We start from the raw sequence: 58380 nt of genomic DNA, 5'->3' as shown, positions 1-58380 counted from the left end.
CAAAAAAATTACGAACCAAAGTGGCTTATGTTCGATAATCACGCCGGTCGTTAATGTAATTACCGATTTTTGGCTGAAAAATTTAGTCACAAAAAAATGAAAAAAAATTAAATTTCCTATGTCTTGTCGTTTTCGTGATATGTTAAAAAAAAATTTTATAAGTGTAGATAGGGATACAAAACTACGATAAAACTACCAATAATCACCATTTACGAGTACAATGCAAAATTATTTCCATGGCACCCTCTTGCCGTAACCCCTACAAAAAAACTGAAACTACATATTAAGCTTGCGTTATATTTTAATTCAACGTTAACCAATTTTCAGAAATATTTCTTAAACGTTCTTTGATGACTGTTAGTCGCATTTTTACACCGTACAAGACTCTCTTTGAAACTTGATCATTGTACATCATTTGTTTCAAACTTCTAGCTTCTTCTACACTCATCACAAGTCCACAGTCAAGTCTTCTGTTGATGACTTCCATTCTCATTTGCAGATACTTCATCAGCATCATGATTTGGTCGAGTTGCTGATACACACCAGTTAATTTCAATTTTGCATTAAAACCATTCAACACTGAAAATAACAGTACAATATTAACAACTAGCTCATACACTGTATTAGAAAGAGAATATTATGTGGCAGTTTTTGTGCAAGTTAAGTGTGATAGTTTAACTAGTTTATGTTTTATATCTACTATCTTTGTCTTAATATCTGTCGTTACTATCGAGGAGACATTTACACGTTAAAAGAAAAATAATACTCATAATTTTATTCCAACGTCTCTTCTGACAATGAGTTCATAAAGATTATCACACTAATGTATTATTAATTTGCTTAACTGTGTAATAGGTTTTGCGAGTTTCATAGCAGATAATTATTAATTAAGTAAAACAACAAATTGATTAATTTATTCTTGTCGCTAGTATTATTGTAATGTTATTAGATAACTTACATGGAATAATTAAGTTGCAAACTCTTATGTTATCATTAGCAAGTGCCAAAACAGCAGTGATATTCCCATCATATGGTTTCATTGATACTTCTGGAATGTTAGTGCAGTTAAGAGGTTGCATTGGTGCCACTGTGGTTGTCATATGATGGGACATACTTGCCACTAATGCGAAAAAAGTTTAATTAAACAAAAGTTGCCCCAACAGTTTGTCTTAAACGAACAAACTTGGAAGTCAATTACAGTAAAAAAATAAAATGAAGAATGTGATAAATAATTACCTGAGGCTATTGAAAGAACTGCTGTGAAAATGAAATATTCAAATCTCCCCATATCTGTTTTACTTGATGTGAAGTTTAGTTGCAAGGATTGTTAAGAAGAAACTAGAAAAAGAAATATTATTGGATACCTTCATTGCCAAATTAGAATTGCTGAACGGTTAAATGAATTTCTAACTTACCTTAATGCTGTGAGCAAGTTATGTTTTCATATCACACGGATTACCCATTATATAGACATCGCTAGGTAAAAGAGGCAAACGTCATCGAGACAAAATAGGCAGTAATTTAACAGATCTAGTCTAGTCATGTAACCCCAGTAATTACTATGTGACAAAAACAGGAAGAGTTATTTGTTGTGGGTTTACCTGAGGTCGCTAAAAGAAATGACATTGCAAATATTTAGCAAAGTTGCAAACATATTGCTAATATTAACTTCTTGTTTGCTTAAATGCACTTCCTATGATTTTAAAATTAAAATTAGATTCAAACTTGACCATAGAATAAGTGATGCAGCTGCCTCTATCGCTTTTTTTACAATGACCAATTTAATTCTAAAAAAAAGGACGAAATGTATTATAAAACTAGATTGATTACTATGGCGTAAAAATGGGCCTCTTGCCTTTCAACTAAAGTAATGAACAAATATTGACGCAAAATAATACAAGTGCTTAAATTTTTCTCAGTATTATGTCCAACATTTTTTACCGAAGTAACTAACTGCAGGAAAAATACAAAATATAAATTCCCTTCCATTTTCTTACTAATATAGAAAAAAAGTCAAAAATTTGAAATCGCACTCATGACTAAGATTGTTAAAAGTCGGTTTATTAAAATCACCAATAAACGGGGTAATAATTTAAAGAAAGAGCTAAAACAGCAAATGCAATGTTTTAAGGACGCAAGGTATATCTGAATTATCTGTTTTCTTTGTATTTTATAGTTTTTGTTTTCTTGGCACGATGTCTTTGATACAAGTTGCAATGACGGCAATAATGATCTTAAATTCGGATTGTGTAAATATTGCTTATAAGCCAATTAACACCTAATGTGAACATGTGTGCCTTTCCAGGAGAATGATCAAGGTTTTTGCTCAAATTTACTGATGAGACATTAACACCCAAACTGAAAGCCTTTAGGACATGTTATTTTGCACACGCATAACCCTTGATAAGAAAGATAAAATTTGAAATAAAATTAATAACGTCATATTTTTATAATTTGTTTTATATTATTACTTGTTTATCATTTTTAAAATGCTGTATTCACCAATTTTTAGATCGGTTAAGAAGAAGAAATTGCTTGAATTACAAATCGCAGACCAAGATCTAAAAAAAAAATTTTTACAAATATAAGTCATACTTCCTGGTAACAATAAAATTCCATGACAACGAAAACGCGCTCCAAAAGTCCTCTTTCTGACCCTAATAGCAAGCAATGATCGCACTGCTGCGCTGTATTTACTAACATGTATCAAATAAATTATAAATGTAAAGTTAATTCGGGAGCAGTTATTTTTTTACCAGCATGAAACTTAATGTTTTAGTATGGAATGGTAATTAGGAAATTGTGAAGACAATTCCATCACCAATACAACTTTTAGTATCTCAATTATTATGTTCAACAGTTATGTCACATAGAAGAAAAGAAAGGTTAAATAAAAACTAAATCACAACAACTCCTCTGTTTGTTTCTAAATAAATCGCTCTATTGCATTGGAGTTAGGTTTTTGACAAACTTTTCCTTTATAATTCGCAAATTTCGAAATGATAGCTATTAAAATTGCATGATAGTCACGGAAACAACGTTATTAAGTACCAAACTGCTAAAATGACCCGGTAGGTATATGTAATATAACATTTTATGGATAAATTGAGAAGTGAATCCTATCTTACGATTCCTCTCCTTTAACACTACTTTATAGCTGCTACGCAATACTCAAGGGATATTGAAAAAATACTACGCATCATTGAAAAACCAATCCGATATAACCCAAAAAGTAACTTTAAAATTAAGTAGGGTAAAAAAATTAGAGAACAGGCAAAGAATAAGGCATTCGCATTATCCAACACAAGCATTGCGGGCAAAGTAGGTAACGGCAAAGCTGGAAGAGACAATATTAAAAAAGTGATGTTGAAAAGAATACAAGTAACGCAGAATATTGTTTACCAGCACCACCAATTATGTAACTGTGCGCCAGATGCAATTGATTTTTTAATTTCTTTCCTTTGTTATTTTAATATTTTGCTTTTCTTTGCATATCTTAAAAAATGAACAAGTGGGTAGCCTGTGTAAAAATTTCCGGATATTTACCGTCCTAAAAGCCAACGGGATTTGTCTGTTGCCACTAGCATCGTTTTCGTTTTATGATACAAATTAAAAAATATAGTAATTGGCGATATAGATAACTCAAAGAATTGAATAAATTCCAACAAAGTATAAATTCCCTATCGGAAATGTTCTCCAATGCTGATTATATCAACTTTTGACCTAGGGTACTATTTTTCGGCATTGTATATATTATAGCAATAACTTCCATTAAACGGTTGAATATTTTGCTTAGTGTAATATTCATTCCTGTCTTATATTGTAACATAAAATAACTTGGATATTTCCGTTGATTTGTTATAAATGCTGACTTTTCGTGGTAGAAGGCTAACCCTGAACTAACACGAAGACTTATCACCTTGTGGTTCGAAATTAATGTGAAATGCCACAAGATTGTGATAGCAAACTGAACATTGTCATTATTTACCAACAACTATGCATCAAAAGCTTTTTGGCTTTACATTTTATACAAAAACATTGTTATTTAATAACGTCCCGATCGCAAAAGCGCCTGCGTAATGTAGTTTCATTGACCTCAACTCAATGGATCTTAAAAGTCTATAGAAAGTATCGCCATTCCTTTTTGTATACCATTAAATCCAATTGATAGTCAAATATCAAGCCGATGTCAAAACTATGTCAACAAATATTATCTAAAAGAGTGCTTTTTGCCTTAATTTTACATGAACCAATTTAATTGTTTACTTAATTCTGGGGATAATGATAATGGTTTGATAAAAATCTGTTCAACGTAAATGTACTCTCTATCCATCTAAATTTTTAACCTTTCACACGGATAACTTACTATTTTTCCTTCTTCTTAAATAGTTATATTTTGGCAGAGTAATGATGCTAATTACCTTGCGTTCTACTAGTTATTAGCATAACCATTGTAGTTTCATGTTTTTCTTATCATTAAAACCAAACCAACAAGATATATTAGGACACACGAGGGCTAGAGGAACATCCACATTTTGACCTTGATTTTGATGCCTCTGTGAGTTTTAGGTTACCCTACACAACTGTAAATCCTAACATTCTAATGAATAAAAAAAAACAACCCCAAAAAGTAATTTTGTTTATTTCCAAATACATTATTACTAAGGCTGCACAAAATTGTAACGTTTGTCTTGAGAGAGGCAGGTTTTTCGCGAATAAAATTCCTTTATTTTAAACACGTGCCTTTATTTAGCAAATAAATTCTCTTAATTTTCTTACGTGTATGCAAATTGCAAACAAGTAAAACTCGCAGCTTTCCTCGAGAAAAAAAACATGTTGCTACGGCGATTTTTTTAAAAGAAAACGAACACATCCTCTTTGCCTGTCACAGACATACATACCGGACTTAACGTAATAATACAGGCGATGACTAATCTGGTTTAAATTTTGATATTCTTATTAAAAAGGCATGTAATCTGTTTATCAAAATTCATAATGAGTCTATCACAAAAAAATAAAAACCTGCTTTTTTGCGCAAAATAATTTATTTTTTTAACCATACTACATTAAGACAATGAGCATTAATAATTTGCCATGTTTATTTAATATTTCTTAAACGTTCTTTGATGACTGTTAGTCGCATTTTTACACCGTATAATACTCTTTTTAAAACTTGATCATTGTACAGCATTTGCTTCAAACTTCTAGCTTCTTCTACACTCGTTACAAGTCCACAGTCAAGTCTTCTGTTGATGATTTCTATTCTCATTTGCAAGTGTTTCATCAAGTTCATGATTTGAATGATTTGTTGGTACACACCAGTTGACTTTAGGTTAGCAATGAAGCGATTCAGAACTGAAAAATGGGAAAAACGCAATGATGCTTTGTCCTCTGGCACAGAATAATCGTGATATTTAAAAATTTAAGAGGCTAATAAAAGCAGTGAGGTCAGTGTTTAATGTAAATTGTTAATATATTTAAAGAAATATTTATGTGGTTAAGCAAATCTCCGAAGGTGAAAGAAATTACAACATTAGCTTACTTACATGGAATAATCTGATTGCATACTCTAATGTTTTCATTAGCAAGCGCCAACGCGGATGTTATATTTCCATCATAGGGCTTCATTGGTACTTCTGGAATATTAGTGCAGTTAAGTGGAGGTTGCACTGGAGTTGTTTGTGGTGCCATAGTTGTCGTATTAGTAATAGGAGCCACAGTTGTCATATTTGTAACAGGAGCCATTGTTGTCATATTAAAAGCTGGTTCCATCGTTGTCACATTTGCAACAGGGGCCATCGTTGTCATATTGATAACGGGACCCATCGTTGTAATATTAGTTAGGGGAGGCATCGTTGTCATATTAATGGCTGGAACCATCGTTGTCATATTAGCATCGTGAGTCATCATTGTCGAATTATCCATTGTAGCCATGGTTGTTGTCATGTTATATTGTGAATGTACTACTAACAAATGGAGTGAAACAAGTTTTTACTTCCTCATATAGGAAGTATTAGGTAACATTGTATCTCATTCAAAAGTATAGCGTTATAAAGAAACAGGATGATCCAACTAATGCTACCTTGCGAAATCTTATTTCTATTTTTGCAGTGACAGGAAACCGAGTGAGAATACAAAAATAAAGAAGAAACGCACTTCCACATTTAATTTTCACAAATTTCCATGTACTAAGACAAACTTACCTGAAGCCATCAAAAACATTACGGTCAAGATATCATATACCCTGTGGTGCATGATGAAATTATTTTTGGAAACCGATTAGATTGAAGACAGAGGTAGGATTATCTATAAAAAAATTGCTATTAGTAGAAGATAACTACATGTATTTAATTTTACGAAGACAGTAAATTACATTTACCTGTTTTATTAGTTGTTAGTAAATTGTGAAAACAGATTTGTCGTTTTTATACCATTAAAAAGCTGTGCATGCGCATTTCAGATCAATTTTGTCTAGTCACTTTCCAAGAATTGTTTGATCATGAATACAGGAAGGGGACGTATTTATTTCATAACTTGATGTGTCAACAATTCAAGAAATAACACGACGACATTTTTTAAACTGATTTTAAACTTCCTGTTGATAACAAACAACATGATCATGCCAGGGTGGTTATCCTTCCAACCTTAGTAATAATGTAATTACAATTAGACAAAACTACTTTGCGAAGTGTTTTATTTAATTTCTTTTAATGTCATTTATGTAAGTAAAAAAAAACCCATTTTCTAGCACTAATTTGTCCTAATAAATCCTGTTGATAAGGATTTGGAAAGATAGCAGCAACTGCATATTTTAAGAGGTTGTTTACAATGATTATACTACTAAATAGTAGAACTGGAAGTAATTAGCATCAGTAGTGTGCCAAAAATATTACTATTTGAGAATTAGGAACAATAGTAAAGTATCTGCTTGAGAAGTTGAAAATTTACAAAACAAGTTATAAATACAGGAGGAAAAAAATAGAGATTACATTTACGTTAGGTTCATGTAAAAGAGGCCAAAGGACAATGAAGAAAGACATTCTTTAGATGGCGTTTAAGTTATTGACATAGCATTAAAATCGGTTAATACGACATCAGTTTGAGTCACTGGTACACAAAAATTAATGACGTTTTGTTTTATAGACACTCCAGATCCATTAAAATGATTTGCCCACGGGTTATTACATTCGGTATGTCATGAAAGAACAATATTGATTCTCTCTAAAATTGATAGACAAAACGCACTTGTTGCATTGTTTTAGTAGTTGATGAATTGCTATCTTAATCTTGTGTCATTAAGAATTAATTTTGAACCACAAATGATAAGTTCTTTCTTTATGTTGAATGTCAATGTTACTCCTAATAGCCGCGGTACCTTCAGATTTAAAAACATTTTTAAAACCAATAAGGGTGTTAAGTGTTAAAATCTCGAAATTATTGTACATGTGTATACGAGATATTTTGCCATAATATCATTTTGTGGTTTTCAACAACAAATATGATCCATATTGGTGTAAAAAATTTTTTTTTATCTGTGATTCTAGTATAAACATCATCCTTATCCATTTTTTCCTTTTGTGTAAAAAATACACATTGGTCCATATTCTGCATTTTTCTGTAGTTAATCAATTCGGTAAAACAATAATGGACATAATACTGATAAAATTGTTAGCAAAGGTGCCCACCTTTTTTAAAAGTGACAAAGCATACGCCACGTCACGATACAAGGAGGTATGGCTGGTTTTAATCGTGTTACTTTAAGTGCACTTTTGTTCATTAATATAGTTTAAATGCAAATTGTTGTTTGTATACTACAATAGATAATCCAATCTCAAAAAACATTTCGTCCTATTTTTTAAATTAAATTTGTCATGGTAAAAAAAGCAATATAGCCAGTTGTATACCTTGTTTTATGGACAAGTTTGATTCCAGTTTTAATTTTAAAATCCTAGGAAGTTATTTAGGTAAATGCGAGGTTAATATTACCAATATGTTTGCGAATTTTACAAATATTTGCAGTGTCATTTCTTTTGGAGACGTCAGGCAAATTCGCAACAAGTCACTATTCCTGTTTTTTTCAAATCGTAATTACTGGGGTTAGATGACTAGACTAGATCTGTTAAATTACTGCATATTTTGCCTTGATGACATTTGCCTCTTTCACCTACGGATAACTATATAATGGGTAATCCATGTGATGTAAAATCATAAATTGCACACAGCATAAAGGTAAGTCAGAAATTCATTTATACTTTCAATAATTTCAAACGAAATAATTTAGTAATGAAGATATTTAATAATGTTTTTTTTCTAGTTTCTTCTTAACAATTCATGCAACTAAACTTCACATCAAGTAAAATAGATATGGGGAGATTTGATTATTTCATTTTCACAGCACTCCTTTTAGTAGCCTCAGGTAAATATCATATTCTTCATTTCATTGTACTTGAGTTTGGTAGTAATGGTTTAAGTAAACTGCTTAAGCAACTTTTATTTATTAATAATAATTCTCCTACTAGTGGCAAGTATGTCACATCACATGACAACCACAATGGCACCAATGCAACCTCTTAACTGTACCAACATCCCAGAAGTTCCGATGAAACCATATGATGGAAACATCACCGTTGTTTTGGCACTTGCTAATGATAACATAAGAGTTTGTAACTTAATTATTCCTTGTAAGTCATTTAATACATACTTTTTTACAACTTGTATGCAAAATAATAAGATCAAAATTTTAATATTGAGTTTTGTACAAGAGACAGCATTATTATATTGCATGTCGTCTCATTACGCATTGGTTCAATAAAATTGGCCCTTACTCTTATTACTACAAAGTCTCCAACGAAATCTCCAACATAAATAATTTTTCAGGAAAGACATAAAAACAATATTTCATAGCTTGCAAGTAAGGAATAACCGCGTAAGGTGTTAATATTTTAGATAGAGAGAGAAAAAAATTTTGAAAGCGATCTTTGTGCGCTTTTATAATTTCTTAAGTTCAGATTTAAATACTATGTTGGACTGCGTTTATCTAACAGATCGTAACAATTGAAGTGAATCCTTTTAAACGCGACAAAAATAAATTAATCAATTTTTGACTGACTTACTATGTTATAAGGACTTACACCAGAGGTTTTGATAATTGTTAGACGAAGTAAAAGGACCCTCATTTATGGCATAAAAATTCTTATTTATCACTAAAGAGTATTTTGTCACCAATCGGGATTGAAAGACTTGTAACAGACGCAGATTCAGACCACAGAATTTTTAAGATATTATTCAAAAAGTTAAAACTTAACAGTTAAGCAAACAAATAATGCTTTAGTGTGTTAGTTTTCATCGTCGTATTGTCAGAAAAGACGTTCGAAATGAAATCATGAGTTGCCTCTGCGCATTCTAACAACAAATATCGAGACAATGATATTGGATGTTAAACACAAACTAGTTAAACTATCACACTTAACTCTGGCAAAAAATAAGATTCTCGTTCTAATACCGTCTATTAGTCAATTCCTAATATTGTACTGTTATTTTTAGTGTTAAATAGTTTCAATGCAAAATTGAAATTGACTGGTGTGTATCAACAGCTTGACCAAATCATGAAGCTGATGAAGTATCTTCAGGTGAGAATTGAAATCATCAACAGAAGACTTGACTGTGGACTTGTGATGAGCGTAGAGGAAGCTAGAAGTTTAAAGCAAATGATGTACAATGATCAAGTTTCAAAGAGAGTCTTATATGGTGTAAAAATGCGACTAACAGTCATCAAAGAACGTTTAAGAAATATTTATAAAAATTAAAAACTTTTTGACTTGCTTTGCGTGTATGTAATATTTTAGCGGCAGTAGAAGTTATTGTAATATTTGTTACGGCTGAAATAAAATATGAGGCAAGCTTAATACTTAGTTTCATTTTTTTTTTAAAGAGGCCTAATAACCAACTGAACACTTCTTTCTTATTCATGGTAAAATTAAATGTTAGGTCTTTTACAACGAAGAAGTGTTAAAGGGGTTACGACAAAGAGAATGCTATTAAATAATTTCACATTATATTCTTAACAAAGGTGAAACAATAGAGATAATTGTTGGTAATAGTATCTTAGTATTATTTATTATGTTTGGCAGGTGTATGAACAGTACTAATGCTGTTTAAAAACTGGTAAAACAATTACCAACAGGCTTGTTCATCAGTACAAATACCTATAAATAAGTAATGTAATACATATTCAAAAAATATAAATCTAAATACTCTTAAGTAAATGTCCAATTCAATGGTTTTCGTTGGAACATAAATATTACAATCCTGTGAGAAAATCTTCTTGTGACCAATAACTACTAGTATGTTGAGAACATAACTCCTTTTGGGCAATTAACTTATATATTATCGGGTGGAAAATAATTCTAGCTAAGAGAAGTAGAAGGCAAATAATTCAGGAAAAGGTCAGTATTAATATGTACCGTTCTAGTAATCACAGGAGTATGTCCGATACGGTAATAACAGCATGATCAGACATTGAAGCCTAATCAATTTGAAAACTTTCATAGGATTTGTTTTATTTAGTTATTTCTCTCCAGCGTCAAAGAATAATTGGTAATTGAACAGGGAATGTATAAAATGCTTTCACAAGTAAAGCGGACCGCATGTAAGACTAAATAAGTCTTGATAATGATATGAATTTTGACATAGCTTTTCTGTAAAAATAAGTTTGACCAAAAATACTTTTTTTGAGAAAAGTAATACTCACTAGTCATTTTAAATCGAGTAAATTTTAACACAACCTTTAGCTGAGAAAGTTCAGAAGAGCTGTCATGAAGCAAAGACTGCATGAAAAAAGAGTGGATAATAAACAATGCAACATTTGAAAAAATATATAGTAATTGTATGCTTTGCATCCTCTTATTTTTGAGACATTTGGTTCTTATCATGCTATAGAATGAGTCAAAAATCAGTAAAAGATCTTAACCAGCAAAAAAGTTTATTTGTAAAAAAAAGAACTTGTGAAAAAATATCAGTTGTTAAGTCAGAATGGTCACTTTTTACCGACTTATTTTTTTCCAAAACGTAAGATAACAGAAAATAATACGGTAAATGTCGCTGCATTTTATGACAAATTTGAATACATGTTTTTCCTGCAAATACCCACTACTATACGCGCCGTTATTTTTTTACTTTTTTTTGGTAAAGGAAAAGATATATAATGGTACTTGCTTAGAAATAACAATGTTTATAAGACGGACATCATCAAGGAAATCCTACGAATAATACAATTAGCTTTGGTGTACAGTTTGCTGGATAAACAGAAGTTGAAGCCACGTTGCATTTCGTGTTTCTGAAAGAAGCCATTTATAATTCATACAAGCCTCCTTATCAGTTGATTGAAGTAATTCAAAATTCTTCATCGATGACAGTAGTAAGGAAACAACAGTTTTTATAAAACTGTTGCAGATCATCCGTAATTAAAATCGCACAAAAAGGCTAAAACTTAAACAAATAGGAATAACTTGAAACTAAATTCGTAAATTTTTTAATTTTTTTTACTGAAGTATTCAACAACAATAAGATTTATAACTTAACAGAATTCTTCATAATTCTCAGTCTGCAATGCAATGGTAAATGACAGTTTTGATTAGCATAATTTTTATTATAACTACATGATGTAATGATACAAACGTGCAACAAATAAAGCAAATATTTGAAAGACAGACGTACGAAAAGAACACTAAATAATCAACTAGCAGATATATGTAATCTTCGTACGTAATAACAATTCGTATTAATTTTGATTAAATTGTGTTTAATAGAATCTCGACACGCGATAACATAATAAATATTTTCCTTTTATTTTATTGTATTTTCATTGTTTTTAAGGAAAGCTCTATTAATAGTTACAGATTTAAAAATTAAAAATGCAATTGTATTTTATTGTTCTCATATATATGTGAGCATGACTAAAAATCTCTCGCTCAAATTTTATTCCCAAGAATTTAGGCCAGTACTAAATAAAAGAAAAGAAATAAAAATGAAAATACTGCATCGTCTGAACTGCGGTTTATCTTTACATTTCTTTAAATTTACTTCCTACGTTAACTCATTTTTAAATAATTCGAGTCCTTCCGTTGCTAAGAAGATGCAAATTAATGCATAGCGTCGGACTATAGCTACTTTAATTGAGTGACGAATGTTATGTTGACGTGCTCAGGAATAAGAAGAGAAAATGTTTATTATTTTTTAAATACCGTCAATCAGAAAGTAACGCTTTGGGAAAGTATAAGAAACGTTCAAAAATAACTTACTTAATAAGGAATCACGTTGGAAGTTGATAATAAGTGGCGTATGACGGCATCACCGTAACGATAGAAAATAACACATTTTAATTACGTTGTTGAATCCTGCATATACCACCACTTTCCACGTAAATCTACAAACAAATCGTTTATAATATTGGTTTAACATTAATAATTAAAAAACCTTAAAGTTAGGTAGCTATTAATATGTGTTGACTGTTTTTCGTATCACCGACACGTAGAAAATAATGATAATTACGAAAAGAAGGAGGACAATTTAATTAAGAAAAAATGAATATTTGTTTATAACATGCCTTTAAATACTGTAAGGTAAATGAATCCTGCTCAATGTAAAAACTTCTTTTGTCTCGTTTTGTTTTGCCTTGTTTTACGTAAAAAACTTTCACGAAAAGTGAACTCAAGTGAATGGTAAATCTTTTTCTCCCCTATCATCTTATTAGGATCAAAAAGTATTACGTTACAAAAATTCATCGTCACGAGAATTAAAAAGGTGCAATGGGTTGTCAGGAATTCAAAATTTAACACGCTTTTTTCATTACAATAATTTTTACCCCCTACAGTCCTTAAATAAGATGCCGCCGTGGTTTACCTTCACAGCACGCAGAAGATAACATTGGCCGCAAGGATTTTTTTCTAAAATGCTTCCCTAACAGTAATATTTTGAATTGAACTCAATAAACTGTAAAACCTATTATTTTCAATTGTTAATCACAGTGAATATTTGCCATAACCATTAGAAAATCATGTAAAAAGGGTGGTTTCTAATGGGTTCCTAAATCCATTTTGGAATGTTGAAATAATGTCGGTAATTTTGCGAGTGTTTGCTTAACAACAGATGCGTCGGGTTAACGAACTTCTAGAAATAAATGCGCTGCGGAAGTCATGAAAATACAAAAAAGTTCCTGAACGACTTTTTGACTTTTGCTCGGGCCTTGTCGACTAACAAGAAGTAAGAAGAACCGCGAAAAGATGTAAAAGGAGCTGTAGCAAAGAGAAATATTCGTGTTAAGTACAGCTAAAAAAGTGTACAGCGCGATAAAATAACGATGTGAGTGAAAACAAAAATACATAAGTAAAGTTTCCTCATAAAAAATGCGCTTATTTAGGCTTTGCGTTTTAAATACTATCACCTACGCGATGTGAGTAAATAACAAAAATAGAAAACATCGTCAATTATACATTTACTTCATTTCTTTTTTCACGCTCATCAAATTTAACAGTATCTTTCGCTATGCTAATAATATCCTCAACCTCTAGATTCTCAATTTCACCTTATTTATTTAGTTATTGCTAAAATATGGAGAAAAATTACCAGGGGTCAAATGTATAGACCTAGATGGCATATTTATTGTGATCTACATTGGAGTCGATCAGAACATTTCTTATAGGTAATTTATTCCTTAAAAGAAATTTTTCAATTTGCATTTCCCTTCGCCAATTACTATATTGATCCAACTTGTATTGTAGCACATGTTGGCTGTCATGAAACGCAACAGGTTAAACACAAATGGTGACAGAAAATCCCTATAGGTTTTTACGACGAGTAAATATCCGGGAATTTTTCCATGGGTTAGCCACTACTTTATTTCCCAAGTTTTTTTTTTAAAAATATGCAAAACATGGCAAAATATTTAACCACCAAAGGAAGAAAGATACTTAATCAATTGCAACTAGCACGCAGTTACATAATTCAAATCGTGAGTGTCAAACAAGCTGTATATAACAGTATCCTGCGGTACTTGTATTCTTTTGACCATCATATGTTTTTAAAATATTGTCTCTTTAAGCATTACCGTTCCCAGGTTTGTCAGCAATGCTTGTATTGGATAATGCAAATGCATTATTCGTTTTCTATTTTCCTATTCTATTGTAGAGAAAGGGAAAAGTTAACTTGTTCTAAAATTACTTTGTTACGTTATCTCGGATTGATTTTTCAATGATGCGTAATATTTTTTCAGTATCCCTTGAGTAATGCATAACAGCCGTAAAGTGGCGCAAAAGAAAAGCGTAGTGGGATAGAACTTACTGCTCAATCTATACACAAAAAGTTACATTCCTTTTACCTGAAGGGACACTTTCGGTACTTAACCACGTCTTTTTACGTGAGTATTCATAAAAGTTCAATAGCTATCATTTCAACATTTGGGGATTATAAAGGGAAAGGTTGTCAAAAACGTGATTGTAATGCAACAGAGTGATTTACTTAGAAAATATCATGGAAATTGTCGTCATTTAATTTTTATTTGACATTTCGCTTCTTCTGCTTTTTAACTTCATTTCACTCTTGCGTATAATCGTAAAAATCTTAACTTTAAATGCAAATTGCAATTTATAAACTGAAATAGTTAATCCAGTCTCAGAAAAAATTTCGACCTGTTATTTAGAATTAATTTGGTAAAATAAAGCGAAACAGAAGGCCATAACATTCTGTTTCACTTGTTCCATGGTCAAGTTTAATTCTAATTTTAATTTTGAAATCATAGGAAGTGTATTCAAGTGAACGCTAGGTTAATATTAGCAATATGTTTAGAACTTTTACAAATATTTGCAATGTCATTTCTTTTAGCGACGTCAGGAAAACCCGCAAAAAACGAGTCTTCCTGTTTTTATCAAATAGTAATTACTGGGTTACATGACTAGGCTAGATCTATTAAATTGCTGCTAATTATGCCTCGATGACATTTGCCTCTTTGACCTAGTGAAAACTATATAATGGGTAACCTGTGTGAAGTGAAATGATAACTTGCACACAGCATAAAGGTAGGTGAGAAATTCGTTTACACTTTCAACAATTTCAAACGAAATAATTTAGTAATGAAGATATTTAATAATGTTCTTTTTTCTAGTTTCTTCTTAACAATTCTTGCAACTAAACTTCACATCAAGTAAATCAGATATGGGGAGATTTGACTATTTCATTTTCACAGCACTCCTTTCAGTAGCCTCAGGTAAATATCATATTCTTCATTTTATTTTTTATTGTACTTGAGTTTGGTAGTAATGTCTAATTAAACTGCTTGAGCAACTTTTTTTTAACAAAAATAATTCTCCTACTAGTGGCAAGTATGTCCCATAACATGACAACCACAATGGCACCAATGCAACCTCTTAACTGTACCAACATCCCAGAAGTTCCGATGAAACCATATGATGGGAACATCACCGCTGTTTTGGCACTTGCAAATGATAACATAAGAGTTTGCAACTTAATTATTCCATGTAAGTCATCCAATTTCTTACTAATTGTATGCAGAATAAGATGATCAAAATTTTGAAAATGAGTTTTGTAACAAAAGACAGAATTATTATTTTCCATGTCGTCTCATTACGCATTGATTGAATGAAGTTGGCCCTTATTCTTATTACTACAAAATCTCCAACATAATTTGCTTTTAGGAAAGACATAAAAGCAATATTTTATAGTAAGGAGTAAACGCGGAAAGTTTTAAAAATTTCAATAGCAAGGGGAAAATATGTTTAAACTCTATTCGTTTGGCCGCGATCTTAGGACTTTCTTATATTTTCTTAATTTTTAACTTAAAGGCTATGGTGGAATGTGTTTATCTAACAAACCGTAACCAAGGCTGTGAATCCTTGGAAAAACAACAAAAATTATATTGATTAATTTGTTGTCACACTTAGCTAACAGTTACCGTGTTGTAATTACAAAAGGAACAAAATGGTGGCAATAAATTTGTGCTTACGTCAACACATTTTATGTGACGTCATCAAAAGCTTAAAATTTCTTCAAAATGTCACCGTCTGCTTAAAATTTAAATACTTTAGTTCTAGAGCGAATTTTTGCATTCGGTTAGAAGTTTCTGATAACTAAATAAAAGTTGTTTAACATGGACTAATGACGTGTTCAAAACATAGAAAATGATTCTTCTTGATGAAACAAAGTTGTGTTGTAAGTTTCAAGTTCTAAAGATAATTCTAACAATAGCTATTATTTCCCAGTTATTAAGGTTTCATAGAAATTGTTAGGGGTAGTTTCGAGTAATAGCCAATATCAAAGCCTCTGAGATGGCATGGGATCTAAAACATTTCGCAAGCAGGTGTCTAATAGATAAATACTGAAACTCAGTAAATATCATCCCCCTCCCCCCGTGGACTGAATAGAGTTAAACTTCGCAAAACTTAATGCACAGTTAACCAAATAAATAATACTTGTGTGATAGTTTTCATCGTCGTATTTTCAGAAGAGACGTTGGAATAAAATTATGAGTATTATTGGTTTTAAAAAATTGAACGTCTCCTTTGCACTTCTAACGGCAGATATCCAGACAATGATATTTGGCGTAAAAAACAATTTAGTTAGACTATGACACTTAACTCGGGCAAAAAATGCCACATAATATTCCTGTTCTAATATCGTGTAATAGTTAGTTCGTAAAATTAGACTCTGTTATTTTTAGTGTTAAATGGTTTCAATGCAAAATTGAAATTAACTGGTGTGTACGACCAACTTGATCAAGTCATGATGCTAATGAAGTATTTGCAAATGAGAATTGAAATTATCAACAGAAGACTTGACTGTGGACTTCCGATGAGCGTAGAGGAAGCAAAAAGTTTGAAGCAAATGATGTACAATGACCAAGTTTCAAAGAGAGTCTTGTACGGTGTAAAAATGCGGCTAACAGTCATCAAAGAACGTTTAAGAAATATTTATAAGAATTGAAAATGTTTTGACTCGCTTAGCTTATGAATAATATTTTAACAGCACTATAAGTTATTGTAATATTTGTTATTGCTGAAATAAAATTCGAGGCAAGTTTAATAATTAGTTTCTGTTGTTATTAAAAAGAGGGCTAATAACCAACTAAATCTTTTACAACTAAGAAATGTTGAAGGGGTTACGACCAGGAGTATGCCATTTAATTCTTAACGAAAGTCTGTCAAGTGAAATAATTAATGGTATTAATATCGTAGTTTTGTATCTGTATTTATTATGCTTGACATGAGGGTATATATAAACAGTGTCAATGCTGTATTATAAAGTGGCAAAATTCTAACGGCGGAAAAGTCTATCAGTTCTAATGTCTATAAATAAGCAAAAAGTATAAATATAAATTTTTAATTTTTAAGTAAATGTGTAATTAGCTGTATTTAGTTGACCCAAAAAAATTGAAATCCCGTGAGGAAAACATCTTGTGACTAATAATTCCTAATTACTTAGTTGTTGACAAGATGACTCCTTGTGTAAGTAATTTAATTCGGGTGGGAAATAATCCTAATTAAGACAAGTAGAAGGACAAATAATTCGGGAGAAAGTTAGTATTTAAATATACCAGTCTGGTAATCACAGGAGTATATTGGAACAGCAAAAAAAGACATTAAAGCCTACTCAGTTTGCGAATTTCCATTAGCTTTGTTCCATTTACTTATTTCTCTCTCCCGCCTTAAAAAAAATTGTTAATTGAACAAAGAATATATAAAATGCTTTCACGAATTGAAAAAAAAGTAGAACTTTGCACTGTGTAGAAGTCCTGGTAATGTGTGACTTCTGATATTTATTTGACTAAAGTATTACTTACTTGCAAAAAGCTTATTCATTTCATATTGACTAAGTCATAACACAACTTTTTGCTGACCAAGTTTAGAAAAACTTTTACAAGGCAAGCATTGTTTGAAGTAACAGTAGAGGATAAACAATCCTACATGTAAAAAAAATTAACAACTGTACCCTTTGCATCCTCTTATTTTTAAGACATTCGATTGTTATTTTGTTAAAAATGAAGTAACGCGACGTCCTTATTTAAATTCTACAACAAAGAAAAAGATATAATGATACTTGTTTAAAAGAAGCATTGTTTGTAAGATGCACTTTATCAAGAGCATCCACAAGAATAACATAAACTTTTCGAGGAGTTACGTGCTTAAACAGCTGTTAAAAGTAACGCTACATATTTTATCTCTGAAAGAAGACATTCGTTATTCTAAAAGTGTTTATATCAGTTGATAGAAATAATTCAAAATCTTCATCAATGAAAAAAGAATGTCATGTAGTAAGAAAACATCAGTTTTTATAAACCTCTTGCAAGTCATTCCTGATTAAAATCGCACAATAACGCGAAAACATTTAAAACAATTAAATTCATAAATTTGTAAATTTGTTTTTATTTACAAAAGTTTTCAACAACAATAAGATTTGTGACTTTACAGAATTCTTCATCATTCTCATTTTGCATTGTAATGTTAAATCACAAAAGATATACTTTCCTTCTAATTAGCATTAAGTGATGTAATGATACACACGTGCAACAAATAAAGCAAAGATTTGAAAAACAAACGTACGAAACGACCATTGAATGATGCACTGATAAAAATATGTAATCTTCGTATGTAATGACAATTCGCAGTACTATCAATTAAATTGTGTTTAATAGAATCAAGTCTCGACACGCGATATCATAATCAATAGTTTTTAGCTAGTTCTTTTTCTTCTAAAATTTCTAGAGTTATATGAACCAGATTTAGTGTTTCTTTATATTGTTTTTTAAGGAAAGCTTGACAAATAGTTACATATCTAGAAAATCAAAATGCGATTGCATTTGGTTGTTCGCAGTTGTGGGCTTCTAAGCATAACCAAAAAAACTCTTGCTCAAATTTTGGTAACCTCACACTATACTTTAATTGATGCACGCAAATATGAAATCAAATTGTTGTAGTTGTTACTAATTACTTAAATTAATTTAAAAACAGCATATACTTTCAATAATTAAAAATTAAAATTGGATCTTTTTTACGTTCATCATCTGTGCTATTATCTTAGTTATCAACTAGTATATTTCAGAACTCGTCATCCGTGTTAAGTTGTACTAATTACTAATGGTCGTTTTTTCCTATACCACATTAACTCTTTTTTAGAGTGGTAGAATTACCACCTATCCCGTGTGGCAATTTAGCCACCCCGATCGGTTTATTTTCAATAACTGTTGTTCTGATGAGTTATACACTAGAAATTTTATCGCTTTTAATTTTTCTCTATTACAAGAAAACATGGAAGGTTTTATCGTGACAATGTAGGCTTAAGACCTTTAAAGGCTAGTTAATAATATGGTGGAGAAAAATTACTTTTATTGGTATTATTAAACAATAGTTAATCAACAATATTATTCAGGTTAAATTTTAATAAAGGGACCACCAATCTTACTAATTCAAAAAGAAATTGGTATATCGTCTCGCTTGATGCTATGTTGACTTATCGGCTAACAGGTGGTCAGGAATGAGAACAGATAAAAAGTTTTATTCTTTAAATAACGTTATAAATTATTCAAAAGTAATATTTTAGCTGTATATGCGTTTATTGAAAACTTTTTGCCTCATCGTTTACGCCTTTATTCAGTCTTGAAAACAAAATTTACGCAAGTATGAAACATGCTCAAAAATAATATTGGCCTATACCGGCGATAAAAATTAGTCACGCTGGAAGTTGGTAATTAGTGGGGTATGACGGCGTCACCGTAACTTCTGCACACTTAGACTGATCCTATCTGTAAAAAAGAAAAAATTGAACATTTTAATTACGTTATTGAATTCTGCATATGTCACCACTTCCCACATAACAACACAACGTTTATAATATTAGTTTAGCATTAATTACTTAAACACCTGAAAGCTATGTAGCCAATAATATATGTTGACTATCTCCGTCTCATTGCTACGTAGAAAATAATGATAATTACAAGAAGTAGGAGAACAATTTAATCAAGAAAGAATGAGTATTTGTTTATAACATGCCATAAAAAACTGGAAAATTATTGAATCCTGCTTAAACGTAAAAACTTCTTCTGTTTTGTTTTGTTTTGTTTTGTTTCACTTAAATAACTTTAATGACAGAATATCTTTCCTTTTCTTCCATATGTGCTCAAGTGAATGGTAAATTTTTTCCTCCGCTCTCTTCCTACTGGAATTAAAAAAGATCACGTTAGAAATATTAATCGCCACGAGGATTAAAAAGGTGCGATGGGTTGCCAGTACAAATTTAAAATTTACCACGCTTTTTCCATTACAATACTGGTACAGAAAGCTGCCTTTTAATCCATTCAAACTTTGAACAAGAAGCCGAAGTGGTTATCTCCATAGCACGCAGGAGACAACCTTCATCGCCAGGGCTTTTGTCCTGAACATCTCCCCTCAGAGTTAGATTTTGAATTTAACTAAATAAAATGAACAACCTTTTATTTTCAGTCAATACTCACAGTCACTATTCGCCTTAAGCATTAAAAAATTTTGTGTGCTCAATTGTTACGTAGAAGGGGTGGTCTATATTGGGTCCCTGAATTTATTTCGGAATGGACGGGTTGATGACCTTTTGTCAACAAATTCTTTGTTATCGCTTGTCAAAAATACACGGCCCTTCAAGCTCTATACGATAAAGGCAACAGGTATATACATCTTTGAAAATAGATCCGGTAATTTCAACAGATGCGTCGGGTTAACAAAAAAATGAATGCACTGCGAATATCATGAAAAAACATAAACTTTCTGTCTGTCCAATTTTTCTTTTCTGCGTAAGTGGACTTTTGCATGGACCTTATCGACTAATAGGATGAAAATAACGGTGGCCAGTTTTTAGTATTTGGCAATATTTAATATTCTGAAAGATTTCAGAGCTTAAAGTTAATGAGCTTAACAACTAGGTGAGTTCATAAATCCATATTATTAGAAACACGAGGAAGTAAAATCTACAACATTTGAAACTTTTGGCTTCCAATTTATTGGATATCTGCAGCCACGATTAGCCATGCATAACACGAAGCAACAAATACAACGATAATGATACTGTTCGAAAATCTAAACTAGAACTAAGTAAAAAAAACTAATTTTAAACGTGTTATGAATTACTATTCAATTACTATTTATAAAAGTACACTTTTCTTGTACCGACTGCGGGAAACACGCACAATCTCTTTGTAAATAGGGAACGTTTCCAATTCAACGCTTTCACTTAAAAATTTCCATAGCGTAATTTAGTAAATAGGCCTTGTTTATTAAAAGTCTGCTGCGAAATAGAAAATTTATTGATGTTGTCTTTAGTCACCAACATTGCATTATTAGTAACATGGTATGCAGCGTCTTTGACCAAAATCATATTTTACTCAATTATACGACTTCATACATAATAGCTGCTCTCTGATGTATGAAGCATTAAGTAATAAGTGATTTGATCATAGACGTACAAACGCACGAAACTCAATTTTAAAGGAAATTCGTGATTTTTGGAACGAGATTTGGGCTAGCGCCATGTCAAAAGAAGTTTATTATTATATTTTCAGACTTGCAAGGGTATTGCAAATTGTTAACAAGCTCTTAAGGATATAGTCCAAAGTTTTATTCCTGTGTGCAAAAATTTTGGAATAATTAGGGATAATTATTAATAGCCTGGAATTGTTGCTGCACCATATAAATTCCTTGTGGGTACGTAACTATCCACGTTTTTTCATAGTCCTCCACATTTTAGCATAGCATCGGAATGAACTTACTTAGTTACTTAAACAGGAATTTTTCATGGACGCTATTTTTTTCAATAAAACACAATTGTTCTTGTGATATGCGCACACATTTCCTTAATTTACTTCCACAGTTTTAATAGTACTGTAAAACATTGCATATTTTCCTTTTCAATTGCTAAGGATACCCAGGGCTGGCATGGAAAAATAATTCAACCTTCTCAATTATTTCTGTTACATCCAGCACCTCGTAACAATCTTAATTAACTAAAAACGATGAGCAAACACTTTTTTTTATTATTGCAAGACGTGATATTAAAGTTATAATTACAAACAAAGACGTGTACAGTGGGATTTTTGTTTACATTCCTTAGTAGATAAGCCTTTCCCTGGTAAATGGGTCTTCATTACTTATATGCATCCGTTGTCAAGAAACCAAAAACTAGTAGCTTGAATTGTGGTAAATGTAAGCGACGACTTTAACATATTCTACTGGGATGTGTTATAAAAAAGTTATTTTCACTGCTAAAATGTTTGCAAGAAAATGCCAACATTTAATTAATGTAAATTAGAATTATACTACAAGGCCGCTACAAGGCTAAACTCAGTACTTATTACGAAACCTGCTGTTGCTCAAAATTGACAAGCATTTTACAATCTTTAAAGTATTTGTTTTTAATTTACAATGGTGTTTCTCTGACAACATTACACCCCATTCTCAACTGTAACGGAATGTAGGAATGTTATGGTTGACAATACATCTACGTTAGGCAACGGTAATTATTTTGCCTAATTAAGGCAAGTTTTGATTCAAGAAACAGCCACCAGTAGTATTTATTGCAAATGTTTTTGCAACTTTTACTTAACAAGGCATTTTTGGAGACTTGTCCTCTTGCAACTATAAGATACCAATCTGGGTTAAAAATTATTTCATCATAAATATAAAGAAAATAAAGCGCAGGGTAATTCACATAAGCTTAGTAAGATACACTCCTCATATCACTTTTTAGCAACGTATAAATATAGAGGTTACATGCTTGCGCACATAGGGTTTGTATAGATCTCCTTAAAGTCCTTATATTCTTGTCGTAACTGAAGTTGTGTCACTCGGTTTCTACTCCGCTTGTTTTAATTTTAACTTTCATATCATAGGAAATATAACTGAGCCGGTTTATTTCTATAATAGCAATTCGTCGCATCGTTATGTAATGTGCATTGTCATGTCACAGTGGCAACGCCAGACAAATTTCCTAGCAAACAAGTTATTTCCTATCACTGTGTAAACATCATAACATAATAAATAAAAAATGATTCCACGAAAGAGTTTATTTTGTTAGAAAACTGAAAGAAATTAACAAGAAGAGGAAGTTTAAAAGTTAAGAATTCAGATTAACATGGATTGATGTTTTTAAAATGTCGTACATCTGCCTTATAAACTATGGCTACTAAAAATAAGAAAACAAAGAGTAAATACTGAAAAATAATAATGCTAACTAGATTATTTTCAGCAAAATTTAATATTAAGCACGTTGGACGTTCAGACGTGAATGTACAAATTAATATCCATTTACAGTTTTTTATCCAGACCGTACACATTAACTTATTAATTAGAAAGGTCTACATTGAGATTTAAATGTTGATTCAAGCAAAACTTATTCCTATCAAAGGTTCAGTACTGAACGGGTCAACAAAATTGTGTATAAAAGTTATAAAGTTAGTTAAAAGTTTTGACATTCTAGATTATGTTTTCGTCTAAAAAACGTGATACTGTGTAATAATGTCTGTTACTTATTGCTTTTACATTTAATTCACCGAGTTAAAATTAACATACTGCTAACTCCAGGGTACACAAAATTACTAAAAATGTTTCTGTATTCCTTTCGCTACTTAAGGTTGTCAATAGGCGTACTTGAGCTTCCTTGAAGTATCCACCTGTTTAAAGTGTAAGCCTGTACTGCTTCAAAAAAAGTGACGAGGTCAAGATTTTTTGCCAAATATTTTACTAAAATACAAAATATTCCACTAATTTAAGCTTCTAACTGGAATGCAGCAAAGCATGTACGCCTGATCCCTTATTGGTAAAAAGGGTACAAATTATTTCATCAGCTGCATATGTTTTTTGTTTGTATGTTTTCCTTTTTTTATAATAATGGTCTTTCTTTTCTGTAATTGAAAGAAAATTATAAGGACAAAGGGATCTTAGCAAATGTATAATTTTTGTGGTTTTAGCTTAAAACGCGCAGTCATCTTAAAAATTTCATCCTCTAATTTTAAAAATTCACTGGAGTTTCAACAAATAATGCTTTATCATTCTTCCGTGGCTAAGGAACAGTACGTGAAAACAAAACTAAGTATTTCTGTTCTTGAGATAAGAGATTATTGGAATAATGACCAATTAAAATAAAATTCCCAGCTAACTTTCTACGTCAATAAGTTTTGACTCATTCACTAGTTTTTTGCTATAAAAGTGGTTCACCAACCAATGGTTCAGCCATAAATCACTCAGAACAAATCAGAAAGGTAATACAACGGTTTCAAACGAACTATATCGTTATTAAATAGCTTAATAAAGGCAATTAACATTACTGCCTTCTTTTAGCTTAACAGTACTGCTCCTTGTTGGCAACCCTCACAGAACATTTTAATGCAAATATGGACAAAATTTGGAACTGTATATTCATTGCCTTGTTTGCAGCAGTTTCAGGTAAATGATTTATATAATATTTTATTATTTTCTGTTGATTATATTAATTTATACTGAATTCACTCATCTTTTGCTTCTTTTAATTATTAGTTACAGGCATGTCGCACCATATGACAACCACAATGACTCCAATGCAACCTCTTAACTGCACCAACATTCCTGAAGTTCCAATAAAGCCGTCTGATGGGAACATTACTGTTGTGTTGGCACTTGCAAATGATAACATCATTGTTTGCAATACCATTATTCCATGTAAGTAAAGAAGGATTTCCTGCGTACACTATACGTAACTAATCTGCATTATAAAGGTTATGTAGTGTTATAAAAGAACATGTCTTTAGAACGTAAGTTTAATTTTTATTTTAGTTCTGAACCGTTTTAATGCAAATCTAAAGTTAACTGGTGTGTACCAACAAATCGATCAAGTAATGGATTTGATGAAATACTTACAAATGAGAATAGAAATCATCAACAGAAGACTTGACTGTGGACTTGTGATAAGTGTAGAAGAAGCTAGAAGTTTGAAAAAAATGTTGCATAATGACCAAGTATCAAAAAGAGTATTATACGGTGTAAAAATGCGACTTACCGACATTAAAGGACGTTTACAAAAATATTAATTAAATAAAGAAAATTGTTCGCTATCAGCGTGTTTTTTCAACAGAAAATGTTGTATAATTTTTTTTCTCAAAATACAATGCTAACCACACTTTTTAGTATTTGTTATGGATTAAAATGAACCAAATTGTTTTCTGCAAATGTCGTCGTTTTTCATTTCTAAAAAATTTGGAAAAAGCGATAATGTAACTAAAAAATTTTATTTCTGCAATAAAAGTGCATTTTCAGAATAGTACTTAAAAACTAGTAGTTAACAGGTGAAAAAATCCACGGTGTTGCCCGTCCTTTATATATCCCATTTTGTGTTTTCGAAAGAGACAGATAAACAAACAGACAACAGCTATTATTATAGGAAAGATGTGATAGTACTTTTGTTTATTACCTTTTGCACATACTCGTCTATAAAAGCTAGTTTACATTAAAAATTTCTGGCTGCGGCACTTTGGCAGCATTGGGAGTGGGACGACTTAAATTTCAAAATCTTTGTGGCAAGCATATTTTTCACTCACAACTCAAAATGCTTAAGCGGTTGTCGTTGGGTATTTTGGAAACTGAGCATATTAGGTGGAGCTGCGTTCATGTACGCTTTTACAAGGACCACCTTTAATTTATAATTTGTGCGCCTTTTGAAATAATGGGCATGGTATTTTTGACAATAATAAAGATGATAAAAAAAACTAAGAAAATGAAACATCAAACTAACCATGTTTTAAAAATTATTTTGGTTATCATCAAATCATCAATAGGCTACCATTGCTTCCTTAATGAAAGATCTGTCTTTAAAGTTTTTATTTTTTATATTTGATAGTGCCAATTTAAGAAACAATTTCTAAACCTTGTATACCTGCCCACGCTCTCCTTCATTTTATGATAAACTAATGATTATAAAAACATATAATATAATTAATTATAAATAATGGGCATAAGGTTATGTGACGAAATAGCATTTGTTTTAAATTACAGTGCATTTTTCTTCAGTTTATCATACTTTCAGAGAAGTATCTTATGAATTCTGGAAAGAGTTTTACAAAAAGTTTATTCAAAAATATATCTGAATAATACATATCTATCATATACCAGTATGGCATCACTGTCAAATTAAATCCCTAAATTAAAGGTATCTTATCAAGGTGATGTATACCTTTGTCATACGGCAACTCCACATTTTGTTTATAAGGGATGTTAAGGCTGTACAAAATATCGGTGCAAAAAAGGCTATAATTTTTCGTAGGATTTTCCGAACTGTTACAACTACTCTTACTCTAAGCAATTTTTTCACGGCGGGTAAAAACGGTCCAAGAAATGCTTATCAAAAGCGTCCGCGTTTTTCGGCCCGTAGGTTTTTAAAAACGGTCGAGGACCGTAAGTATTATATCTTTGGTACATGGTACCATACTTTTATCTGGTATGTGTTTTAAACGTGTCTGATGGTTTTACGAGCGCTAGAATTTGAAAGTCGAATAAATTTTCTTTCGATCGAATATAAACATGCTTATGTTGAACATCGTGGAATGTCTTTTTAGCTGTCTTGAAATAGTGCCTCTTTCAATTTTACCCTTCCAGTAACAAACTTTGTTGGGTATAGAATAGTATTAAATGGTATTATTTTTCTATTTGAAGGCATTAAAACGCAAGTTGTAAGACGAATCTTCAATTCTGTTGTTTTACATTTTTTAATTTTGAAGTTTTTTTGGTAAATAAAAGCAACGGAAGTATGGGAAAATTGTAGTAAGCTACGTATGGCAGTCTCAGGAATTAAGAAATGGCGGCCATTTTTAAATTGTTTCTTTTTTATTATATTCTGTAAACTAAGGTGTGTTAATGGTCTATCTGGCTATGTCCTATGAGTATAAGTATATTTTAGGTCTCATATAGCCGACTTCTCAATTTTTCACAATATATACAAGAAACCCATCCATATAAAAAAAATTAAAACTTGTCTTTAAAGCTAGCTAGCTAGCTAAATATTTTGTGGATGTGTTGTCCCATTGTATAGCTATAGCTAGCTATGCTTTATTCTGACTAAATTTTCTCATGTATTAATTTTTTCGCAAGTTTTCATTCATCCACAAGTAACAAGGAAAAATTTAGGGTTTTTAGGCAAAATAGATGCGTTAAACCGTAGCTAGCTAGAGTTCTGTGTATAGATGAGCGAATGTTTACAAAGTTCTGTATATGTACGCGCATTCTTACAGCCAATAAAAGAAGGACCACATAAGAAAAACTATTTCCACTAATTTATATATTTAAGGAATAAACGATCTAAAAGGAGCTGGAATTGGAATACCGTTTTTTTTAATTAAGAAAAGAAAAATGTTTTTTCCCTATAAATAACGAACTTGTGTTTATATATATATACGTTTATTCTTATTTTTTTTAAAACATTCCAAGACATAAAAATTCATTTCTTTGTGTCATTCGCCAAAATAAATTCCGTTAAAATAAACATTTTTTTGTATTCGCCAAATTAAATCCTCGCCAAATTTTATAAAATTTATCATTCGCAAAATTAAATCCCCGCCAAGTATTCCATTTTGGTCATTCACCATTAAGGGATCGTCCACAAATTTCGTCCCATTAACGAGACGCTATAAGACGAAAAAGTTAAAAAAAATTCGTCTCGTTTTGTTCTTAATTGAAATTGAGACGATTTAAAAATCGTCTCATAAATATCAGGAGACGATATTTTGTCAATTCGTCTCAGAATAAAAAAAGTGGAACAAAATATTTTAAGACGAATTGAGACGAATTGAGACGCTGCGGTAAAATCACGGAGACGAATTGAGACGAATTAAGACGCTGCGGTAAAATCACGGAGACGAATTGAGACGAATTAAGACGCTGCGGTAAAATCACGGAGACGAATTGAGACGAACTAAGACGACAGGGTTTCTTAAACACGAAAATTTATTTAAAAAGCTAGTGTTTTTTAAAGTGGTTTTAATGTATTCAGATATTTCAGATAGCGACAGCGACCTAGATTGGTTGTTTACGGACGATTCTTTGTCCGATGATGAAAATGAAGATTACATCAACGAAATTTTACAATGCGGTAAATATTTATTTTTATCTCGTCGTAAAATTTTCAGCAACGGTCTTGAAAACAAAAAAATATATAATTGCCCAATTTATCTTGTGATTTTTCCGTAGTCATGAGAAAAAAACTACTATAATTATAAAACTATATATTTTCTTTATTCGTAAATTTAAAGCTCGATGATGCAAAATCTTTAAAAGATTTGTTGTTTTTTTACCAACAACACACAAATATTCGAAAAACCTCACTATTTTAACTTTTCTCTTCGCACATGCCGGTGTGAGCATAAGAAGTAAATAATAGCAATTGAAGTTTGTTGCGATATTGCTTCTGAAAATTACGAAAAAAAACTATTTTTGCTTTATTATTTTTGTCAACTTGCACTGTTATATTAACTTAATGTATAATTATACTTATACAATTGATCATGGTGGGCTGCACATTGCAAAAAAAAAATTATTAACAATTTTATGTGACAGAAACGGCTTGTCAGAAGCAAATAATGTTCCGCAAAAAAACTGTGTGACGTGCGGTTGCATTACGTAAAATGATTTCAGACAAATTAGATAGCCGCTTGTTTAGACACTCAGTTGAGCAGCCTAGTGCCCATGGATTAAGATTTGAATCATTTTTTGTAAACTATCACAAAAAAAAATCAAATGGATAAACTTTTTTCCTTTAGCCTTCAATTTTGTCAATTCAATACGCGATTTGTTTTATAAAAACTGCGTTTTTAAGAGCGTTGAGGCTGAGATTTTGCCAATAATTAAGAACATATTAAAAACGTACTCAACCTGAATTCCTTCACAGATTATAAGAACAAAATAATGTATTCCAGTAATCTTTTTTTGTTTGCTTGAATTTTTTATATTTTGTGCTGGACTTAAACATATTATCTCATGTATATAAATACATAAATTTCAGAAACTTTGGGAAAAATATATCAATAAGAACAAATAGAGGCTAAATTCTGAAGTCGTGTTCTTACTATTAAGAACAAAATAAGAATAAAACAGACTGAAAGTCTCAAAAGTAAGAATAGCCAGCCTCAAGTCAGATTTTACTAAATAAACATTAATAAACTTGTTTAGTAATCACTCGCGTCATTATTTGCATTTATAGAATAGTCTTTTTCTTATTTTAGCTTCAAAAAAACGAGGCAGACCAGCGCTACACGAGCAACATCCGGGCTTGGTTCCATGTATCGCATCCTACATAAGTCAGAACTCGGCCGAGGCCCATTTGAGGCGCAGAGACAGTATTATGTACACAAATGGTGTAAGCTTAAAAGATATTGTCTCTCACATAAAAAGTACGCTCGGGTTAAATGTGAGTAAGAGCGCAGTGCATTACCTCATGAGACCGAGGAGAAAAAAAACCACTTCGAGCAAGCGTCACAAATCGTTGGTTGATGCACGTGTTCCGCCCAAGCGCAACACGGGAGAAAAAAAGATCCATGAAGATTTTCATTTTTCTTGCTCCCAAGTTAACTTGGTTAATGAGTTAGCGCAGTTATGCAATGAAAACACAATCTCCTTGTCAGTTGACAACAAAAACAAGGTGGATGTTGGTATTCCCGCCACGAGTAGACGTGCGCAAATCCGACGTTATCACATCGAAAATGAGGCTCCCATTTACAATGACCACGACTTCCCCTATCCGAATAGTAAATTAACCCCAGCAGGTTATCAACAATTAAAGGTGAGAATAACAAGATCACGCTCATTATCTCCAACCCGCCAGCCTTTAAAAATAAATAGAAAAAGGTCTTTGTCTGAAGGAAGCAGTTTTCTGGTCCTAAAATCAGAAAGAACCAAGGACAAAGTTGGTAGAAGCAAAATCAAATGGTCCCGTAAAGGTCCGCTTTTCATACATTTATATCCTTCACGTTTAGTAGAAGCCACCAACGTCATGCATGTAAACTATCTTCTTCATCTTTTGCAACAAGAAAAAAAAATTAAAAATGTTTATAACGTCGTTGCAATTGCAGATGGAGGCCCCGACTGGTCAACAAAAGCAGTAGTTAACCTGATGTCGTTGGGTTATTTGTGGTTGAATTTACGTTTAGATTGTTTGATCGTTCAATGTTACGCTCCGGGGCACTCCCGTTTTAATCCTATAGAAAGATGTTGGTCTTTCCTCACCCAGCAGCTGGTAGGAGTAACGCTTCCCGTTGAGGTTGATGGAAAAACACCTAATCCAAATGATTCTGAAAAATGGTTAAACGTCCTCGACAATGCTGCAACGGTTTGCTCAAAGTTTTGGAACAATAAAATATATGATGGTTTTCCAATAAAAGTAGAAACCTTCCTATCTACAAATCCGTTGCTGAAGGATATCAAGTGCGCGCACGATACTATCAAAAGATTTTGTGTTGCATCCAGAAAATCGATAAAATCATCTGTTGAATTTACAGAGCTACAACAGAAATACCGCTTTTTCGTGAAGCATTGTACGAGGAAAGCGTATCAAATTGAGTTTGTACGTTGTACTAGCACAGATTGTGACCATTGCTCATCCTTGCCACTTCGGAAGAACCAATTTTTAGACGTGATAAGAGAATTTGGAGGCACGTGTCCAACACCACAACATAGTGATTTTTTTGCAGGTCACTATAAAACGCTCATCGAGATGGTACAGTCACAACTATGCCGAAATATTTCTAGTGCATCGCGCATCATGCCCTGCCTTACAACAAAATATGATGTCTGCAATCATGGCTGCAGATACGCTTTTTTTTCAGAAGCAGACAAAACCCGACACATGAGGTTAATGGACCATTAATGGACATATTTGCTACTCGGGCTACTTAAGGCCAGTCCTTTTTTATTTCGGGGTCATTTTCAATATCTCAAGTTATGAAGAATCTGGCATAATTTATTGGGCACCATATTATATGTAAAGATTTTAAAATTTTTTTAAAAATTTTAACATTGCCGACCATGAAATCGATTTTGAGTCCAACAATCTGGCACAGGTAATCCACGAAACAAAAAGAAACACTGATTTGATACTGGGCCTGTGTCAGAAGTTGGACACAAAAGTAGACGCTATAAGCGCAAGAACTGCTGTGCTTGAGAGTTACATCATGAAAAAAAGAAACTTATACGAGGCTAAAAATAAAATTTACCAGGAACCATTGCCCTTGCCAGCAACAATTACCCAGCCACCGAATAGTTATGTTGAGATGCTGGAAAATAATTTTGATCCGCTACTTTTCTTGCCCACAGAACATGATGACATGGGCATGGAGACCACGCATGTTGAAGCACGGCCGCAAGTCGCAACTCCGCAAGCCACACCACCCGTTGGTAAAAAAAACCCGCTACGCAAAATTAACCCATGCTCCGCGTTAATTAAAAAAGAGCTGGGTAAGCGTTTCACCCTTGCCGAATTAGCAGGTGGCAGGTTGAATGGTGGCAAAAATAAAAACGTGTTGTCACCACGAAGAATGGGAATAATTTTGCAGAAGGCCAGGAAGGAGCATAAGGAGGAATTTGAAAATAATATAAAAAACAATTTAAATGAAATCATTAACTCAAAATGTCGAAAGGCAAGTCAGAAAATAAGGGACACCACGGATTGATAAAATAAATAGACGAAATTATTTAGGTCAATTCTCACGTTCCGAACTTTTTTTTTCTCGCATTCTATAAAAAACCTTAGGCACAGAAAGGTCAAAGTAAAAGTGTTTTTGCATACGTATTTAGCTACGTATTTATGGACTGGTTTCTTATAAAAAAAACGTGCATAACGTAAAATGTTGAGATGATTGATTTCCTAAAACCGTGGAAATTTCAGATAAAATTTTTTAGCTCCTTATTCTGACTTGTCTTCGTATTTTAAGTTTTTATTTTAATATTGTTTGAAAAAGAATTTGTTCTAATTTATTCCGCGCTTTTTTATTCTCGCACTTTTTTTATTCCCTTACAAAATAAAATGTCTTACAAAATAAATTTTAGATATTTCTAACTATGATTTATCATAGTTAATAGAAATATCTAAAATTTATTAACTCCCTATTTTAACTTTTCTTCGGGTATAGGTTCAGCATGTTTATGTTTCTCATAACATACTTAAAAAAAGAATCAAACTGATAAAAAAAACGACAACTCACTCGCACGTGTGCTCTGACCCTCTGAAACCAATGAATGAATCACGATTCGAACACAGAGCAGAAGATAAAAATTGTTACATTTTTCTTCTTGAAAAATTCGAAAAGGACGGTTTCTCTTAGCTCCCCAACATAACATTTAAATGTATTAAGTTAAAAAGAGCTAATATACTGAAATGTACGAACCATTACAGGCAGAATACACCTAAATACACCTAAATACACCTGAGAACAAACATCTTGACATAAATTTTGCTTTTATCCCTGATCTGTGTACTGGTTTCGTTTAGTTAATGAATACCATGTTAAGGCTATTTTCTACCTCAAGAAAATTTTCGGCGATTTTTGATTGGCTAATTTTAATGTTTTTCGATGATGTGACGTTTGCGGAGGAACGCCAGCCATTTCGAATATATCTCCCAGTAAAGACGAGCTATGTTTCGCATCTAACTATCTATATTTAATATCTATATATTCCTTCCTAACAACATATTTAAAGAATCCTAATCTTAAAGAATATTTATGGCTAAATTCAGTTTCAGATATACTTACCAGTAAATATCGAAAATAACTCAAGATTCCATCTGTCACGACCAATAATAATATTTTTTGTGAGATTTGTTTCGCTTTTCCACAACATAGTTCCAGCTTCGAACGACGAAGTTTGCTGTGATAAAATGTTGCCAAGTTTGATAAATATACAGACCGTAACATTCAACAATCGAACGAGTACAAACAATGTAGCTTAAGTTAATCAGTAGCTGTGCCACTGCTAGCCAGGAGACCCAGCGTAATTTTTCTTACCACCGGGAAATCGGAGTAGTTAAGGTGGGAAAATTACGCTGGGTCTCAAACGATTTTTCTGCGGCCAAAATCTGGCCGCGCTTTTTGATTGGCTAATTCTATTGTTCTCTGCTCACGTGATTATTATCGGGGAAAGCCCTTTTCATCCCGAATATTCCAGCGAGTGGTTTCACTCACCCTAACAAACATTAGTATTCTACAAAGTTTTTACCAAAGTAAGATTTGACCAAGCTTGGTAAACAACTCACAGATAAATTAAAATGTCCTCCGAAGCGATTAGTCACATTGTTCGATTTAAACTCGGGGTTTCCGCTGAGTCATTCGTTCGCGTCTAAGCTTTAGTTTGAGAGAAACTCATTTTATCAACTGAAGAAGAAAGCTTAGTTAACTAGGCTATGCCACTGCCGTTCCGCTAGAACAATGGAATAATTTCTTTTTCACGGAACAAAATCACGCTGGGTCTCCTGGCCAAGATTTTTAAAGTTTCGTGTTAAACTCACGGAAGTGTTCGAAAATATTTTTCAACTTTTGAGACGAATTTATTATAGCAGAGACGAATTGAGACGATTTGAGACGAATTAAGAAAATTCATAGACGAAATGAGACGATTCGGAGACGAATTTGTTTTTAAAATATGATATTCGGAGACGAATTTGTGACTATCAGGAGACGATATGAGACGAATTAAGACGGTTAAGACACTACAATGTTATCACAAAAAATCGTCTCGTATGAAAGAGTTAAGACGAACAAAACAAATTTACAAGACGATTTAAAATGAGCCGAATTTAGACGAAATTTGTGGACGATCCCTAAATACTCTCCAAAATTTATCCACTTAAGATAGTAAATAAAAATATCCTCTCTTTTTCATCTTCTTTTTCTAAAATGACAGATAATAACTTTTCTTTTCTATATATATATATAATATATATATTTATAATTACCTATGTTTTTAGATCATGTATAATGATGTCAGATTTAATTGATTCATATGCAGAGTTGGACGAAAAAAATATCCTCGTCATCAATTTAATAAAGTTTCACTTCGATACAATTTTAACATCTCTTAATCGAAAAATTCAAGCAAAACAAACTTTGTATAATCCCTTCAAAGTTGTCATTAATGAACGTGTCCATTCCGAAATATTTTTAGCTGTTTATAAAGCCATTCGCGACTTCCGCACAGCTTACGGTAGAGAATTGATTGTTAAGAAAGACAAAAGTGGTATCATTAAAGAAATTAGTATTATTTTTCACCATCTTGGGTCATTGAAATTCCATTTATCAAACTTGTCTAGCCTTGATATCAATAAAATATTCAAAAAGAAGTTTAAAAGCAATGCCGTCGGTGATATAATATGTGACGATGAAAAAAAATGTATTTTACATTACAAAGTGTCAACAAAGACATTAAATATAACTGCATCGTACAAAGTTGTCAATCAATATGGTATGGTATGTAGTTATTGACAGAATTGGATTTTTATCCTAGTTAAATGTTTTTATTTTGTTGTATTTCTATGCCATGCCTCCTAAAGGAAAGTCAAAGGCACAAAACATTAAGTTTTCCCAGTTAGGAAAATATACATCAAACAGAAAAAAAATCAACGATATGGATTTGAAAATTTCAAATCAGAGTAACCTAATTGAGGAAAAACAAAAACAATTAGCAGCATTGAGCAGTGAGATAACTTTGATTGAAAGGGATGTTGATAAGTTAAGAAATAGATTAGCTAGAAAAAGAAAACGTGTTAGACACCTAAACTATGAGTGTAGTAAGAATAGAGTGGACTCTGAAGTCAAATTTAGCATCAGCAAGGTAACAGCTGAGAGGCGTAGTAAATTCCCATCATCTAGTGATTTAAATAGATCAGCAAAAGATACACGTCGTCTGGAAACATTTGAAGCTTGTTCTGCCATTCACGGAGGGTCTAAGGAATCTGTTCAGCCGGTTATGTTTGGTATGATTGACACATTGTGTTCGAAAATCCCCTCAAAAATGTTTGCAAAAAGTTTATTGAATGCTAAATCATCTGTAGTAAAACAGATAAAGGAAACTACCATCAAAATAGCAAATGAAGAATTTTACAATTCAGAAGATAATAAACTACGTTCTCTCAATGTTTTTTACAGCCACAATGTCATGGGGAAAGCTAAATACATGGCAATTAGAAAGGCAAATAGAATTTCCCAGAATAAACAGAATTCAGTGGTTAATTATATTCAGTATCCTCATTTAGCAACCATTATCAATAACATTGATATAGGAACACTACATGACATACATCCAACTCTAACCTTTGGAGATGAAACAAAATCAGTTACAGGAAATTATAGATCGTGTGATGAATTTTTGTTACGATTGGCAAAATTCTATTTAAAAGTGAATCGTCAACGGAGTGACAAACTAAAAACATTCAATATGCTTGAAAAAAAAGATTTTGAATCTTTTCTGTTTGTATTTGCTCTTGGTGGGGATGGAGCTCCTATTTGTGGTATGTCATTTTTAGTCTCTTTTCTTAATGTTGGTAATCGGATATGCAGCAGCTCCGAAAACTTTTTAATTTTTGGTGGTGATACTGAGGAAAATTCTACTGTTGTACGCAATTATGTTCTCAAGTTGTTGTCGGACGTGAAGTTTTTGGAAAGTCAGGTTTTCACTGTTTATGTTGATGAAGTTGCCTACAAAGTTGAATTTTTATTGGGTGAATTACCTAACGATATGAAGATGTTGGCTTTTTTGGCTGGGGAACTAACAAATTCAGCCTACTACTTTTCAACGTTCGGAAATGTAAATAAAGATAATTCAGCCAAATTTGAATATACATACGGAACCAAGCAAAGTGACAAATGGATGCCCTTCAACTATCACAAACGCATAAGTGATGCCAAAAAGGTTGAAGGTAAAAAAAAAGAAATCGAAGTTAAATGCAAAGGAAATAGTGCAACGAAACGTAGTAACTTGACATCTTATATATCTAAAGTTTTGAAAGGTAGACAAGAAGAAGTCCCCTTGGTTGGCCATTATATTGATAAAGCAAAAGGCGAACCTCTTCATCTGAAGAACAATGTCGTCAAAGAGCACTTCATGAAGTTATTCAATCTATGTTTGGCAACTGCTCCATTGAATTCCTACAAAGCATTTAAAGATATACCTTCCTCACATGCTTTAATTAAATTTGTTAATTTTATACGTTCAGCAATGGGATGTAATTTTTTGTCGAAAAAAATTATCCGGTGGTTTAATGAAAGCAGTTCTAAGAATGAAAGTAGTTTCACTTTTCGTTTTCGTGGAAAGGAGAGTAAAGCCTTTCTTTGTCATTTCCCAGAATTAAATTTACTTATTTTAAATGAATTGAAGAGTGAACAAATGAAAATAAGGCTGCATCAAATCCATTTTCAGTTCATATGTTTGCGAAAAATTATTTCACTATCAGTACGTGTAGAGAATTTCAATTTGGAACTTTTAAAAGATTTAAAGAAGCAATGTAAACTACTTTTCAAGTCAAGCTGTTGGTATGATGTAAGCGTCTCACCCAGTTTATGGACTTTATGTAACTGCATACCTTTCCATGCTGAAAGTACTTTGCTGTGCTACGGTTTCGGAATTGGATGTAATAGTATGGAAGGGCGGGAGCAAAAGCACCAGATGATTGTAAAGTATTCTAACAATACCACTTTCCAATGTCGCTGGCCAAGAATTTTCCGTCACGAGTACATACAATTGTTGCATCTGAGAGAAAACGGTTACGATAAGTTGCACTATGTTTCAAGAGGATCTGATTACATACCAGAGAGAGATATGTGTTGTGAACATTGCTTGCTGCTTGTTAGAAATAACTTGAAATGCCAACTATGTGAGAGTGCTTTCATGAAAAAGGTTTTTTCTGATTTAGAAATTTAGACACCGTTTTTTGTTTAAAAGTTCAGTATGTTGATAGTTCGTGTTAGATGTATATTTTCCTTATTTCCTTATTCTGCTATATACTTTTTGTTTGCATAACATTTGCAATGTATATTTGTGAATCAGTGAGATAGTGTCTTTCGCAAGAGTATGAATATTAATTTTCCCAATTAGAAAGCTCAAAGAAATCAATTTTTTAATATAAATGTGTGTGAATTAATGTTTTGTCAGAACATTTGGTACATAAATGTTTACGACGTAATCATATAGAAAGTATGGTGACTATTACAGCATAAAATTTATAATATTTACATCAAAGAATATGTATTTTATACAAATATATTTTATTTTTATGAGCATGGCAATGCCAAATTTTCTCTTGCAAAAGAAAACAAATTCTAGATCATCATCATTTTTTTCTGTGAATAGATGTTATAAAACACTAGCTATATGATAGTTTATATTTTATTAAAAAAAAGTTTTCATAGTTCATATGTTTTATTTAAACAGAGTTGTTGTGTTATTATTTGCTTCATATTGAGATACAATGTGTCACAAAAGTAGTTTTTGTTGTTTGACTGTCCTGTGTGTTCTGGCAGCTAGCTAGCTGTGCTGCCTCCATCCCATCTTCTTTTTATTTTTTATTATATGCAATAATGAGTAACGGTAGCTACGAAAGCCATAAAATAACAATAATTTATCCATTTTTTACTCGTTATATACCAAATCAAAACTTTAAACACTTGCAGCAACCTTTCAGTGTGTTTAGCCAGGTAGCCATTTTTATTTTTCTACAAATCTCTCCATCGCGCTGCTGTTGTACCTGCTATTGTGAAAACGTAGGTTGCAATTGAAGGAGTGTCGAATTGCGGCGCAAACTCCATGTAACAATCCTTGACAAAATAGCCAGGCCGTTTGAAAAATACGAGTTAAGCATTTTCACACGGGAAATAGCCCGCCGTGTTTGGTATAAATTTATTATAGTACTCAAAAAAGGTGAGTTTGCAGGAAAGGTTTCAATAGTATGCAATCAATGAAGGAAAGATTTAATTAGCATACAATCAATAAGTAATCTTTAAATAATTACTCTGAGAATTGGATTTTGTTTAATCTAATTCAATTCTAAAACTTTTAAACCATTCTTTACAGGAAAAGTTTCAGAAAGGAAGCCTTGGTTTTCCTGCATACAATGCAATTCAAAATCTTCTTAGTATAACAACAACCAAATTTGGGCTCACTTAACCCTCTTGGATCCTCGTACAGATAATTTCTAAATATCTTTTGAACTAACAAAGTTTAAGGGTTGAAACTTGGTCACGTTTCCTGTATTTCGCATATTTTTGCTTGTAAAATTATTTTTGTCCTTAAACGACAAGAAATGCATTAGCTGGAAAATCAAGGATTTGAAGAATGATGACGTTAAATATATTTTAATATTTCTGTCAATTTTTGAAGGTAATTTAGGACAATGAGTATGCAATATTTCAGAACCATATTCTTCGCTTTAAAAGGTGAATAGGTTGTTCCAAAATCAGAATTTAGATTTTTTTCTAAATGCTTATGTTTTCTTTAATTATCTTTTGCTTCAGTGTAAAAGTTTCTCTTTGCTTTGTATCAAGAGCCTGATGGAGGTATAAAAGCTTTTCAAACTGATTTCTACTCCTCCACACATTTAAATGATAATATCATTGAGAAATTCACTAAAAGATTCCGCCTTTTTTTGCTCAATATCCAATATACGTTTCAAGACTTTACAAAATACACGGAGTTGTTTAACCGCGGTTGTAAGATTCTAATAAAAATTTAGTAAGTTTTTAGCAATTTTCAATATTTAACATTCTAAAAGATCTGAGAACTCAAAGTTAATGCGCTCAATGATGTTACTAAAAATGCCAGGAAGTGAAATCAGATGCAATCTGTATATGCGTTTGTAACACTACATTTGAGAAGTACAAAACAGGTTAAGTGGAACTCTATTTTCAGCGCATTGAGGGTAGAACTAACGTCTGTAACTTTCTGCTTCCAATTGATTAAATATCTGAAATTTTTTGTTAAGAAGGTATCACGAGGCATGCACAAAACGACACAGTAAATACAGCCGTAATGATACTGTTCAACGATCTGTTAAATAATCTAAACCAAGAAAAAATGAGCTAATGTTGAACGTGTTATAAATTACTATTCAATTTAAATGTAAAGTGCACCTCTCCTGTGCCGACTTCTGAAAACACGCACAACCTGTATGTAATTAGCGAACGTTCCCAATTAAACGCGTCAGTTAAAAAGTTTGTATAGTTTACTTTAGTAAAAGGAACCTTTTTTATTAAAAAAACCTGCTTCGTCAGCAGCCGAAATAAAAAGTTTATTGATGTTTTCATTAGTCAGCAACATAGCAATAATTGTAACATGGCATGCAGCCGTCTTTGATTAAATCATTTACTACTCAATTATATGATTTCATACATCATAGAGTAGTACGTACAAAACTCAATTTCATAGGAGATTGTATATATGTCTTGATTTTTTGGACAAGATTTGGGTTGGCGCTATGTCAAAAGAAGTTCATTTTATTTTTAGAATTGCAAGGGTATTACAGATAATTAATAAGCTCTTAAAGATATATTTCACAGTTATGTTCATGTGTGCTAAAGTTTTGGAATGATAAGGGATAATTGTTGTCTTAACATTTGCCTAAATAATGACTAAGGATACCCAGAGCTGGCATGGGAAATTAATTCAACCTTGTCAACTCTTTTCTGTTACATCGGACAAGTCTACATAGTTTAATTTAAATGACAAATATGAGTTTAAGTTTTGAAAGACGTGATATTCAAGTTATAACTACAAACAAAGCTGTCTACAGTAGGAATTTTGTTTACGTTCTTTAGATGAACCTTTTCCTGGTTAATGATACTTTATTACTCGTATGCATCCGTTGTCAAGAAATCCAAAAATTAATGGCTTAAGTTGTGGTAAATATAAGCGATGACTTTAACAATGTAATTGGATTATCTCCTAATTTGAATTTAAATTGTTTTTGATGTATTAATATGATTACCTAGCGTATTTACCTAGCTGTTACATGTGGTAATATCTTAACAGGGGCGGATCCAAACCCCGTCAAATGGGTCAAAGGACGGGGTTTAAAAATAACAAGTATAGTTTATCTAATTTTCAAATATTTAGTACTAACCAGTAATATTTGGGGCGTGTAGTAATGTATTCATTTGAGCGCTCATCAATATAAAAATTAATAATATTGCCGCCGCTGCTGCTGCCGTGTGTATGGTCGCGCGATGGTGGCGGTGGCGCGCGTGATGGCATCAGCTTCATTTTCGTTGCGAAGACAGTGCGCAAAGATGGCTAGACCTAATCTTTAATGGTGGATAGAAAAATATAGACTTTGTTCTGCACGTTTTTGACGGAGCAATGAGGTTATTCTTAACTCTTATTGGTCTAGAGTGCCGGGTTTGCATGAGAAGAACACCGGCAGGATTTGATTGGTCATTACAGAAGTTTTCTTAAGTTGTGATTGGCTAAAAATCAATACCCTGTAAAAGCCAAAATGCTCACGCTAGTCTTCATCTTCATATCTTCCTCAACATCATTGCTCAACATGGCGTTTAGTTCAGTGAGAGAAGATGTTTTGAAATTATTTCAAGACGAAGATTTGCAGAAATTGATTGAAATATTTAATATTTATTCTGAGAAATGGATAAATTCAAATAAAAATGTGTTTTTAAACACAGAACAGCTTTATGCTGTACTTTCTTGTGAAGAAATTAGTGTGAATGAAGATGCTTTGAAATATCTTCCTGCATCAGTTTCTTCCAAGAATTGTGTTGCATTGAGGTAAAATTTTATTTTCTGTAATTTCCATTTCTGATTATTGCTGACCATTTGTTACCATAGTAATTAGGTGTACATCACTATGTCATCACCATGAACTACTTATGGCTAGCTAGCTAGCTACATGTATTCGTGGTTTTTGTTTTGATTATTACTCTTGGGGAGCTAGCAACCGTATCTATGGTAGCTAGCTGGCATGTGTGTGTGGAATTAATAATGGTTTTGATTCTTCTCAAAATGTTAAAACTTAGTGTCTTTGCTCTGAGGAGTGAATTCTCTTTAATTTCTTTAAGAAATATTTATTTATTTTTCACTGTTTAGGTGCGAATTATCTGGAAATTGCTTGTTTAGCTCCATATCCTTATGTCTGGTAGGTGATAATAGTTTGACGCAACAGTTAAGGCTACTTGCTTGCATTGAACTTTTTGTCAATTCTGAGTATTATAGTTCTCACCCCAATTTATTTGTTGACAAATATCCATCTTTAAGTCCATCGAATATTTTAGCAATGTCAGTATCTCATGCTGCTGTTGATACTAATTTTAAGGCTGCTAAACTTGTCAAAGCTGAGGCTACTTTTTGTTTGAAAAACATGAACTAGTGGTCTGGTTTTCTCTTTGTTTTGTCATTGTCTTCTATAATTCGCAGAAATATTATGTGTTATTATCCTGATTGTGGTCCTCTCAAATACAAAGAAATGTTCAATAAAAAGGTTTTTCCACGTGTGCCAAAGATTGATGAAACTTGCTTCCATATTTTGTTTTGTTATGAAGGTTATCTCATTTCAGATCTTACTTTTAAACATAATCACTATGTGCCACTTTTATTTACTTCCAAGGAATTAATTTATAAGCCTCTATTTAAGAAGAAATGTATGTCTACCAATGTTTCTGGATTCTTTCAAAATAAAATTGATTTTAAACCTGTCACCAAGAATAAGCTTATTTTACCAAAGGTATCTCTTCCTCAGCAATTACCTACATCAAGTCAGGATCCCCAAGCAATAATAAAAGGTACTAATAATACACCTTCAAGCAACATTTCAAATCCTTCTACTTCTTCTGTATCTAATGTTTTTAGTAATCTTTTACAAAATAGTACTAGCCATGAACCTAATTTTTTTCCAAGCAATAATAAATCAGTCATAACATCAAAAATAGTTGATTCCCTTCCACAAAATTTTGATGTAACTGATGTTGCATATTACAGACTTCGTGTTAAAGAAGGGATGACAGACAAACAAATTTTCGATCTAATAAATCAGACTTTTTCCCCTTCTGCAGATTATACCTACCCTAAAACTTTAAAACGTCAGTTCCGTTCAAAGTGGTTGAAAGATTACCCTTGGCTTCGCTACTCACCAGCTTACGATGGGGCTTTTTGTTTACCCTGTGTTCTTTTTGGATCAAAGTTCCCTGACAAATGTGGTAAAATTCAAAACCATTTTTTACAACCTTTTACAAAATGGAATGATGCAACTAGATCTTTTAATCAACATCACTCCACAAAGAATGGTTTACATGAATTTACTTCCACTGTTTTTAATAATTTCATTAGTCAGATGTTATCTTAATCCCAGCCCATCAATGTTTTAGTCAATGGTCAGCTACAACAGAAAATAAACAAAAATAGAGAAGTTTTGAAATCTATTGTTGATACGATCATTTTATGTGGTCATACCAATTCAGCTTTGCGGGGACATAGGGATGATGGGAAATATCTCCCTGAGGCAGGAGGCTATGCTAATCAAGCCGGGGTTGGAAATTTTCATAAGTTTTTAAACTTTTCAATTCGCAGTGGCAATCAGCTATTAAAAGATCATTTAGAGTCCAGTGCTAAAAATGCCAGTTATATTTCTAAAACAGTGCAGAATGACTTAATTGGATGTTGTGGTCAAAAAATTACTAATGAAATCATTTCTGAGGTTAAAGTAAATAAGTTTTATTCCATAATTGCAGATGAAGCATGTGACTCATCAACTAAAGAGCAAATGGCTCTCATTTTAAGATATGTTGATAGCACTTGTGAAATAAAAGAGGACTTCATTCGATTTTTACACTGCTCTGAAGGATTATCTGGTGCTGATCTCTTCAGTACAATTATGAAATGTTTAAAAGAAGATCTAGGGCTTGACATAATGGATTGCAGAGGACAGGGCTATGATGGTGCTGGGTCAGTGTCTGGTCACATTAATGGTCTATCTTCTCATATTTTAAGACTTAATTCAAAAGCCATTTATACACATTGTCACTCTCATAAACTTAATTTAACAGTGTGTGATTCCCTAGACATATTGTTAGTGTCAGAAGTGTTTGATAAAGTGAAGGAATTGTCATACACTTTCAATTTGTCTGAAACAAGACAAAACGTTCTGCAAAAGTTTGTTGTTGAGTGTAAGACTGATACCTCAAAATCTAAGTTGAAAGATATTTGTAGGACAAGGTGGGTTGAACGAATCGATGGTCTAAAAGACTTTTTGAAATTGTACACAACCATTGTGAAATGTCTTAAATATATGTCTTCTTCTGATTGTATGTGTAACAGAGATACAAAGTTTAAGGCTTCAAGTTTTGTCAATTTATTTCCAGATTTGATTTTTTAATTTCTTTAGTGTGTACTACCAAAGTTTTGTTGGTGACTCTTCCTGTCACACGAAATTTACAATCTAAATCTATAGATATTCTTAAAGGTATCAATTTAATTTCTGTATTGAAAAAAGAGTTAATTGATACTAGAAATTCTGTTGATGCATTTCATAATAATGTATTTTCTGAGGCAGTTGCTATTGCAAATGAGCTAGATGTAACCATTAAAGCACCAAGAATTTGCAAAACACAAATCCATAGGTCAAACACTCCTTTTGACTCGGTATCTGATTATTTTAAACGTTCAGTAACAATACCACTTCTAGATTTTCTTAATACTTCTATTAGTAAGCGCTTTCAACCTGAAACAGTTGCTGCTTACAAAGGATTGGCATTAATTCCATCTCATTTATTTTTCTTTAAAAGTCAGGGTAAAGACTGGAAAAACGAAGTTCAAGATTTTATTACATTTTATACGTCTGATTTTCTTAGTGTTAATGCCCTTCAATCTGAACTGTCGCTCTGGGAAAAATATTGGGAAGAACATACTGATACTCTCCCTGATAGCATATCATTGGCATTAAAAGCAGTTTCTTTCCCTGGTTTTGAAAATATAAAATAGCCCTACGTATTCTTGGGACTCTTCCTGTTACTTCCTGTGAGAGTGAAAGGAGTTTCTCTGCATTAAGAAGGTTAAAAGAATACGCACGGAGTACCATGACCAATGATCGTTTAAATGGGTTAGCATTGTTATATATCCATCAAGAAATTATCCCTGACAAAGATAAAGTTATTGATAGATACGCTCTTTCAAATCGTAGGCTTGAATTTTAATTGTTATGTATATTTGTTGCAAAGGTTGGTATTATATTATACTATTGGTATTCTTAAAAAATTAATTTAATAGAAAATATGTTATATATCAAAAATATATATATATCAAAATTATTAAAACACTTATATTAATACTACTTTATCACTTTGATTGTTAACATATTTCGTGTTCCATTTCCATTTTTTTAGTCCATAGTTCATTTTCATTTAATTGACAACTGTCAAGAAATAGTAGAACATAGTTGCAGGGACTATGGGGTTACTCAGTTGTCATTTTATCCTGCATTCATTTTTATTCATATCAAACCATTTCATTCCAATATTCATTATCATTTAATTGGCAACTGTCAAGAAATAGTAGAACATAGTTGCAGTTGTCAAGTTATCCTGTATTTTTTTAAATATAAATATGCCAATGATAGCTAAATTTTTCTCTATTTTTTCCTCATCATTGTATCTTGTTATCTTAATTCTTTACTTCTTTTTTATTTGGCTGTCCATGTCTGGATGACATTTTTTGTTATCCTAGGCATCCTGATGAGCTCTGATATTGAGCGAAACGGCCTATTAACATCTATAAATTATATGAGATAATCTTGTTTCTTTAGTTCATAGGCTTCATATATAACAATAGAAACTCAGCAAGAAAGAGAAGCAACCAAACAACATTGTTGAAAAGATGACACGGTAACGATTTTCGTTTTATGCTGTACGAATGACAAATAGCCTTTTTATTTTCCAAATAATTTACAATTTAGATGCGGGAATGTTGTTTTCAGACAATCTAGGATCCTCCAATGTTTAAAAATTTTCTGGCCCCTAAGGCTCAACCATGGTGGGCCTTCGCGTGTCACTAATATAAGTACATTTTATGACGGGGTTCATCAGAAATCCTAGATCCGCCCCTGCTTAATGCATTGGAACTACATTTTAAAAGCCATTTGTTACACCAGTAGAAATTAGAATTTAAAACCGTTTCACCAATACGCATAAACGTTTTAAGATATTTTTCTACTGTCCTTTGCTTCCCTGCTAAAAATATGTCAAAAATATGTTATAAGAAAGTGTCAACCATTCATTAAATTGAATTAAAATAGGTCCTTCACAAAACTACCATATACCGATCTCGGCTAAAAGTTATTTTATCTTAAATATACAGAAAACAGCGCAAGGAACTTTACATAAGTATGTTAATACACACTCCTCATATCAGGTTTTTAGCAACGTATACAGGTTACATGCTTGCTTAAATAGGGTTTGCATACCACTCCTCTTTGTCCATACATTCTTATCGTAACCAGAAGTTGTGTGACTTAGTTCTATAGCTGTTCTTTTTAATTTTACTTTTAATGTCATGGGACATATAACTAAGCACGTGTATTATTGATAGCAATTTGTCGCTACGTTATGTAATATGCATTGTCATGTCTTCGTAGCGTAATCAGACAAATTTCCAAACAAACAAGTTATTTCCTGTCACTCTGATTATTAAAAGATGACTTTCCGAAAGACTTCAACTTGTTAGAAAAGTAAAAGAAATCCAAAAGAAGAGGAAGTTTAAAAGTTAAGAAATTAAATTTAGCAGGGTTTTAGAGTGTTGTGAAAATGACATACTTCCACCTTATAAACTTCGGTGCTTAAAAAAACGAAAACATTGAGTAGTAGTGAAAAAAAGGTCAACTAGATCATCTTTCTGCAGAATTTATCAGTAGGCTGCTTTCAAAGGGTAGTCGTTCTAAACTAAATGTAAATTTTTTATTTATTTCGTAGTAATCCTTAAATATTAACTTATGCACAAATTAGAAAGATCCACATTGAAATTTATCTATTTATTCCAGCAAACATTATTTCTTTCGAAAGTTCAGTAGGGAAATAGTCGACAAAATTTTGTAAAGGAGTTATAAAATTGCTTTTAAGTCTTGCTATTCTAGGTTATCCGTAAGTCTTGACCTTCCAAAACCATGATGCTCTCGAATGTTCTATAACTTATGGCTTAATCAGACCTATTTATCATTCTTAACGCTTTTACATTCTAATGCATGCGCCGAGTTAAAAGTAAAATACTGCTAACGCCAGCAGACACAAGGTTATTAAAAAGGGTTTTGCACTCCTTTCGCTACTTAAGTTTCCCGATTAAGCTCCTCTGAAGTATCCACCTTTTTAGAGTTTAGTTTTTTTAGAAAATATTTTATTAAAACATAAATTTGTCCACTATTTAGAGGCATCTAACTCGTATGAACCAAAGCATGTTCTTATGACCTGTTATTAGTATAAAGGGTACAAGTACTTTCATTAGCTCCATAAGTTTTAATTTTTCTTGTTTGTTTGTTTTGTTTTGTTTTGTTTGTTTTGTTTTTTCATACTAACGTTTTTCTTTTCCTTTTTGAAATTTAATTAAAATTATAAGAACAAGGGAATCTTAGCAAGGTTTCAATTTAGTCATCTACAAAATGTCATCTTCTAATTTTAAAACTTCTTTGGAGTTTAGAAAAATAATGCTTTATCATTCTTTCGTGCCTTAAGGAAAGTACGTGGAAACGAAACCAAGATTCCTGTTTTTGAGATAAAAGATATGTCCATTTAAAATAGAATTCCTGGGTAATTTTCTTGTGTCAATAGGTTTTGACTCATTCAACTATGGTTCGCTATAAAAGGAGTATGTCAGTCAATGGCCAATTCACAACTCACTGAGAGTAAATCAGGAAGGTAATACAACGGTAATTAAACCAATAGAAAACATATTGTTTTTATGTAACTTATCAAATGTAAATAACAATACTTTCTTTTCTTAGATTCACCGTACGATTTCTTGTTGGTTATCTTCACAGAACATTTTTATGCAAATATGGCAAAAATTTGGAACTGTATAATCGTTGCTTTGCTTGCAGCAGCTTCGGGTAAATGGTTGATATAAAATTCCTTTTTATTTTGACTATAACATTTATTTGTAATCATTTCAGTCATTTTTTTCGTCTTTTAATTATTAGTTACAAGCATGTCTCATCACATGACAACTACAATGGCTCCAATGCAACCTCTTAACTGCACTAACATTCCAGAAGTCCCAATGAAACCCAACGATGGGGACATTACTGTTCTGTTGGCACTTGCAAATGATAATATCATCGTTTGCAATAACATTATTCCATGTAAGTAAAGAAGGATTTTCTGTATACACTATACGTAACTATTCTGCATTTTCAAGGTTATGTGCTGTTATAAAAAAACATGTATTTAGAATGCAAGTTTAATTTTTATTTTAGTTTTGAACCGTTTTAACGCAAATTTAAAATTAACTGGTGTGTACCAACAAATCAATCAAGCCATGGATTTGATGAAATACTTACAAATAAGAATCGAAATCATCAACAGAAGACTTGACTGTGGACTTGTGATGAGTGTTGAAGAAGCCAGAAGTTTGAAACACATGCTGTACAATGATCAAGTTTCGAAGAAAGTACTATACGGTGTAAAAATGCGACTTACAAACATCAAGCAACGTTTACAAAATATTTATTAGAATTAAAAAAGTTTTTTAATTTTAGTATTTCTTTGAAGATTTTATGATTTACTGTATTATTTTATATCTTGAGAAAAAACTTATTTTACTTAATTGACTTAGTTAGTTCTAAGCTTATACCAGCAAAGACAAGCAGTTGTTTCCAATATTGTAGGACAATTGTTGTCCGTCATAAAATATAGAAAGTTTAAGATTTTGATAAAGGAAGTATATATGAAACGAAAGATGATAGGTGGAGCTATTTAAACAGTTTTTTTTAATTGCTTCATTATTCTGATAAAAATCACGGGTACAGGAACTAGCTTTCTCTTGTATTACTCTTAAGAGGTTGTTGTTATATAACATTATGTAATAGTTAATGATGCGCTGTAGACCTTAAATTTCTTTTATCTGCTTTTCCAATTAACTGAAAGTAGGAAGAAATACAAGTGACCACAATTAACAAAGTTAAAAGAGAACGGCAAACATTATAAGCATATTGTTTACTACCATGAAGGTTTCTATAGAAAATACAACTTTTAAATACAAGTACTTCTAACAAATACAAAGCGTAACAAATGTTATTAAATCAAAATATACCAAAAGATGAGTATAGATGACAAATAATCAATTGTTTTAAATAGAGGCAAAAACGCTGAATGTATATTTACATAACAGAAAAATCTAACACATGTCCCTTTCACTTCGAATAACAGACTTTAAGGCGCAGATGCAACATCGGCTCTGGTGCTTTTTAGGAGCTTACATTGTACATCAATCTTAATAAAACCGCTCCTGTCTTTTTTTGTGACAATCTTAATTGACCATATGATTCAGCATAATTAAACTAGATGTAATCAATTTTACGAAAAATTGATGACGTCATCCTTAAATTATTTTCGACGCCCAATGTTTAATGCATACGTCTTGAATATGTACATACTACTTATTTCCATGTTATTTACAATTGTAGTAAAAGGTAAGCAGTATCTAAAAGCATACGTTGTTACACAAATATAATAGAGAAGTGAGTGAAGATGTTGTACGGCTAGCACATTGCACGGTATTGTAAAATTGAAATACCGCGCTGACTTCTTATGCTGTAGTGCTAGCCCACTTGTAGTCATTTACTAAAGTTGCAGGTTAAAATTCCCCATCTGTACTACTTGTAATGCCGTGGTGTTAAGCCACTAGTAAGTCGGTCATCTACTAACTAATAACTTACCTGTGTGACAGACAACTAAGTTATAGCTTTCTTGGCCCCTTTTCTAATTTAAAAAGTAATCTGCTCATGAATTTTCTTGTGTCGGTAGGCTGCAGAGGTACTAAATTTTCAGACACATTTCAGGCACATTCTAACACAACTGCTTTACCAAATAACATACGTTAGACTCAAAGAAGCCGCCTACGTTTGCGAAATGGACATGCTGACGTCAACGCATTTTAAAGTTTTGAAGGGATCTGACTAAATAAGTTAAAGTCTTAAGTCCGCTGTACACTAAGTGAATTAAATTAAGTCACTGTTATTAATATGTTTTTAGCATGATTATATTGCTGAATCACCGGCCAAAAACATTACATTGCGTGCAGTAATAATTGAATGACTTCAGCAGATACTCACCCGGATATGTACATGTATTTGTCATGGATACAGGCTTAAATTTAATTCACTTTTAATTATCTTTCCAAAAATTACAGTAGGAAGTGATTTTAACTTCTGTAATTATGGATGGCGGTATTGACATGTGGAAAAATATCAATAATGTACGGAAACTTCTTAAAAAATTGGAAGAATAATTCAAACTATCATTAGTTATTGTTTTTGAAATTATCATTAAAACAAGTTCCGAAATTGTAGCCAAGTGTTTGAGACTGACGTAAAAAAATTTTAATCGAACATTATGAGTCATTATAACGTGGATTGTAGAAATAATTTCCAGATGTTTTATCGATGCAATCACCAAATAGTTATTCTAAACGCTAAATGTTGTCTTTCTTTCTTTCTTTTCGCATTGGTTTATTTCATCTTGTCATAATTCTTTTATCAGAGTAAGTTATCCTGACAAGGTCAATGAGTTATCATAATTAGTTCGCAGACCATCACACAGATACTGCTTCATCCTATTTACGTTGCAACGGAATTGAAAATCCCACAACAAGTATTGATTTTCCTGTTTCTCCGATAAAAAAAATGATTGCTGAAAAGATGACTAGACAAATTAGTTGCTTTTTTGTCTCGATAAGTTTTAACTCGTTTACCAATCTTTTGCCATAAAAGAAGAAATTTCACAGTTGGAAATTCACAATTCTCTGAAAGCAAATCAAGCAGGTAGGTAGCTACAATATTTTTGACATGTTTAAACAAGAAATAATTCTGGGTGATATTCAGCCGATTGAACAGTTCATTTCTTTTAGATTCTTCTTAACATTCTTTCTGGTTTAATTCTCAAGCTCAACTTTCAGAAACAAACATGGTCAGAATAGAGTACTACATTTTTGGTGTTATTGTTTCAATAGTTTCAGGTAATTATCATTTATACCATTTTAGTTGCATACATAGTCTAACATTGGTTGCTATGATTCCATACAACTTATATTTATGTTCATTCTTTTCGCTAGTGACAAGTATGTCTCACCATATGACGACGACGATGGCTCCCATGCAGCCTCTTAACTGCACCAACATTCCAGAGGTCCCAATGAAGCCATATGACGAAAACATTACTTCGGTTCTGGCACTTGCCAATGAGAACATAAAAGTTTGCAATAACATTATTCCATGTAAGTGAAATATTTTTTCCACTTATTTTTCAGATTTCTTAAATTTTAACAGTACGTATTATTATCTAATAAATTGCATTAGCAAATACTTCCTTTCATCGCAAGGAAATCGTCATACAAACATAACCAAAAAAGACTGTAAGTTGTTCACCGTTTCTTTCAGTTTTAAATCGCTTCATTGCTGACCTAAAGTTAACCGGTGTGTACCAACAAATCAATAAAGTTATGGATTTGATGAAGTACTTACAAATGAGAATGGAAATTACAAAGAGAAGACTTGACTGTGGACTTGTGAAGAGTGTAGAAGAAGCACAATATCTAAAAGAAATGTATTACAACGATCAAGTCTCTAAAAGAGTATTATACGGTATAAAAATGCGACTTACAGTCATCAAAGAACGGCTGGGATATATATCCAAAAAATAGAAGTATCATTTACATATAGCGTTTATAATAAATGATTTTTTATAAATGCTATGTAATATTTATTTGACGTGAATAAATTATATCTTCATTTTTTCAGTGCGGAAATTGTGTTTCTTGCCATTATAGTGCTCATGCCTGGTAGTGCCCAAGTTTTAAACGTGGTCGGTTATTATGGCAAATTTCTAGATCATAAACATGGCAAAATGTTATAAACTTTTTTTATTCTTATCAATTTTTGTGTGTCTGCAAAAGTTAGAATGTTGACCTATCTTTATTACGAAAACTGCAAATTTCCAGGCATTGTAATCAGAAACAAATTTTAATGCGCGTTCTCTTAAAATAAACTCTAGGATTGAAGCACCGTTCGGAAAACCTTTTCAAAATTTATTTGCGTTTTATCACTCCTCGTTATCTTCCGTGTGCAATTATTAATATGAAATATATGATAAATCCTTCAGTACAAATGACTGTCTTTTAAAAATCGAAAAGGACATAAAAAATCATACTAAATATGGACATGACGAAGATAAAGAAAGAGGTAATTACAAGAATATGGTATCGTACTAAAGGAAAAAAAGCTGTATTTCTAAAACCCTGTTTTAAAGGCGCGCCGTATTGTTCAAAGGCGTAAATACGCACTATACAGACCGTTTTTCTACGCTCCATAACTTAAAATTTATCTGAGATTAAGAAACAAATTTCAAACTTTTAAAGTTATGTTCTTCTTCTTATTGTAAGTAATCGTTTCATGTACTTACCTTAAACGTTGTCGGTCAATATGCCTGGTTTCCATAGCATTAAATGACAGTAGGAAGACGTAATAGTCACATCAACCTAATTAACCGACGGAGTATGTTTATAACAAATTGCAACTATACCTTATACAAAGTTAAAACAGTTTTGCTCTCAGATTTATCTATATCACATGATTATTTTATGAGAACTTTCTTGTCGTAATTGTTAGAAACATTTTTTCTAAAGCCAGTAGAAAGCTAATATTTTTCAGTGAATATTTTTGTAAATCTTTCCAAGGTAAAGAGACTTTCCTTCTAATAACTTTATTGTTTCTTAGCTCTCCTATTGTCCATCGGTATGGATGTAATCGTACCAATCGTTTACATGAACGTTGTCTACGTATAATTATTAGTGATAAAATATCTAGATTGAAGGGCTTCTTAGTCTGGAAACTTTTTACTTGCAATTTATTAATATTTACAATTTTTTGTCACAAAGTTACGACGAGCCATGTACACCACAACACAATAAATTCAACAACAGTGACACTGTTCAAAAATCTGATAAAGACCTGAACTAAGAAAAAACAAGCTAATTTTAAACGTGTTTTAAATTACTATTCAATTACTATTTACAAACGCACACTTTTCCTGTGCCGACTGCGAGTTTCTCACCCACAACCTGTACGTAATTAGGGAACGTCCACAATTACACGCGTAAGCTGGAAAATTTGCAGAGTTTAATAAGTAAAAAAAGCCTTGATTACTCAAAAAACTGCCGCATCAGCAGCCGAATGGAAAATTAATTGATGTTGTCATTAGTCAGCAACATTGCATTAATAGTAACATGGCATGCAGGTCTTTGATTGAATTATTTATTACTCAATTATACGACTTTAATTATACGATTCACTTCCAGAATCACAAGGGTTTTGCAGATAATTATTGACCTCTTAAGGATATATTTCGAAGTTTTAATCCTGTGTGCCAAATTTAAGGAATAAATAGTGATTATTATTGTTGACCTGGAACTGTTGCTATACAATATAAATTTCCTGTGTGTACAGAACTATCCACATTTATTGATAGTCTTCCATATAATAATATAGTATCGTACCATCAATTATGCACTTATTTACTTGCTTTAAATAGGAGTTTTGTAAGAATGCTATGCTTTTTTATTATTATTATAAGACTGGATTGTTCTTGTCGTATGACATGTAACATAGCAATTTGTTACTTTATTTTCACGGTTTTAGTACTGTAAACCATTATACATTTGTTCTGAGAAATGGCTAAAATAACCTAAACTAGGCAAGAGAAATCAATTCAACCTTTCTAATTCTTTACTCTACGTAGTTTGAGTTAATCGAAAATGAGGAGTCAAAGTTTATCCCACTTTTGTCAAAACGTGACATACAAGTTATAATTACATACATATACGTCTGCAGGAGGATTTTTATTCACATTCTTTAGATGTACCTTTCCCTGGTAAATGACTTTTAATTACTCATTTTCATCCGTTGTCAAGGAAACTAAAAGTTTGTAACTTTGATTTTCGTGTTTGTTAGCGATGACTCTAATAATAGCATTTGATTGTTTCTTCATTTCAGTTTAAATGAGGTGATTACCCAGCTTAATTACGTAGCTGTCACACTTGGTAATATATTATTGCATTGGAATCACATTTTGAAGACCCCCTCCATGATACAAGTAGAAATGAGAATTAAAGAAAATTATTATTTCAATTTGTATTTGTTGTTTATCTATATTTTAGAAAGATGTGTTATAAGTAGATTTATATTACTGTGGAAAGTTTATCATTTCTTGAACATGATAGTTTAGTAGGCGACGTTTCGGGAGATCCTTCTCCCATCATCGGGCAAAGTAAAATGATGTTGCGCATGTATTTATATAATTGCAGAGGATCGAAATTCATAAAAATTAACCAATCAGAAACGAGCTGATAATTACAGTTAATTACGGTAATTAACATTTTCGGACCTGGATGTAGATAACTACTTCTTCTGTAGGGCTGGTAACCAAATCTCAGGAAGTTGATACGAGATGCTGTTTATGTGTTTGTTACGTTCTACACTGTTGATGGTTTCTTTAATCTTCCTGGCCGTTGTTCTGGATTCTCTGTCAATGATTTTCTTCTCATCCCAATTAAACTGATGACTTCTGCTCCAGCTGTGGTCCGCAATTTCGTTTTTCTTCACATCTCCGTTTCTCACTGCGCGCATATGTTCTTGTACTCGTTGCTTAAACTTTCTTTTTGTTTCGCCTATATACACTGCATCACAATCTTTACACGGGATTTCGTCTAGCCTCACGCTACAGAAAAGCAAAACACCAAAAGACAATTTGCAAAAATCTGAAAGACTGTCATTGAAGAATCTAAAGAAGGACAAAGATATCATAATCCTACCGGCAGACAAGGGGAGAACAACGGTTATCATGAATACACTTGACTACATCAACAAGTGCAACGAACACATCAACAACGGGCCTTACAAACTTCTCAAGAAAGATCCCACAGAAATTATCAAACGAGAAGCGAGGAACATCTTAATGGAGTTGAAGAGAAAAGAATACATCGACGATAAGCAGTATTACCGACTGAAACCTTGTGACGGACCACCACCGCGATTTTACGGACTACCCAAAATTCATAAACAGGGAAATCCAATTCGACCAATAGTTTCCTGCACTGGAACACCGTTATACAACCTATCAAAATTTGTTGCTTCCATCCTCAGCAAATTCACAGCAAGTGACCACAGCAAAAACTCAAAAGAATTTTCGGAATACATCAGAGAAATAAAGATAGCAGACGACGAATGCATGGTATCATTTGATGTCACATCACTCTACACAAATGTTCCCATAAAAGACACCTTAAACATCATTAAAGACATTATCGAAAACGATGCTGCATTCGGTGAAAAGACAAAGATTCCAGTACCGGATTTTCTGCGTTTGGTCGAACTTGTTCTAACCAAAACATGGTATCTGTTTAATAAGAACTTCTACACTCAAACAGACGGAGTTGCCATGGGAGGCCCTGCATCATCAGTAGTCGCAGAAATATACATGCAAGCACACGAGACAACAGCATTAGTCACATCAGACAGACGTCCTAAGGTTTGGAAAAGATTTGTTGACGACGTATTCGCCATAATCAAAAGATCTCATCTAGAAGAGTTCCATGAACACATCAACGGCCTACATCGACAAATCAAATTCACTGTTGAGCTTGAACACGATGGAAGTATCGCTTTTCTGGACACTTTGGTCAAACGCAAGAATGGTTCCATTTCAGTTTCAGTGTATCGTAAACCAACACACACTGACCAGTACCTTAACTTCGAATCAAACCATCAGAAATCTTGCAAAGAAATTGTCATATCTTCATTACTGAATCGTGCCAACAGTGTAGTCAGTGACAAACAGGAGAGGAAAATAGAAATTCGACGTGTAAGAAATGCATTAATCACAAATGGATACAGTCATAAAGTCATCACGCAAGTAGAAAATAAAATGAAAAGAAGATGCAACGGAGACAACAAGGAAACATCAGAGGAATTTATCGCATCAGCATTCCTACCCTTCGTACCAGGTACCAGCGAGATCCTTCGTCGAGTTTTAAGGCAACACAAGATCAAATGCATTCTTACCTCTAAAGAAGCACTTTGTCTAAACCAAAAGACAAAATAAACCTGGAAGAGCAAAACAATGTTGTTTACGAAATCCCGTGTAAAGATTGTGATGCAGTGTATATAGGCGAAACAAAAAAAAAAAAAAAAAAAAAAAAAAAAAAAAAAAAAAAAAAAAAAAAAAAGAAAGTTTAAGCAACGAGTACAAGAACATATGCGCGCAGTGAGAAACGGAGATGTGAAGAAAAACGAAATTGCGGACCACAGCTGGAGCAGAAGTCATCAGTTTAATTGGGATGCGAAGAAAATCATTGACAGAGAATCCAGAACAACGGCCAGGAAGATTAAAGAAACCATCAACAGTGTAGAACGTAACAAACACATAAACAGCATCTCGTATCAACTTCCTGAGATTTGGTTACCAGCCCTACAGAAGAAGTAGTTACCTACATCCAGGTCCGAAAATGTTAATTACCGTAATTAACTGTAATTATCAGCTCGTTTCTGATTGGTTAATTTTTATGAATTTCGATCCTCTGCAATTATATAAATACATGCGCAACATCATTTTACTTTGCCCGATGATGGGAGAAGGATCTCCCGAAACGTCGCCTACTAAACTATCATGTTCAAGAAATGATAAACTTTCCACAGTAATATGAATACTGAACAGACAAACCGAAATAATATCTTCAATAGATTTATATTCACTGCAAAATGATCCGCGTGAACATGACAATCTTTCATTAATGCATTATCGTTAAGGGACGCTGCTTATTTCGCCTAATTTTGGCCTATTATTATTCAAGAAATAACTACGTACCAAAGCATTTTTTTGAGACTTGTCTTCTAAAAGCTATAAGATACCAACATCGGCTAAAACTCATTTCATCTCAAATGAAGAAAACTGAGGCGTAAAGAACTTAACGGAAGTACATTAAACATTAAGATGTACTCCATATATAAGTTTTATTGGCAACGTATACAAACCGTTTACATTGTAAATAGAGCATACAACTCTTCGAAGTCCATATAATTTTATTGCCACTGGAACTAGTGTCTTTCAGTTTTATTGCGGCTCGTTTTTAATTTTGTTTTTGATGTCATAGGAAGTATAACTTGACCGGTGTATCGCTTCGTTATGTAATGTGCATTGTCATGTCTCCGTGGTTATTTCAGACGAATTCCTTATTTTCTGTCACTTTGAGACAATAATTGATAAAAAATAACTACACGAAAGTATTCAACTTATTAAAAAAAACTTAAAAAAATCCAAAGGAAAAGGAAGCTTTTGAGTTTAGCTAAAGTATAAAATTTAACAGGGCTCTTTTGTGGTTATGAAATTGTCATACAACCACGTTATAGATTTTTGCGGTCAAAAATACGAGAATAAAGAGTGAGTAAGTGAATGAAAACAATTATTGGCAACTAGATAAAATTGTGCAGACTTTAGAGTAGTCCAGTATTTCAAGGCATCTAACTCGAAAGTACCAGAGCATGTAATTCTCATCTTTTATTAGTATAAAGAGTTCATCAGCTCGCCACTTTCATGTTTGTTTGCTTTGTTTTGTGCCGTTTTGTTTGTTTTTATTTTTTCATAATTATGTTGCTTTTTTTTGTTTTTTGAAATTCAAATAAAATGATAAGAACAACCGGATAGCAAAGTTTCATTTTCTTTTGTTTTTCCTTAAAATGTGAAGTCATTTTACAAATGTCATACTATAATTTTAAAATTAAATAATGCTTTATCATTCTTCCGTGGATAACGAAAAGTACGTGAAAACAAAATTAAGCTTCCTGATTTTTGAGATAAAAGATTATTCGAAATATGACTATTTAAAATATAATTCCTGGGCAATTTTCTTACGTGAATAGATCCTGACTCATTCACCGATGTTTTGCTATAAAAGGGGTACATCAATCAACAGCCAAAACACAACTCACTTAGATTAAATCAGAAAGGTAATTCAACGTTTTTTAAAAAAATAAAGTTCCTATGTAACTTATAAAATGTAACTAACAGTAATTCCTTTTTTTAGGTTCACGGTACGATTTCTAGTTGCTAATCTTCACAGAGCATTATTATCCACAATGGTCAAAATTTGGAACTGCATATTCGTTGCTTTGTCTGCAGTAGCTTCGGGTAAATGATTGATATTAATTTCTTTTTCATTTTAACTTAAATATTTATTTGTATTGATTTCACTCATTCTTTCCCCCATTTTAATTATTAGTTACAGGCATGTCTCATCACATGATAACCACAATGGCTCCAATGCAACCTCTTAACTGCACTAACATTCCAGAAGTCCCAATGAAACCCAACGATGGGGACATTACTGTTCTGTTGGCACTTGCAAATGATAATATCATCGTTTGCAATAACATTATTCCATGTAAGTAAAGAAGGATTTTTTCTGCATACACTATACGTAACTATTCTGCATTTCCAAGGTTATGTGCTGTTATAAAAAAAAACATGTATTCAGAATGCAATTTTAATTTTTATTTTAGTTTTGAACCGTTTTAACGCAAATTTAAAGTTAACTGGTGTGTACCAACAAATCAATCAAGCCAGGGATTTGATTAAATACTTGCAAATGAGAATCGAAATCCTCAACAGAAGACTTGACTGTGGACTTGTGATGAGTGTTGAAGAAACCAGAAGTTTTAAACAAATGCTGTACAATGATCAAGTTTCAAAGAGAGTATTATACGGTGTAAAAATGCGACTTACAGACATCAGCGAACGATTACAAAATATTTATTAAAATTAGAAAAAGTTTTTGATTTTAATATTTCCCCGAAGAGTGTCTTATTTACTGTATTGTTTATTATCTTGAAAAAACATGTTGACGTACTTTAGTTCTAAATGGATACCAGTAGGGACAAGCAATTGTGTCTAACATTTGTTGGACAATTTCTTTCCTTTGCAAAATTTAAAAATGACTGGCAAACTCCATGATTCTGTCACAAGGTAAACGATAAGTTCAAATTTGGTACAATACTTTAGTTTTTTCAGTTGGGAAAAATAGATGTTAAAGAATTCTCTAATGCTAAGAG

The 58380-nt window shown here is 32.2% G+C and overlaps 3 protein-coding genes across 3 annotated transcripts; all 3 read left to right on the top strand.

Moving 5' to 3' along the window:
• The first annotated feature begins 10158 nt into the window (after window positions 1–10158).
• Window positions 10159–17420, top strand: LOC130621641 (uncharacterized). The gene is made up of 4 exons (XM_057437331.1): window positions 10159–10445; window positions 15158–15259; window positions 15369–15530; window positions 16730–17420. Exons 2-4 carry the CDS (start codon window positions 15208–15210, stop codon window positions 16990–16992), a joined length of 477 nt encoding a protein of 158 aa, XP_057293314.1. The 5' UTR covers window positions 10159–10445; window positions 15158–15207; the 3' UTR covers window positions 16993–17420.
• Window positions 17421–27645: 10225 nt separating this feature from the next.
• On the top strand, window positions 27646–30958 carry LOC130636305 (uncharacterized). The gene is made up of 2 exons (XM_057445980.1): window positions 27646–28140; window positions 29270–30958. The coding sequence occupies exons 1-2, from the start codon at window positions 28032–28034 to the stop codon at window positions 30907–30909; spliced, it is 1749 nt and encodes a 582-aa protein (XP_057301963.1). The 5' UTR covers window positions 27646–28031; the 3' UTR covers window positions 30910–30958.
• A 10496-nt stretch (window positions 30959–41454) lies between these two features.
• Window positions 41455–44006, top strand: LOC130646913 (52 kDa repressor of the inhibitor of the protein kinase-like). Its single transcript, XM_057452614.1, has 3 exons — window positions 41455–42336; window positions 42379–43330; window positions 43411–44006. Exons 1-3 carry the CDS (start codon window positions 41455–41457, stop codon window positions 44004–44006), a joined length of 2430 nt encoding a protein of 809 aa, XP_057308597.1.
• The last annotated feature ends 14374 nt before the right edge of the window (window positions 44007–58380 follow it).

Source organism: Hydractinia symbiolongicarpus, chromosome 1, assembly GCF_029227915.1.
Source record: "Hydractinia symbiolongicarpus strain clone_291-10 chromosome 1, HSymV2.1, whole genome shotgun sequence".
Classification (NCBI taxonomy): domain Eukaryota; kingdom Metazoa; phylum Cnidaria; class Hydrozoa; order Anthoathecata; family Hydractiniidae; genus Hydractinia; species Hydractinia symbiolongicarpus.
Note: the sequence above shows the minus strand (reverse complement) of the source record. Positions and strands in the feature narration are given on the sequence as shown.

Excerpts from the sequence above, each read along its gene's own strand:
- LOC130621641 (XM_057437331.1), top strand. The coding sequence starts at position 15,208 with ATGGGGAGATTTGACTATTTCATTTTCACAGCACTCCTTTCAGTAGCC. Across the intron at positions 15,260-15,368 it reads ACTCCTTTCAGTAGCCTCAG|TGGCAAGTATGTCCCATAAC; the intron begins GTAAATATCATA and ends TTCTCCTACTAG. Across the intron at positions 15,531-16,729 it reads TTGCAACTTAATTATTCCAT|TGTTAAATGGTTTCAATGCA; the intron begins GTAAGTCATCCA and ends TGTTATTTTTAG.
- LOC130636305 (XM_057445980.1), top strand. The coding sequence starts at position 28,032 with ATGTATTCAGATATTTCAGATAGCGACAGCGACCTAGATTGGTTGTTT. Across the intron at positions 28,141-29,269 it reads CAACGAAATTTTACAATGCG|CTTCAAAAAAACGAGGCAGA; the intron begins GTAAATATTTAT and ends TTCTTATTTTAG.
- LOC130646913 (XM_057452614.1), top strand. The coding sequence starts at position 41,455 with ATGTGTTATTATCCTGATTGTGGTCCTCTCAAATACAAAGAAATGTTC. Across the intron at positions 42,337-42,378 it reads TACATGAATTTACTTCCACT|CCCATCAATGTTTTAGTCAA; the intron begins GTTTTTAATAAT and ends TCTTAATCCCAG. Across the intron at positions 43,331-43,410 it reads ATATATGTCTTCTTCTGATT|TGTGTACTACCAAAGTTTTG; the intron begins GTATGTGTAACA and ends TAATTTCTTTAG.